This window comes from Ixodes scapularis, unplaced genomic scaffold (genome assembly GCF_016920785.2).
Source record: "Ixodes scapularis isolate PalLabHiFi unplaced genomic scaffold, ASM1692078v2 PGA_scaffold6__148_contigs__length_123643588, whole genome shotgun sequence".
Lineage (NCBI taxonomy): Eukaryota > Metazoa > Arthropoda > Arachnida > Ixodida > Ixodidae > Ixodes > Ixodes scapularis.
This window is the reverse complement of record NW_024609881.1, coordinates 74,200,458-74,272,546: the sequence shown is the minus strand read 5'-3', so window position 1 is coordinate 74,272,546 and position 72,089 is coordinate 74,200,458. Positions and strand designations below refer to the sequence as shown.

Genomic DNA, 72,089 nt, shown 5'->3' with positions numbered 1-72,089 from the left:
CGCGAACGCTCGATTGCCTGCAGCCAAATAGCATTCCTTTCGGAGCGACATGGGATCACTTATCTGACATCTCCGAAAAGTCAGCAATTGCACGCGCGAACGCAAAAAAAAACAACAAAAAAACACACGCTTAGCAAGCAAAGAGGAAAACGAAAGAACCGCGCTATGAAAGCCAAAACCCACATCGCTTTAACACCTGCGACAGCTGCTAAACACACACTACTTTAATTCAAGAAGTCTCACTCAGGCACCTGGGTCAGCACGAAACACTGATCACTTGGGCGAAACGATTAGTCGAGGTAGGCGAGACAGGCGGCAGAGAAGACTTCGGCGGCCATGAAAGAATGGCGGTGTTTTTGCTTGTTATCGTATGAATCTAAACGGAAGTGCCCGTTTTGTAAACCTTTTGTAAAGAATAATAACTCTCAACACATGGGTTATTCTTTAAACGTAAAAATATGCCGCCCAAAAGGAAATGGCAACATATAACAAAGGTTTAACAACAAAGACCTAAGCTGTCAATCAAACTCTTAGCCAATGAGAAGTATAGCTGCCGATTGGGATTCAACGTCACGGAATCCCAACTTCGTGGCGCGCGATTTAAAACGGGCGAAATAGCCGAAAACTAAAATCAGTCTCACGCAATAAATATTCCTGTAAGAAACGTTTTTTCTCGCGGAAAAATTGTTTTTTGGCATGCTTGTCCCAATTAGGCTGTATGAAAAAAAACACGTTTTTTTCTTTGCAGTTACCCTTTAAGCTTAGAGCAGGAAGTTAGAGGATGGGGGAAAATCTCTGTCGTAACGACGGACAATCAAACGTACTGCTCTTTTTTTTTTTTGGACTGATTCGATTTTATGAATATCAGATTGTTTCCAGGGATTCCAAATGATTGAAACATACTACAGGATAGCGCGTATTAGTGTTTTATACGTTAGAAGTTTGGTTTCTTGCGGGGCAGCACGTAGGGTACGTTATAAATAGCATAGTTTTCCAAGTGCTGCGTTACAGGTGGAATCGATGTACCTTGACCAAGACATGTCTTGCGAGAAAAGTAGACCAAGATACTTGCATTCAGAAACTCTTTGCAGTATGTAGCCATTGAATGAACATGTGAACATGGAATGGAGCGTACGCTTTGCAAAAGACAAACGACTGTTTTGCGGAAGTTTATTGTCATTTGTCAGGTGTTAAACAAGGTGCAGAAGCTTGCCAATGAACTGTTAAGGAAGATATGGTCCTCAGGGGACTTAATCGCGTGGTACAGGGCGCAGTCGTCAGCGTTAAGACGTATTTTAGTGCCGATGTTACGTGCTGAATCGTTGAAGTAGAGCAAGAAAAGAAGCGGACCGAGAACAGAGCCTTGTGGGACACCTCATGACACATCAGTAATAGAAGATTTGGACGAGCTAAAAGCTATATACTGTGAGCGATTGGAAAGAACACTTGATATCCAGAAGGGTTGTGTAGGATCACATTAAGCTTGTACAAAAGTTTAGAGTGAGGAACGGTATCGAAGACTCTAGATAGGTCTATGAATATCGCATCCATTTAGTTGCCAATGGCGAAAGACTAAGAGATGTGAGTAAATTCAGTTAGTAGTGAAATCGTGCTGTAACCACGTCGAAACCCGTGTTGAAGATCACATAAATAGTTGTTAGTTTCAATGAACACCATGATGTGTCTGTAGATTATGTTTTCTAATAATTTGCATAAGTGGGATGTTAAAGAAATTGTCCTGTAATTAGTTTGCCTCGGTTTTATAAAATGCAACGACTTTTGCAAGTTTCCAAGATTAAAGAACTGTTGTGTTTGACAGCGGTTTCCGAATAATATTAGCGAGGTACCGACTAGTCCAAAGAAAATACCTAACAAGAGGTTAATTGGGAACGTTGTCACGGCCAGGGCTTTTTTTTTTTCAATCTTAATTCAACACCATGTTTAGCACGCCCTTAATTACACACAGTTACATCACCAATTGTAGACTAAATCATTAATAAAAAGAGGCATTTCCAAGTTGTCGATTGTAAACACCAATCTGAAGTATGTATTGAACGCGGTGGCAATTGTTAGTGGGTCGCTACTGGCTACGTCATGAATTGCAAATGAGTCTGAAGTAGAGGTACCGGGTAGAGTCGATTGCCAAAATTCGAGTGGTTTGCTTTTCATTAAGTTCTGCAGTGCGACTAGAGAGTAGAAGTCCTCCGCTCAGTTAGTTTTAAGTCGAAGTTCCTCCTTAGCACCGTTAAACTGAACAATCTTATCTGGATCACCGGAACGTCTTATACACCGGAGTCTATTGACACAATGTGATGAATGATAAATGTCAACCAAGGAAAAGAAAGATATTTTTTTTTAGTGCTGCTAGGCACAAAACTCTGGATACAGAGTCCGACAATCTGTTAAAAAACTAACTAGACCATCCACATCACTGGAGATGCTATCAAAGGAACCACTTAGTGTGTAAATAATTGACACATTGTCTGCGCGGTTAAAGTCGTGAAACACAGAATAAACATTACGAGTTTTTGGAACAGAACAGGCGACTGAAACCAAAACAACCTTGTGGTCCGATATACCACCAACGACGTCACAATTACAACTGTTTTAAAGAAAAGGTGAACTAATAAAAACCAGCTCTAAGACTAATGTCTGTCTCGTACACTGCAGGACCACTTCTTTTAGACCAGATGACAACGAAAAGATAGCAGCCTTCTACATATTGGAGCATCGTAACCGGTAACTGATAGAAAAGACCACTGAATGCCTGGCAGATTTCAAATTGTTCATACAGATTAGGTTTCAGGAATATAAATTGTGCATGTGCATAGAGTCACATAGGACGTGTGTCTGATCAATAGGGGAACCAGGTGGGCGGCCAAGTACCATGGACATACTTTCAAAGTAAAGCTTGCATCATACTTGTTTAATTTTGGAAGGTCCTTGAATCACAAAGAACTTTATGTCGGACCGTAGGAAAATAAAATACCAACACCGCCTCTACTGCGATTTCTATTGCCTCTAGTCACACACTAACCCGGTGGTGTTATGTCATTATCGTAAACTCCGTCATGTAACTATGTTTCCGTGACGCCAACAACGTGAGCGGTGTAGTAGGAAACTAATAAGAGAAAGTTGAGAAATTTGTTTATTAAGCTTCTAGCTTAATATTTATTAGAGTAAGGTCTTGGCAACCACGCCGGAGTCAAGAAGTACTGGTTGAAGGCGCTGCAACGGTAGCCTCAGGCGTGGGTTTAGTATACTTCACTAATTCGTTGGTGACATCCTCCCAATTATACCTAACGTTATCACTAAATACGTGGGCAAAACGAAAGCAGACACTAGAGCCATTGTTCCGAAAAAAAGTAGACGTGTCCCACATTTTGGTCCGAACTGAACGCACGTAAGGGGAGAAATCTTCTTATATACCAAACTCCGAGCCTGTAAACATGACGCAGCTCTTCGGGACACAATGTCTTTAACGGAAATCTAACAACTTCATAATGACGGGGCGTGAACGACCGTCCTGACCTCCACCAAGTCTATGACACCTTTCAATTCGCGGGTAATTAATTGCCAGTTTCTCCGAGAAAAACCTCGAGACATTGGACATCAGCACTTTATTATTTCATTAACTTCGTCTGAGAGTCCGTGCAATATAAGATTCTTTCTGCGGGAACGGTTTTCTAAGCCGTAATTTTTTTTTAAACGAGCCTATCTATTACATGAGCGAGTGATTTAAACTCAGTGAGCAAATTAACACAAGGTGCACTAGTCACCAGACGTACTAGGCAAGGACTCAAGAGCAGCCACACGTGACTCAAGAGCATCAAATCGAGAGTTCACAGATAGGTGAAATCAATTGGTCTCGGCAATATCGTCAGCCAGTTTCCTCTGATCTGTGAGCCCTTGAGCAAACATGTTCGCAACCGTGGGCTGGTCGCTAGCATCTGTATAGTCGCCATCACTACCACTACCATCTGCGGCCATAAAGTGCTCGGTGGTCGAATTGCGTCTAGATCGGGTGTTGGGCCACGGGTTAGCATGGTCATTCTTGTTCGCATTATTCGCTCCTGGGTTGGTCTTGACAACTCCGCTTAAGAGAAGGCCACTCTAGCAATATATAATTCATAGTAAACGTCAACTAAACAAAGAAGGTAGCCGTAAACATGTGTGCAAGAAAACAGCAGCAGGAGGCGGCAATCAGAGCGGACACATTAAGAGTTTTCAAGATAACAAACCTGCGGAAAAACAGACAGCGATTGAGTATCGTTCCAGCGCTGCTGTCACCTTTCCCACTGAAGGCAAACCCAGCCGGAGGATATTTTAGATCCTTGTTAACTGACGTCATGGTGCTTGGTCTGTCGAAGATTGGTCAATCCAGGGTGACGTCACCAAAGAGAACGACTTGCGAACGTCGTAGCGCGGCCAACACTTCGAGCCGACGAACCAATCAAACAGCTTCTAAAGTGCAATGTCACTGTGCTCATCCCCTTTTTCTGTGGGTGTGTTTTCTCCAGTGTGCGCGACGTTGACGTTTCGGTCCACCATTGTGCTGGTATTTTGCAGCTGCCAAAGGAGGGCAGTATTTCCCAAGGCTTAATCAAAAGTTATAAGTGATTTTCTGAAAATTTCAATGGAAAAATGGAGCCCATCTTTGCCCGTTTTCGGTTTCTGGTGCCATAGAGCCCCATGTGTTCGAAAACTCCGTCGGCCGCCATTTTCCCATTGAAAGTTTCAGAAAATCAGTTATAACTTTTAATTAAGTTATCGGATCGGGCTGGAACTTCGGCATCTGGTTGTGACCTCTAGCGCTACATTTGGCCGGAGAATGAGCGTTCGGCGATGCCTAGTTTATTTTTGCGGTAAAAAAGAGCGTGTAAATTTTCTTTTGTGACACCCTGTATAGAGAGGGACAGCTTTAGAAACGCAGGACGTGCATACTCTGATCACGATTTTTTTTTTCTTCGTGATTCGTCATTTGGATTTCTTAGCGGTTTATGCTGCAACCTTTCTGTAAGGACATGATGGTAAACCTGAGACTAGGAAAACGAAAAACACGAGGGAAGACAGAAAAAGGGCAGGCAACATGTTTGTTTTTCTTTGGTCTTCCTTGGCGTATTTCGTGTTCCTACTACAATCTCAGGTTGACCGTCATGTCCAACTTACACCAACTCGCCTGCACTTTAACCACTTTTTTTTATTGATAGGGTTCCGTGTTTTGCGTCATATCTGTCAAGAAACGCCGAAACATAGCCTCCCAGCCGGTTTGAAGTAAATTGAGTGAAACCGAAAAACTCCGAACCCTAAGCTGGCCATGAGTAAATATCTGTAGCATAAACTTAATTGTTGAGAGTTTTATGGTTCGTTGTCTCGACAAAAACAGCCACCCCACAATCGTCCCCGAAACTGTTCCTTTCTTCAAAATCCCCCATCTCGTGCTTCTTTTTTCTACTTCGGGTACTTTTGAAGTACAGCGTGTCTCTCCCCCCCAAAAAAATGTACCGAGATTTTATCACAAAAAGACAAAAAAAAAAAAAAACGACGTATCGCCGACCCCTTAATTTCCTGCCAAATGTAGCGCTAACGGTCCAGACCAGACGGCAAAGCTTCAGAATTAATCGTCATTTCATTTAAAAGCTCTAACTTATTTTCTAAAAATTTCAACGGGCAAATCAACGGGCTTGTTTTTGACCGTTTCGGTATCTGGCGCCTTTCAGCTCTATGTATTCGAGAGCTTGGTTAGCCACCATTTTCCCACTAAAAATTAAAAAAAAACAAAAAAACATTGCCTATAAATTTGGATTAAAATAAAGATTACTTCTGAAACTTTAGCTTCTAGTTTGGACCGCGCTGCGTTTGGGCGGAGCGTGTGCGGTTGCAATGCGTCGTAAATTTTTGGAGTTAAGAAAAAAACAGAAAAACTCTTATTATCAGTTTTTGTTTCTGTGTGTTTGGGGGGGGGGGGGGGGGGCGGAGAGCATTGTGTATTTGGGCCGTATATTCTTCGGAGTTTGTCAACTCGATATCCTCGTGCCCTGCTTTCTTTTATATAATCTCCGATACAGTCCGACCTTTTATTTAGCTTAAACTGGAAATGGACACCTGAAAACACCGAACTTGTGGCGAGGAATAATTTTTAAACCCCGAAGAACAATGAACCCTATACTTGTTGCCTGCTGAACGATAAGACGATGCCCCGGACTTGTCACTCACTTTTATATCATTTAATTGGATTTGTTTACTTGCATCATGGAAAAATTAAGCACGCAATACAGGATGTGTCTGAAAAAAAAAAAAAAAAAAAGAAGCTGCCATAAAGGAAGCTCGGTTCAAGCCGCGTGTACCTGCGTTGACAGTTCTGCGGCGCAAGCTAAAGAAGAAGACCTACACACAGGTCTATTTTTACCGTAAAAACAACCCTTAAAAATAGCAATAGCAAGAAAACAACAAAAATATCGACATACATTGCGAATAAACATAGCTATGCTCGTGGGTTCATAAACGCTTCCAGGATATGCATGCAATATTTTATATATACGCATATATACATGGTGTCCAGATAACCTGCACCAAAATTGAAAGGAAAATGCGCAGCGATTGGCGGGAGAGAACCCAACTGTATGTGATTAGCAAGCGTCTTACGAAAGTTCATCAAATTTTCGTAGTGCGCCTAGTTATTTAATTACTTAAAACTAACCAGTTAACTTTCTAGTTATTCGTTTTGAGGGGCGAGGTAAGAATTGGAAGCCCGCACGTCACGCTTGCAGTTTTATCGGACGCTGCTCCGAAGAAACGATGTCCATCTTCTCCCTGGCGTGCTGTCCGACACAGGGCTTTGCGGTAGCAGGTGCCCGTGGTTATCTTCGAAACAACAAACACCGAACACTGTTTCGGACAGCTCCGAGTGATAAGACGAACTTCCATTATTTTCCTCTTTGTTGTGGAGTTACTTTTTATACACGATCCACTATAGACAACAAACGGGGAATCGAAAATGCTTCATTGTTCCCGAAATTTTGTCGGGATGGTGCTCGACATAGCACGATTCACGTGTATAATTCCTAATCTCAAAGCTCGGCGCCATGACATCATTCTGCCGTCTGCGAAAGAGCTGATGGCACAGTGGGGTTGGATGTCTTGCATGATGTGTGATATATCGGGAGCCAAATGTTCTCTTGTAGATTTGGCCCCGCCGTCAGCCCTTCAGCCTCCCTCGGAGAGTGCGGTGCCTCATCAACACATACGTCTGTCGTCTCTGTGTCCAAATGACTGCTTGAGCTGCACGGGATAGCCTAACAGTTCTTGTTGAATAACGAAGAGCCAATCAGGGTTTCTGAGCCCGAACCCCGCAAAAGGCCCGTTTCGAAAGACAGGCCCTCTGTTGGAAGCCCCAGAAATCCTGCATAACCTCGGAAATCCTGCACAATGGCGTTGCGGCACAACCGCAGCGTCACGGCACGCTTTATAAGTTTGGTTGAACTAGAAGGGAAAGACGCACTCGCAGAAAAAGAAAAGAAGGTGACGAGAGCAATGACGTTGCACTTTCGACGCTGTTTGTACGCCTCGTCGGCTCATAGTGTTGACCACGCTCCAACATTCGCTATCTCATGAAATGGCTTGCACGCCTCACGATGTTAGTCGTTCCTCCATTGTTTAGTGGCTTTCCGACCTTCTGATAATCGGCACGTGACTTTCGAAAAGGGGTCTATTGCAAAAGAGCAAATCAAGGTTACTGAGCCCGAACCCCGCAATCGCCCTACGACAGTTTCCTCAGTACTCTGTTTCAGCCTATAGATATTTGCATTGCTGATCACCCGGGCTAAATATGCTGAGTCACTGAGGCGTGGACGCATGCGCAGCTTGTGATATACCGCACAACAGATCAACACCGCATGCGTTCCACAGCCCTGCACACAAAGATGGCAGCTCGCAGAAGGCGAGTTTTGTGAAGGTGTATAGACCAGAGCCGACGCGACGATCCCATAGAGCCAACCAAGCAGCACCAAAAGTGCACAGTCATGGAACTTGTCACCTTTGTGTGTTTTAGCTATCCTAGGCAAGAACCTACACGCGCAGTGAATACCCGGCGATCTTCCGCTCTTTAGAGCGCGATCGGTTTAGCCGGAGATCGCAAACGCCCAACGACGAGAGCCCCAGTGACGAGATACTTTTGCTTTTGGCATCGCGTGATTGGTATCAACGGATTGTTCGGCGAAATAGAGTACGTCTCGTCTTGTCGTGTTCATGTATAGCCTCCTATATACTTACAAAGCCTGGCAGATCGCCATGAGAAGCGGCCGCCTAAATGGAAAAGGTGGAGCGGCAGACAACGGATGAAAGGAGAACCACGTGACATACGTCCCGCTGCTGCGAGACGCCGAAACACACTTCTCCCGAGCGAACAAGTCTGTTTCGGGTCCTTGCCACTGGAAAAACTGTGCGTTGACGTCCAGGTTCCCCGAGAAGTGGCTCTTTGGTGCTCTGTGCTACCAGATCCTCGCGCTCCAAATCTGCGACCGGGCACTCTATGGCTCCGTCGTCGAACTGCCAGGCTTTGTGAGAATAGAGATGGCTATGGTTCATCTTTTCAACGCATGTGTGAGGCGAGGTTCGAACAGTGTTGTGCAGAATGCTGTGAGCAAGCGTTCTGAAATGCCTTTTTGGTGCGTCAGAATGCAAGGTATGGATGTCCAACCAGAGGGAAACTTAGAGAACGCCCGGGGATTGCGTGATGACAAGGCAGTCAAGCTTGCGCCGTCAATTGGCTGAGGTCGAGGGGAAACAAGAGCACGCGGCCATATTTGGCGGGTGCAGAAGCGCTGCAGATGTACAAGGAGCAGACGAACTTGCGCGTCGTATAGGCCCTTTGAGCAACGCAAACTGCGCCCGCCTTTGGAGTTGCAGACGGAGTTCTGCTACATTTTTTTAACGCTTCGCCGTGGTCAAACGTGTTTGACACCTGCCACAGAAAAATAGGCACTGAGAACAGTCCGCTCTGACGATGTGACCTCAAAGAACGTTGGCTTGAACACCGCGCCAGAATCTCTTCGCTTCAACGCGTTCTTACAACAGTATACTACCGCCGTTGAGGCACGAAGTTTGGGTCAATGACGAAGCAGCGTCTAAGCAACAAGCGTAGTGCAAGCGCCAAGTTTTACATGACGTGGCGCACCCAGCAAACGTCTTTAAAATCCCAAGCATGTTTCCCATAGAGAAGCATGGGAAACCGGGACCTCGACAGACTGACATTTGCCGCATATTGAGGAGCCATCTGGTGTCGCCGCTTCCAAACAAGGAGAGGACTGTATATGGCAGCTCAGATGCGAGCAGTGTCTACCCCTATCTACATACCTCACGTTGGGGTTGAGGACAAGGGGAAATAAGACACATATGCGTGTTTTGCGGGTAGAGAAACCAGCGAGGTGCCCAAAAAGCAGTATATCCCCTTGCTCGACACCAACGACGCAACGCCGTTCAACTCGCTGACAAATCTCAGCTACATTCTCTCTTCCGCTTTACCTTCATCAAACGTGTTTTATAGCTGCTGCACAAAAGAGGTACGCATTATCATGATAACATAGATATCGATAAAAACTTAAATGCTTCTCAAATTGAATGAGGAAGTTCGTGCGCGTAATCGACGGGAAGGAAAGATTACGTCACTGTCGTTTCCAGGGCTAAAAAGAAATTAAAGAAAAAAGGACTGCGCCGTTAGTCATATACGTTATTGACGCAATCAGATACTCCAAACCTCTCCCAGCTGTCCTGTTTGCTTTCCAATCCTAAAATTAAAATCAGTTCGGGTGGTTACGCAAGTTTGAGTTTTCAAATTTTAAATATACTGTCTGGGGACCATTTTCTATTTTTTGTTTCTATACAAATATAATTTTGTGGTGTCAGAAATACCTGAAGAAAACTGAGTTATTTATTCGCTCGTTCATCACAAATTCTTTCTCGTTTTTTTCGATTTCAGGTAAGGAGTATACTGAAGGCCCACACAACATTTTGTATTTTGATTTACAACGTCCATCATGACGACGTCCAAAACACCTGCGACAGGGGAAAATTCCTGCTCACAACGGCCGCGAGGAAAGCCTTCGACAACACCTAGAATCATATGAGTCCGTATCGTTGGTAGATGCCCCATTCAGTGTATGCGTTTTGGCGCCAAATGGGCACATCTCAAAGCAGCACGTTTTAAGGTGCACTTGAGACTCGTTTAGCATACCTTTCTTCCGCTGGCAAGAGGAAAAATGTATACTGAACGATGTATACAACAAATAATGCTATACGACGAATAAACGACTTGCGTGAAGATCGCCCATATAAAAATGTATATTTTGAAGTTAATTCGTGCTTCATTACTGTGACATCGAAACGGCCCCATGCCTTCAACGCGCCGCGCGGTGTAATGGGGGATTGATGAACGGCCTTGTGGGATTTACCACAACGGTCTATTAAGTCCTCACTGCAAGTATACAGGATCAGAGAAGTGGCGGTTCAGCATGACGTTTTCAGCATTACAAGACGGCGCAACGCGACCGAAGTGGTCGCTACATTTTTACCACCATATTCGGTGAATTCCGTACACTTTCAGCATGGCGAACTTGGGCTCCAGCAGCAATAGACTCACCATTGCCGCAATAGACTCACCATTGCGCAGGGCTCCCTCATCTCACTTTAGTGGTGGAAACAAATTTTTGTTTTTCGTCGGTACTGGGAAGGAGATTGAAGAGTCCCGCCTCTAGCGGTACGCTTAAGCAAAACCTTTCTGGAGCAAGCTCAGCATCACAGCTGCGCCTGCGATGTGGGCTCAGTGGCGGTCACGAGAACTAGCAGCGCTGCAGTCAAGTCTTACTTCCAGATTGTCTAACCCGCCAAGTTTGAATAGCAATACTTGAACTTGGGCGAGTTGGTGATTTATACTAACACTTTACAGCGCAAGGAAACAGATGCACACAAAAATAAATTTGAAACACTGAAAGAAAGAACACTCACAATGACCTGACCCCGATCTCTGTGGTGTACCAGACGTCATCTTTATTTTTTTTTGCTATAATACACATTGAACCAAAAAAAGAGAAAAGAAAAGAAAAAGAAAAGGAAGCTCTCAACGCGGTGGCACCAGGAGATCTCAGGAAACGACATGGCTCACGCAGCGGCACAGTGCGGGATGAGAAGAATTCCTCAGTTGCCATCCCAACAGGCGTCCAACTGCGAAGAGTCAGTCGAACAGCCAGAAAATACGGCATGCTACGACCCCGTCGAAGAGCTGCGTAGATGTCGCAAGATGCGAAAGATTCAGCTAGCGGAAAAGTGGCAACCCGAGGACTACCCGCTTCCGGCGAAAACCTTCAAGCGAAAGGAAACGGTTCAACTTCGGCGCATCCGTACCGAAGGCGCGGTCACGCCAAGGCTCAAGTACCACATCAACCTCTCGCAATTGCGACGGACGCAGCCGTACGCGGTCCCTCCGGACCCGCGATGTCAGAGATGCAAGGATCCAGAAGCCATTCCCAGGCTCGACCATCTCCTATGGAAATGCAAGCTCTAGCCTTGTGCAGGGTGGAAGCCATCGAGACGCTACCCGAGGAAGAAAGACCCAAGAGACTCGTGGATTGGACGCACCCGGAGGGCGAAGCCCAACGCCGGACGAGGATCCTCCAGTCGCTTCTGGACTTCGTAGCCAAGTTAGATCTTGGGGACTCCATATGAAAACACCCCTCATGACCCATCGCACAGTCATCCCTCATCACCCATAATCACGCAAGAACGAGGCTGCCAGATCCGAGGATCACCGCGGCGCGGATAATCTTTCTATTCGTAGTTCTTGGTTTCCAATAAACGTTTTCTACCTACCTACCTACCTAGTAGACGGCGCGCGAGACAGGGAAGTGAGATCCGACTGCAGCGCCGCTAGTTCTTGTGACCGCCACCTGGGCCTCTCGCCTCTGCAGGCGAGAATAGGGAGCTGCGAAACTGAGCTTGCTCCTGTAACATTGGCTTAATGGGGATTCAACCGCTCGTCACTCAATGGGCAAATTTCGCCACACAAACCTGAGTTTCAGGAATGCACCAGAGTGTTTAATATTTTGGGGGTTAATTATGAAGACGTAATGAAGGTTGTACGGCCCTTGGATTTTTCCTTGAGAGCGATGGGGATTTTAATAAAATCCAGAAATATGAACGCTATCGCTGTTTTTAGCGCGTTGTGAGACATTTTTGAAAATAAAATTATTTAGAAGACAAACGTGACAAAACGCTTGGCCGTACGTACTAGGGGTGCTTCCAATCTTAATTTAAGGACCATGACGATAAAAATTAATGTTGTCATTTGCGTATTTGTGTAAATAAAATCACCCTGTTAATTGTATTTCCAACGTGTTAAACGAGATGGCGACAGTAGTACTAAATGCCTCAAAACGGAAATTTTCTTGATATTTTTCTCTCGAGCTCGAATTCGACAGCGATGGCTGGTGGCTCGGGGTATAAGGAGTACGTGTAGCGAAAGCTCGCGCTGCAAAGCCCACTGATCATGGATTCAATCCCCCGCCTCTGCTTGTTTCAATCTGAATGAGCATCGTACTGGCGTTCGGTCAGGCATCACTAAACAGTTTTAGTATGGCGTTGCTGGATCTTACGTACGCAATACGCAATAGTATTTCGTACGCTAAAAATGACCTGCTCGGACCGAATTTAGTCGTGCGTTACGTTTTCGAGTGAACACCGCGCATGATCTTGGTTAAATTTGCTAGAGCCGTAGAATTCCGCGTGCTTATAGCGCAACCATGCTCCTGGAAAGAAATATTGAGAAAGAAAAAGTGTTCAATCATTTTATTTCAGAATAAACCAAACCACAGCTGCCTCGTCAAGCGCGCTTTTCTGCGGGGTACAGAGGCTGCGAGTATGAGTGCGTAGCCAAATTCGATCACGGAGCCTCCGTCAGTTCTCCCGTGGAAACCGCACCTCTTATCAATGCTATCGCGGAATGAAATTCATGACCCTGCTGTCCAGTGCATAGCGAGAACTTCGGCGATTTCTTTTAGGGTCGTTCGTCCGTCGGCAATGAACTGTGGGAATAGGCTTAGCGTTGAGCAGATCGCAGCGTCGACGCACACTGCGAGCGGCGAACATTTCCGCTGTGCACTCCTTCAGCTGCAGGGCGATCTGATTCGACCGCGGTAGGTTACAGAAATAATCCCCGAGCTGAACACCACGCAATTTCACGTAACACAGAACTTCGAAAACACCACGTCGCCCTTGCTGCGCCAGTCTAGGCAAAACTGCCATTTGGAAACTGGCGCTCTCGTTGGGTCCGAGATCTCTCGAGAGCGTCCCGCAAGGCCCGCTAGCCAGCAACGCAAAATCCCCAGCGTTGCGTGCGTACGCAATACACTAGCCCTTCTATTGCGTTCTGCGCATACGCACTCACGACCCGTAATCTCCTTGCGTACGCAAAGCTATAGCGTACGGTCCACTAAAACTAGTCTGCCTGCGATTTACTTGTCATGGCACGTATGGGCATCTTTAATGTACCCGAATGAAGGAGTGCGAAGCAGACCTATAATAGAAATGCATTTAGAACGCCTTTGGTAGCCGGCAGACATACAGCGAATTTTCATATATAAAGCGCACTCAAACACTAAGATATTAAAGCGTATTATGTTATATCTGGCAATGCATATAAAAATGATCTAAGGAATATGCTCCACGAGTTCCGCGGTATTTCGATGCACCTAACAGTTTGGCCTCACAAACATATGTTATACACCACTGTGTGCTGATCCGTGCGATATCGTTTTGCACTTGTCTGCAATAAGATACGGAAGGTGTCGACTTTGTGACTTTGTTTCTAACGCGTCGACACCAAGTGGCTCAAGGTTATGAACCACTATCGTTATGTTATCAACCACTTTTGTTGTTCATAACGTACTATAATCCTGATGGAATCTAGTTTCTTAAATAAATGTTGGCTTGAAAGGGAAGCACTGAAAATAAAACAATCAGGCATGTAAAAAATAAAATAAAACGATGCGTGCTTTACGTATCTTTAAGATGTTTTCCCAAGTAGTACAAAGTAGGTTCTGAAACGACACCCAAAGTGGACAGCCCGAATGGGTCTGACGTCGGCTTTGGAAGTCGGGCCCAACCTTCTGAGAAGACCACAACTATTTGTCCTGGGGGGACCCACGAAAGGCCTATACTATAGGTAGCCCACGGGGGCTCCCGTCGGGGGAACAACAGTGTCTATTTGGGCAGCCCATGCGGGCTTCGTTCTATCGTGCCCGTGTATCAAAAGTTGTCGAGAAACGGCAGCAAATGACGCCATACGAGCCGGCCTGTCATGCTGTCGAATGTTGAGGTCCTGACAGTTGGTGCTTGACGTCCCGGCAAGATGGACGAGCGGAAGCGGGTGTCGTCGCGTCGTCCCAGCTCCTGGCTCCCGAAGTTTCCGTGGGCTGTCAAGCTCGAGAGAGTTCTTCAAACGAACAGGCTTCCTTCACATGCACACTGCTGCTCTGACACGGCCAGGATCGCGGCTGGTGAAAACCTGATATTTCTATGACGTCAACAGGCGGAAATTGAGGGGCCACTGTTTCGGACGCAGTAAGCACATCAAGCCGGAGTCGGATGCGAGGCACCATAGCCTTGTAAAAAAAGGAATAGTTATTAAACGGAAGATTAGGGCGCAAAAAGCTGGCAATGATAAAACAATTTCAGAAAACCAATTTTAACGTTTTTTTTGTAAATTTTCTGACAGTCTTGTCAGAAAAAAAAAATACATCGCATGACCACTGGCGGTAAACAAACGTTCAAGCATGAGACCCGGGAAGAGATACAAAATTTTATTTCAAAGCTTATATGATCGCTCCTTACTGAATGGCTTATCGTCCACGACTACGTTTACTAGAAGAGAAGCTGGAAGTGTTTGGGGCATTAGTGGCAGCCATTTTGAATTCGTGCCTCGGTCTGCGGCAGCCGGTAGAAATAACTTTGATGAACAACCATTTGGGGTCGCAGTTGATCGACAGAAGAGCATCCTGCGTGGTGTAGTAAAAAAGCACAGAAAAAATATCTTTGCGTGTATGTTTCGATCAGAGCTGGCCAAATTACTGATATTTTGTAATTAAATTGCATTACTAATTACTTTGCTGAAAATTGCTGAAATGTAATTAAATTGCATTACAAATTACCACAGCCAGAAAGTAATCAATTACCATTACAAATTACCTTTAAAAGTAATGACATTACTTTCGCATTACTTTTGTATACTTTTACAGGCTGCGCCTACAGAGGCGCAGCCTGTGTAGGCGCAGTTTCAAACACTGCTGGCGGCTAAACTCTCGTGTTTTCCCACTGCATTTTGTGTTTCATGGTGCATGTATTTTCCCGAGGACATTGGGAAGCATTGTACCACATTTGAAAAAAAAAAAAAGCAGTAAACTATTTTTGTTGGGTACGCGCGCGACAGAATGAATGCGACTGGAATGTTAGTTATTGTTTTTTTTTTGTTTTTTTTACGGTAAGTTTTGACGGCGCCGTTCGATTAGCCGCGTGTCAAACGATAAAGCGTTTAGCTGTCGAAAATAATTTACAACAGAAGATAGCCGAAAGGCATGCATCTTTCACGCTCACAAATAACATGTTTACCGATGGACAGAGGAACGCACGCGACTGATCCGTTTCCCACCCCAACCCGAACAACTATTTTTGGAGATGATTGAGGACCCTACGCGGATTATCTCTGGGAGGGGGGAGAACAATTGTGATTGTTCGCAAAATCGCGTCGAGGGCCGTTCCACCAGGGGCCATAGTTCGATCTACTTCCCCTCCTTCGTTTCCCGAGAATATCGAGCAGAAAAGCTCGAATGAAAGCCACTCACCAGCCCTATTTCTCACAGTGGAAGATAACACAGAGAGGGTACGCAGTATGCATCAGAAAAAGTAAGCGGAAACTTTCAAGAGGGGCCAGAAAACGTCGAATGCAAAACCGCAAAACATACGTAGAGAATCGCGCTGAGCGGGTTTTCACAGTTCAAGAGAGTGGCAGAAAATGTCTAGCTGATAGCGGGCGCGAGAGTCGCACCAGCCGCATTAGCATCAGCAACATAGCGGCGGCCAAAGAGCGTTTTTTGGAAAGGTGTAGAGGAAAAAGAAAAAGTAAAATAAAAAGAAAAGCGCTCTTGTGTATTGTGGGCACAAAAAATATGCCTGGTGCGAAAAAGTAATTAGGTAATTTAATTACAATTACCGTCGCTGTAGTAATTTATTACATTACTAAATTACCTGCTACAAAAAGTAATGAATTACATTACTAATTACTGGAACAAGTAATTAAATTACTGTAATTTCATTACAGTAATTCCATTACTGCCAGCTCTGGTTTCGATGTATGAAAATTGCCATGAAATCATCTTTCAACGTTTACGAAATAGTGGCTGGATAAAATCCTGAATGTTTAGAACCCAGGCAAAGAATCCGTGGTCTTCTCAGTGCCTTAACTTTTACATAAAAAAAAGTGGCAACTCGAGTGAGCGCGTCTGATCGTTTCACCTGCAAACCAAGGTGTGTCATGGTAAGTTGTGCACCAGAAGCACAGTTACGTTTGGGTAGAAGGGCAGGTGTGATGATCTGGTGAGGAAGCGTTCCCCTTGATTTAAACCAACACACAGCCCAGCAATTCCGTATGCGCGAAGCGGTGCCACATTGCACTCAAGGGCTAGAAGGAAACTAATGCGCTGCGAAAAACGGACTACTTGAGCATTCCATCACACACTGTAGAGGTATTATTCAGCCGTAAATTGAAACGCGGTGCCCTATACATATACATATATATAAATATATATATTTATTCTTTGCATTTTTTGTTTGAGTTAGAAACCGATTTTGACATAATTATTTGTTCCTTGCCATTTGGCCGCTGCTGACACATTCAGAAAATGCAGCGTTGATAGAGAGACATGAAGCATGGGGCGTCGTACCGTATTCGGCCGCTAGGAGAAGCAAGTGATTCCCATACATCTTTTTCTAGAGTATGCGCCTGGCATGCGGATCATGGACAGGGTGAAGACTATGCACCGGGTGTGTACTGCCTTAGTGATTCTTTTTAGTGACTCAAAACTTGCCCCGGCACAGAGATGGGTAGTATCGCAATACAAATGTATCGCGATAGTATTTCAGAAAGTCATGTTTTTATTTATATTTCTCTATCGCGATAGAATTTTTCAATAGTATTCAGTATTTCTTTATTGAAATACGTTTTCGGGTGTGATCAGCCCCTAAAGTATCGCGATACTTTAGGGGCTGATGTATCTCGTTACAAATTTTAAAGGAATTGTCGCTTTCCAAACAAAAGTTCAAGCTATTTTTTTTATTTTCTGTGTATTAAGACGATGGGGGTGGTATGCAAAGTACACTGAGGTTTTTTTTATTGTGAAAACGTGTTCCCGACTAAACTAATGCACGTGTCTCTTCAGCAAGTATAACAGATGTTGCATTTGACTTCAGTGTTGACTATTCTTGAAGATTTCGTAATTGTAGGTGCTGCCTGACGTGTCTACAACTCACATATAAGAGGAAACTGATTCAGTTCAAAATAACGTCATAATATCGCACTGAAATAGTCGCCCAGGTCAGGCAGGGCATGGAGACATCTCGATGTTACTTGTGAACAAAAAATATGTTTAAAGTTTCTTTTAAATTTTCCTCAAAAAGAAAAAAATGGCGGGCAAAAAAAAAAAAAGTCGAGCTCTGGTGGGAAGTTTTTTTACAGACATTAAAATGCGGCTGCTCACGTTCATTATCGTTATAAAAAATGACAAATGTTACTTTTGCCAAAAAAATAATTTCCAAAGCAAGGACGTGAACTTCGAAATTCAGGATGAATCTTTTAGTCTCTAATAATTGGTCGATCTCAAATAAGATTCGACATAATGTTTCGTTTATTACGGGTCATGTACGCTTTTTTTTTTGTTTTCCGTAGACATTAGCGGACGGAGGCAGCCAATTCTACGAAGTATAATATTATCAAAAATAGTAATCAAAAATAACTTTTTTTTCCTGCATCTGTATTTCTATCACACAAAAATTATTCTTGCATTTGTATTTCAGAATACTTTTTTTTTACACCGATATATATTTCTGATAGATTTCGATATAACGGTTCAATAAATGTATTTCAGTATCATTCTTTTAGCTGTTTTTGCCACGTATCCGAATATTTGTATTTCCAAGTACAGTTTCAAATATTTCTGCTTAACCCTGCTCCGGCGGACTGTACGCCTGAAACGGGCTATATATTCCGGATCAGGGATGGGCAGTATTTCAAATACAAGTATTTGGAATACGTATTTCAAATACTTTGTGTATTTTGCATTTGTATTTAATTACAAATTGGGTAATGTATTTGACGTGTGTATTTAAATACTAAAACGTGGGTATTTCAAGTACAATTGTAAATAAATACAATTTTATGGGCGAAAATACATCCCTCAAATTTATTGTCACGACTCATTTTGCTCATCCTAAGACGTGTCCAGAGCAGGAAGAAAACTACGTTCTGCACCGAATGCAGTGTCTCTCAGTCAAGCACAAGCGTTTAGTGACTTTGTGATTACGGTGCTAGTCCAGGGCAAAAATAGTCACGAAATCGACGTTCACAGGCAGACTGGCTAAATAAGTGCCTGTGACAACTTGTGATGCTTTCCAGCCTGATTTCCATCCATATTTCCGCCTGGAACATTCTAAATGCGCGGGTCATCCATGTTTTCGTGACTGGTGCGAGTTGCAAGAATAAAAAATTCTCTAGCTAGTGCTGAGCGTCTTGGGCGTCTCGGTTCTTTGTTGGTCTATACCAAAATGTAATCGATAAAAAAAGCTGCTTGAAGCTCTGTACTTTTTTCCACCTATTACGTCCAAGCTGATTACATTTTTTAAAGTTATATTTCTATTACGTCACTAGAGCCTCGCACACTAACTCCCGAGTGTGTGATGCTAAATTAAAATGAGATACCCAGAAAGCCGTTCCAAGTGCCCTGAAGTCGCTGACGCAAATTTTGAGGAATGTGTTTGGAAAAGTATTTGGAGGAGACCAAATACATTTGGTTGTATCTGTATCTGGTACTTAAACGATTTTTCGGAATTGTAATTAGACTTGTAATTAAATACATTTTTGACGAAGTATTTTGTATTTGTATTTTGATACATATTTGCATGTATTTTGCCCATCCCTGGTCCGGATATTAAGGCACCTAAAAGTAAATGATCGCTTAATTGTGCGGAATCCTACACCGTTCTTCATTGGCATGTATACCACCACCAATGGGCCATTACCAATACGTCATCAGATTTTTGCATCGGAATGTCGATACTTCGCTTCACACCGCGTCATGGATACTGCCGATACGCTTCGCCCCTATGGAGCCAAATGAGCAGCGCCAAAGGTCCATGGCCAAGACGCTCGTTCTATTGGTCCTACGTCATCGCCGGCTAAAGCAACCACGCACGGTAAATGCGACATAATCCTGCTTTTTTATGTGCTTGGCTGCTTCAGCCGGTGGTAGCCAACCAACAAACACGACCAACGCCGTGACGTGGCACTTTTGGCAATGCATGATTGGCTCTGTCAGATGGTGGCGTGGACTCCGATCGGAGTCCACGCCACCATCTCAAACGTAGTACATGGACCCCGCAGAAGCACTGGCTTGCGGGCTTTCTGGAAACACCAAATAGCCTACACGGGAACTAACACGCCTTCCACATTCTGACTGATGGTACTTTTCGAGACCTTTCGAATAAAAACAAAGTCGGAGTGTTGAATGTTTTGCTTCATTTAAGGAAGGCCAATGAGGGTCACATATTGGGCATGACTTCTGCGTTAGCGTTCGACTGGGACTGATAGTTTTAATGATTTAAAGGGGTAGTCGGGCGATTTGTTTTAACTAGACTAACTATTTGTATTTTCAGATTCCCCGGCGTTCAGATTTTTCCGGTATGCAATGCAGTATCGCAAAATTCGCAATAGTTAGGGTGAAATTGGGAAATAAAAACGTTCCAAAAACCAGCATTCAAATATAGGTGCACTCTTCAGTGCAGTGACATCAGATGAAGGCAGGCTTGCCACTCGAGCACGCAGTCTGCAGAATCGACTATGCCAAGCATTTGCTCTGTGCTGGAGCGCGGGTACAGGAGCGAGCTTTCAGAGCGTTTATTTGTCACCACGAAACTGCTTGGGAATCACTTGGGAACGAAATCTACAGTTCAAATAGTGAACCAATCACGCTTTTCACTTTCGCCAGTAGTGACACGTTTAAGACCAAAATTTCAAATTCACTAACTTCGCAAAAAATGAAATAGCTTACCTAATAGTTGGGACACTATGCTTTAGCGCTGTTCGTTTAGGTTTTTTAGCACATTTTAGGCAAAACGGGGACATGAGTTTCAGCGGAATGCTGACGAAGCACTCGTGATCGTTCTGCCCCGCGTTGGCCTTTTTGAGGTGACGGAGAAAATGCAGCGGTCTGGATTGGTTATCTAGCATCCGTTGGGTTGTGAACAGCTTACATGCAATGCGCTTTTGTATGCACCAGGATACAGGATGGCTGGCATCAGTTAATCGTGGAGTCTCATATGCTAGACGAATATTGGGGCCTGCTATACTTCGTTTCATCTTATGTTGTACCGCAGCGAAGGCTAGAAGCGCGAGCTCATAGCGTTGGCAGCTGCTCTTAATTCACGAGAGCGTGTGCCGCCGAGATGTGCCCCAGAGCAAAGAGCTCGCGCTTGTAGCCTTTCCTGCGGTACATCATAAGGTGAAACAGAGTATAGTAAATTACCACATAGGCTAGGTTCTTCACTTCCGGCGACCACTGTGGAACCCGTACACTTGAACTAAATAACCCACCTTTGTGCAAATTCGTAAGAGAACTACCACTAACGTGTTCGCCCTTGTTTCAATGGCAAAAACAAACCCGAGGAAAGTTGATTCTTTTGCGTGTTATGGTGTTTTTATAAAATACTTTTTGTTTAGAAGCTTTATACGTTGCATGAATGTGACGCCATCAAATCGTGCTGGTGGTCATTGCTTATTGTTTACACCAAAAAAAGAAACTCAGGTGGAGTAAAATATATTCTGCTGAAAGTAATCACCAGTATACCCCTCTAGCAGCGCTTATGACGGCAATGCGAGGAATATATAGGTGCGACTACATTTATTGCGCTGGAGACTCAGGATTGGGAGGTAGGAGAGGAAAGGAGGGGGGAGGGGTGCTCGCTCGCTATTATTCCCATATTTCAAGGTTGTGCGCACACTGAAACCGCAGTCCCACCACTCATAAAACATAAAAACATTGTGTTATATGTAGACCTAGATGACATCGTAATCTTCGGACCCTGCGTATTCCCAGTATGTCTGGTTTGTACTTGTGTACCTTTCGATCGTGTGTCAAGGCACGTTTTTTTTTTTTTTTTGACCAACGTGACGGGTGCCGTCGTCCAAGGAAGAAAGACGAACCAGGCAGTGTCTGACAACCGTCAGTTTTTTTTGTTTGTTTTTGAAGCTGCGGCGTGGTCGTGTCTTTAGAAACGCATTGAGCAGAAGCTGCGGCACAAAATGTTCAATACGAAGGGACAGAAGTGGAGCCGTACCACTCTTAAACCAGACATGAATATAAATATATATATATATATATATATATATAATGTTAAACCAGCTCTGAAGAGCCTTTTTTTTTTCCTTTACCCTTCAACCTCTCGGGTCTCGTAACACGCCAGAACACAAAGCACTCACTTCCTACGCACGCGTAAAACCCCCTTTTCGAAAAACATTTTTTTTAACGTTTATTAATGGTCACCATCAGGAGCGGATTGGCGAAACGCTCCCAGATCTGTTTTGTCGACTTGATAATTGTTGTGTGACTATAAACTAATAATTCATTCCTAGAAAAAGTAGGTGTGTGTCAGTATTCCCGTAAAATAAAGTTGACCTTAGGGACGTTTATCGTCACCGTCGGGCCACAATAGAAACGTTTTGTTCATACGCGTCACTACGGAAGCTTAGCCGTACTAGTAATGTCGGAAGAAGGCAAAAGCTTACCTTTGTTTTGCCGGTGAATAAAAGTAAGTGTTTGTTCTGATAGTCAGATTATAGTCACTGACAAGGTGACAACTTAACGATAGGGAAGAGCTTGGCGCTTGCTGAAGGCCGGTTCTTCTATAGACACGCCCCACCGTTCTCACTTTATTAGTGACAATAGGCCATCAGTATTTATATATATATATATATATATATATATATATATATATTGTTTTACAAGTCTCTTGAGCAAAGACATCGTCTCACCCATCAATGCGAGAGCCCGGTCCAGCTCCTCCCTCAAGATTTCGAGCGTCTGGCGCACGCCTGCTTCACCCTGCAGGCGTTGGTACAAGCATCAGGAACTATGCTTTCCCCCGGGTGATGGCAAATATACGTAAATATCATAAGCAGCCTAGAGGTGAGTGCGATTCCTAACTTCAAATGAACATTATTTGCGAAGATTGGGGAAGCACGGCAGAACTAGTAGCTACAAAGGTGTCGAGTATGAAATCTTACTGATGCCCGAGGGACAGGAAATTGGGTAGGCTCATATATCCAATCTCAGTCCAAGCCATGGAATTCTCGAATAGTCCAAGTCTTAACATCACACAGAGAGAATAAAACTCCAGACAACGGACGACGAACACATCCTTCACTCGCAACAACAATCATATATTGCTGCGAGTAGAGGGGATGTTCGCGTCCCTTGTCCCGAGTTTGTTTTATTATTTCTGTGTCAAGTGAAACCCCCTCTACAGTTAATTTAGAAGTTTTATCTTGGTGGCGGAACTAATTTTATTTCTATAAAAAAACTTTATTATCTCTTCTTTGTTGATCGAAAGGTACACCGATTTTAATTAGACAGTGATGGCGCACTTGAACTGGTGTAGATTTACAACTTTCCTAAACTAAATAAAACAAAGTACAGAATAAAAAAAAATATAGTGAAAGAGAAAGAAACAAAGCGTCACAAAGCAACGTCACAATTACAAATATTAGGTATCTCACAAATGCGAATCGTTTCCTTTTGCCATTATGCTCCTTTCTCTTCTACTTAAGATTATTCTCGTCCTCCACCCAGCCTCGGGTGATTTAAGAAAATGGTAAACCAATATCACTTACTACGACAAAGTAGCCACATTTTATTAAAGATATCATTTAGTCAGTCGTGTCATAGAAACAACAGCACGCTCACTTTCGACCAATGGTATTACTTATTTAACTGACTTATACCGGTGTTACACGGGCACCTTTAACCGGAGTCAACTCACCTTTAACTGCTGTGGCGCGTTTCCACAGTTACTGCACTATACTCTCGGGTAGCTATTTCAAAAGAAGCGAAGAATGCACGTGCACTGCTCAGTGTTGGGAAGCACTTTAAGTACATTGTACTTAAAGTACTACTTCAAGTAGGTTCAGGAAACTTCTACTTTACTTGAAGTACATTCTCCGAGTATGTACTTGTACTTTACTTAAAGCTTTTTTTTTTTCTGGTACTTTCCGAGGAAAGTACAATTGCCAACTTCAAAGTACATTCCCAAACTTGTTTTGTTAAATTTGTATCACGAAATGATGCTTTGTCAACTCCGAAGAAAAACTGGGAGGGATATTCTACTCTTGTCTCTTGCCAGAAACGTGAGCAGATGATTATCGTTCCGTTTTTCCGGTAGCGGCTCTCCCGTAGCTTTTTGAACTCTCCCTACTCCTCGGTTGGTCAGCGCAAGCGAGTAGGTTTAAAATATTAGGAGAGAAGAATTAATCATGATCTAGCACCTCAGACTGTGGAGCAGAAAAATTAGATTTTCAAGTCCCCCCAAAAAAAGACAACAAGTGAGAACGTCACAATATTTGGAGACATTCTCTTTTGTCCTTTCCTACTATTTGAAACCTCCCTTAATATTTTCGCACCCCAATCTCAGGTGTCCCATTGTGATCAATTATCACCAGCGCGCTTGCCCACTCACTGTTTTTTGCATTCAAAGGGGAACACTTCTCAATGAGAAGATTGCTTGCGGAGCTACGGGGCTGAAGTCATGCTCTCTCCTAGTACATTTAGCCCCCTTGAGTGCAACAATTCAGTGCAAGCGGCGCCAAATTCAGAAGAGGGACTTCTGAATTTGGCTCCATTCCTGAAAATAACTAATCTGTGGCCACTTGACTTTATCAAATATTCGCCGCTTTTTTTGAAAATAGGTCATGCACCCCTGATTACCTCTGGGCAATGCAAACCAGTTAAAAAATCACTGTATAGGAGAATGAAAGGGCATCGTGAAAGATTTTGTTAAAATACTTGTACTTTACTTTAAAAGTACATTGTATTTATAGTTGTTTAATTCAGGTACATTGCACCCAGTGTAGTTAAAACTTTATTTAAAGTGCATCACGTCTCATTTACGTGGTACTTTACTTGAAGTACCTTTTAGACGTACTTTATCCGACACTGGCGCTCCTTTTATAGTTGTTTAATACCCTAGTTACACGAGCGCTTTCAACTGCCATTGAGTCAACGACAGTTGACTCAATCGCGATCGGCCGGAGTTACACGGCGGCGCCAACTGTCATCGAGCTGCCAATGACAGTTGAGTTCAACTGAGCTCCCCTACCTCAGTTCAGCTGAACGGACTTCCCCAACTGAGGTAAGATGGCGCCTGTCCGCGGGACCGCTGCCGCCGACCATCATTTCCGAGGCACTTACTGTTTCGGAATGCAGGGGGAGGCGTCTAAAAAGAATCGTAGCAACAAAATATCCGGGAAGGAATAGATTTAGGCTTCCGAGCTGCCGCTCAAACGATCCCGGCTAGCCGGCAAGCCACCAAACGAGCGAAGATGGCGGCGGGACCAGCTGTGTGAATGGACAGATAGTAATAGGTGCACCCATCGTAACGGGTGGTAGCTAGCCCCACCTAGCCTAAAATATGCGCAACTTAGCCCTGAGTCTGCTTTGGTACTGATGTAAACGCCACTAAAAAGCAACAAGGTATTGAACATAATGTACGATATACTTATAGTAAACAAAATATGTTTCTCCGAGTAGATTACTCTAACAATTAGACTGATCACGAGGCACAATAACTAGTTTCGTTTTAGCTTCAACTGGGTTCTAGAGAGCCGTGTAGCACCATCTCAGTTCAGTTCAGTTCAATCACAGTTGGGACCGATAACTGTGATTGAACTCAACGACAGTTCAAAGTGCCCGTGTAACTAGGGTATTAGATGCGCTGGGGCACGTCTGCCCATGGCTTAGACTTTAATGGCTCTAGCTTTGACATCGTAGCTTCAGAATGCTGTCCGAGTAAGCGTGCCCGTGTAACAAGGGTATTAGAGGACCGAGTCCACAAGAAGATTCCTTCAATGTTTAACTGAGAGGGAATCCAACTGAGAGTATTAAAATGTTTTTTTTTGCTCTCGTTTAAGTATTTTCAAGAACTAGCGTTTGACCCAGGGAAGAAACTAAACCAGTTTAAGTTCAATTAAGAACTTGTAGGCCTAGGCTAACTTGGGTAAAATAAGGTTATGCCCTTGGACGCGGACAACTTCGTCAGACCTAATATTTCGTCGTCCTAATTAAAACGAATAATAATTCAGTTAACCGTTGAAGGCTAAAGACTGTTCGGGACAGGGTCGTACTGGTGAATAGTAATTAAGTAGTTTTATAAAAATAGTCATTTAACTCAATATTGAACCACCAAACTCCTCTCCAAAAACAAAAAAAAAACCTACTTAACATCTGATAGTAGGCGCACTTCTCTTACTGCGCTCTTATTGCGGTGTGAATTGCAGTGTCACTTTTATTGAGAGTGCGAGAACGCGTCGGCTCTTGGAAGCCTTGAGCATACGAAGGAAAACATTGTGACGTCTTACGTTGTACGCCAGGCCCCAGAGGGCTGGGCGTCCGATAAACACGGCCTTGGCTCCGAGTGCCAGCGCCTTGACCACGTCGGTGCCGCGACGCACTCCGCCGTCAAGGTAGATCTCGACGCGGCCACGGACGGCACTCACTATATCGGGGAGTGCTTCGATCTGCAAGCAGAGCGAGACAAGGGCGGATCTCACGTTGAACAGTAATTGTGCTGCGTGTATGTTTAGACGGCGTGAAGTTAGTAAGTTAAACATTCCAAATGGGCATCAGGCGTCTCCGTTGTAGATGAGGAAGTTCACCAGTGTAGTATCACTGTAAGCCCGAAAGTTTCTAGCATACATCACGCATTAGCTATTGTGCACGGCCGCGCCAGATACGGTGCTTATTCAGATTGAAGCGGGTAGGGTTGGAGAATTGATCCCAAGACCCTTGGGTATTGCAGTATACCCTCGGGTTTTGCAGGTTAGCACACCCGGCCACCGATTTAAAATAGAAAAAAATGGTTTACTTCCGTGGAATATACTGCACACCTCATACATGCATCACATTAAAAGTTAATTAGTTTTCTTGTACACAGCACTGAAGGGTGAAATTCCTAAGGAACACAAAGTGTTCAACAAGGGCATTCACAGGACTTTATATAACTCAAAACTGCGCAAAAAATTTAACATTGGCAGCCATTGAACAATAAGCACCTGTTGCATTAGTGTAACTTATTTTATAATTCTGTTCTAATTTCTAACGTGTTAAATTTTTTCATATCCCCATTACGGCGCGTTCATATTGGCAAGGATGTACAAGATGGTGGTGCGGAGTACCAAAACGGAAATCGCCGACCAGCATTGCTATGTTAAGATGTAACTTTCTGCTTGTAAACGAATGAAACCTACATTGACAACAACGGTTAAACGGGATTTTGTGACGCTAACGGCACTGTGGTGGGCACGACATTCCACAGGTAAGCATGCGTCGACGATGATTATAGGATATAAAAGTTCCTCAGAGTCATCTGCGATCTTGACCGTTTTAGATAGAAGATAAGATAGAGCATAATTCAAGAAATCAGGACCTGCCATGCTGCTCTTAAATATAACGCCTGTGTGCGAAGTCTAAATGAATGCATTAAGCACATGCCGGACACCGGTGAAAAGCCTAACTTGACCCAAGTTTGGCATCCCCATGGGTCTAACTTGCGTCTAATGACGTTCGTCTCAAACGTGTTAATTACGGCCAAAGTACTTTTTTTCGCCAGATAGCCGGTGAAATGTCACGTGTAGCTTTAGTGTTGATCGCCACATAATTCCCAAAATGACAGATATACAAGCCAAAACTATCCTGCGACAACCTAACAACCAGCAATAAAACTCGATTCTGATATTTTCTCGGGAGTTATAGCATAGAAATTCCAGATGGCAATTGAAAAACTGAAATGTAAAGCATCATTCTTGCATGCGTTTCACTATTTAGGCACAGAATTGCCAAGTTACGTTTCTGAACAACCAAAGGTGAAGTCTAACTGTGGCGCTCCGGCAGCTTGTGCCCAATATATCCAACTTTTAACCAAAGAAGAGTATCAGGTTTGGCAATACCTTGTCTCTAATCCTTCAGAGCCCTAAATTACCAAACTCAAAGCAAATTTCGGTCCAAAGAACACTACTACTTGGTACAATATTGAGATTGCTCCTCAATCCTGCAAAGCAAAAGTGAAATTTGCAAGTTTTCTTTTAGGATACTAAATTTTCCAGATCACCGATATATCTTCTGCAAAGATTTACAAAGCGAGCACTGTCATAAGACATGCCAACCTGTGTCTCCGTTGTAGAGGGACGCTATTTGAGTAATGATATTCGACGATTAATTTCTGCATTTCACCCCATGCGTTTTTCTGGTGAGAACCCTTATGGCGGGGTCACATGGCTCATACATCATAGAAAAGACAGTCTGCAAAAGCGAGTCACCGTAATATCCGTCGTTTGAGTGCCGCGTGCCAAGTTTTCTCAAACGCATTGAGAGGCTGCATTCGAAGCACGGATTTCGCGGTGACTCGCATTCGAATCTGTATGCAGACTCTTTTGTATGATCTTTAAGCAGTGTAACCCCGACTTCAGTTCCCCTCCACCCCGTGATAAATTTTATTAAAAAAACGTAATATTTATCGTGATTTCTATTTAGTCGTTGGTTTAAATGTCTCTTTAATATGACCTAAATATGTCAATCTCGGTGCATTATAATCTTCGTTGCTGCTACGCCACTAAACTTCTCATCAACATAATTGCCACTCCTGCTCTACAGTCCCCTAAATGGCCAACAGCCTAATGAAAAACTTAGCCTATTGGCGACGTGAGTAATCGAAAGTGTCACTGTGGCCTGCCCACCAAAATCGGCCAAATGCTGACTATGACATCACCAAAGGATGTCTCATCGACGGAAATAAAAGGAATGTGAGAACTTTAATTTTGACGGTATTGGCAGTGTTTCTTTGAGAGCGCTATGATTTAAGCCTTCCAGAATGCTCATTACGAACACCATCGAGCTTGTTGTTCACAAGGTAATGACGTCACGATAGGTAACCAAACGAGGGCGCCACCGAAACATCTCGCCGCTAATAAGAAAGAAAGCGAGCGGAACGTACTGTCGAAGGTAATCCATCCAGGAGTCTTGCTCCATGATTAGACACCAATATTGCAGAAACTCCGTAGTGAATGGCTTCCTCTGCATCTTCGGCTGTGTTAGATAAAAAGGTTTTCTAATAAACGAAAGCATTTAAGGAGAATCCATAAGTAATCAATACGTTCTAGAGGAGTACAATAATAAATTTTATCTTCAAAAGGACTCATTTAGGTAAATATTTTCTATCTTACAATAAAAAGCGCCGGTGAAGGGCCACACATTGCGTGCCTTCTACTGTGTCCTCAGTGTGTAAAAATAAGGCAGATATACGAAGTTAATCCTGCCTTCTTGCAAATATTAGACAACCTTTATGACATTCCCTGCATTTAATAGGAGTAACACTATTATAAAATAATTAATAAATATTAATTATTAAAATAATTGTCTCATAATAAATAATTATGAGAAATCTGAGAGGATTCACTGTTCTCAATTTCCTAACAGCAGACTTAGCGAAGTCCCTCGGGGTTTGTCTGCGACTGTCTTCACCGGAGTCGATTACCTGCCACTGCACTCTAGAAACCATCTGTAAGGTCACTTTTCTGCAAAACTCGAAGGCATTTAATCACGACGAACAATTACAAGGATCTTAGCGAATTACAAAGCTCAGAATGCGAGAAGACCAAATCAAATGTTCCGTGTGATAGGACATGGAGCGCAATGTTTCACTCCCGCCTCAAATTGCAATTTCTTATTTTGGTCCAATATGATTTTGAACATTTTCATTCGCTGGGATTTTTTGCATTCTTCACCGTAATTGTCGGTCTTCGAGTTCTGCAGAAATGTAAACGCACATTTTTTTTTTCATTTGGTTCATCCTCAATATAGCATCTATTTAGTCATCCCAACTGATGCCCCTCTGTCATTTCGCCATCCCTAATTACGTATTGCCTGCCGTTCGGTGATTCGTTCATAATAACCGCCGGACCCATGGGTCGTCTTCAAGGACAGTTGTGTGCAGAAGCAACGAACCTGTACAAATTCCTTTGGCTACCACAGGCAGCTTTGTGATGCTTCTCAGCCAAGTGACGTCCGCCCAGGTGACGGAAGGATCGTGGAGGCCATCAAAGGCCGCCGCTTTTGGGTTTGCGTCTTCGTGCCTGGAGGTTCCCAGAAGGTTGCCACACCTGCGATAAAAGTAGAATTGGTAAAGTGACACACCTGGACGTGTCGCCAGCTGCTTCTCAGTTTCCAGGACTTGAGACCGAAGTTTGACTGGCTGATGAAGAAGTGCAGTACCCGAGTCCGCAATAGTTCGGGTAAAAGTGCGTATTATGAAACACGCTAAGGCTGATTCACGTGCTTGCGCTTGGTTGCAACCAAAGGCGTTGCGGAGCCTTCTGCTCCCTTGCGGCGAGATAACATCCTTGCACCATCTATCGAGTGGCTCTTGAATACATACTTGCGATATTCGTATATTTTCTACAATTTGCGCGTTATCTTCCCCAAGCGTCTAAAACAGATTCTGGTAATGCTACAAACGGCCACTTCCCATACGTCTTACGTACATGTGATCTCGCAAATAAAACAAAAACCTTGATTATATTGTTAAATGCCGTATAAGGGCTACATCCTAGATAGTAACAAGTGGGACACTGTATTCTTTTGTCGAAAGGGACTAAAGGCTGCCGAACGCACTCGGCTGCAACAAAACAGAAGTGTATGAACCAGCCTTTAAATGGGATCACTATATGCGTGTGGGATTAGCTAACAGCGTTTGACTCACCAGGGAATCGGTGCTTCTTGGTAGCCACGTGTGGCGTATAGTCATCATCTCAATCATTCTACGTCCCATCTCTTTCACGCCTGTTTTCAAAGTCCCGGCGTACTGACGAATTTTAGCGCGACTTCGCGTTAATAAGTTTTTATGTCAACTGATAAAATTTCACTTCAGCGTAAGCTGACGGCACTCGATGCCACAAAGTGAATTTACAATCCTGGGAGATAATGAGATGAAGGTGCATAGCCCGCTGATATTGAATGCTCTGTCTCGCTTTATATTATTTTTAGTGATAGAAATTATGCCCCCCACCGAAGCGTCTATTGCTACACCTGCTGTTCACGTTCGCTTGATTTAAGAACGCACTTCCTTCGGCATATGGCAGCGCGAAACTTCCAGCCAGAAAACTGGATGTGAAACGTCGGCAATGAAAACAATCCTGTTACTAGGTGCTAGCAACAAGATTGTTTTCAATGCCGACGTTTAAGAGCCAGTTTTCTTCAGTTTAGTGCGGTCTTTGCCTACTCCGGGCAAATCGCTAACCTGTTCCAGCCGTCACGTGCAGTAATTAATCAAGTTTTCTAAAAGGGCCTAAAAGAATTATCGCATGTTAGGAAAGTTGTGCTATTTCATTTTTCGCGCATGCGTTGTAATTTGTATGCTTTGTAGAGTCGCCGCAGTTTGTTTATAATGCCGTCCACTTTTTTTTGTATGTTTTCTACTGACTCCTGCCTCGTGTTATCTCACAGAATTCAATAGAATCAGATTTTATTTGCAGTGACCTATCTCAAGTAAAGACGACACAAGTAAAGCAGTAAGCTGCCAAGTTGGTCCACTGAAATTCCATCTCCTTTTATCATGTGCAGAAATGAAGGCTGCGTACTGGAATGACGCCTTCAAAGCAGACTTTATTCATCTCAAAACGGGATAACGTCTCCTAGTAGGGATCAGTCACACGACAAGCTTGAAAACCATATCACTTGCCTGCACTACCTCACGAGAACGCGATCTGTGACGAAGTCTACACCTTGTGCAGGATTCACCTACCTCTCGCCGAGCTCTAAAACCAGGCAGCAAAAACTTATCGTCTCGCTCCATTGTCATCCAGATATACACCTTTTTCTCTCACATAAATACAAATTCACTGAGCGAAAAAGTAGTTCTTCATCAGAAGTGGAAGGAGCTGAAACAGTCACGTATGTCCTGTGGGCGCAGCTCCTACCGCACTGTTTTAGTTTCCAATTCCGTATAATATTGAACAGCCCTAATCTGGCTCAAGGAAACATAGATTTTTAAAGTTTACCGCTCTTAAAGAAATTTCAATCAGCTTACTCAGTTACGAGTTTTTTAACCATTAAGTTTCAACTAAGAGTTCACAAAATTCTCCCCTCCGACAGACATGTCAAGAAATGTTTCAGTAGTATCCTGAAAATTATGCGGATAATTCCACAAAGTGATGCGCAGAACTATGAACGGGGCATTCAATATGTAGCGTAAAACTGCAATCGTATTAATTGAGGTTATTTTTTTTTTATGTTTGGAGAGCAGAAAGTTCCTTTGAGTATTATCCTTGTGCTGGTGGATAATAATTTCCTTACGCACTGGGCCCATTTTTGGTTTACATATCACATCGCCTCAAATCTGTTCATCATTCGAAATATCTTGCAATGTCAAGGACGATGTTGGTGTTGCGAACGAGAATACAGCTTAGACTAGCGGTCAGCATAAAAGTTTTCCTACAGAAAAACAAAATGCCGTCCGAAACAACATTTTTCGTATTACCTGGTTCTCAACTTATTTCATAAGATTCATATTTCAACATCGTTCTAAGTTCAAAGCAAAAACAAAAGAAAAAAAAAAGCGACGAGGTTAAACAGACTATTTGTGTTGCTGCCGTCTTTCGCATTAAAAAAGAAATATCCGTTTCTGCAAAAGTGTCCTCTTTCTAAAAAAAAGAAACCTGCTGATAGCCTCAAAGCGGCAGCCGACGTTTTGAATCCTTTTCAAGGCGAGGAAGAAGCCTCAACGAAACGTTCAGGACCCTAAAGTCGGTGGACACAAAGTTTGGACAGAAGTTCACGAAGCGCGGCGACTGGACGCTGGTGACAACGACGACGCGCTTTTTTCGCCAAAGTCTAATCGACGCGTTTCGCAGTTTCGGCTCCAACTTTGTGTTTTACTAGTCCAGAGGCCCAGGTGCGAACTGCGACTTATGTCTGACGACGATACCAAATATACTTTTAATTCATCATCTTCTTGTGTAGTTAAACTAGCTTTAGACCTTTGTGTCAATTTCACTCTGAGTGCGGCCGATACAGCAAGTTGATAGACCCTATCAATTAGCGTGACATGTGCAATGTCATGGCGTTTGCTTTCTTTTTGTTCGATTGGCACGATTGACTACGTCAGTCAATCGCTGTGACTACACTGTGGATTTTCTCTTTTATATATGGATGCTTGGATGTTTCTGAACTCGGATGTAAAATTATAGTCAAATGAAGTATATAACACGTTCCCCGCGAATCAGTTGTCTTCCTATTGTTCAGTGATACGTGCCTTCTAAGATGAGCAGGTTACTTTGTTGATAAGTCTATACAGTTTCGGAAGTTTGAGAGGTGGTGGCCGCCACATTGTTTAGGGAGTTTTAAACACCTGAGGTGCTCCGGTATGCAGAAGTCGGGCATCTTGGCAATGTTAGGCGGCCTTTCCACGGGCATATCGACGGTGAGCACGAGGGCGCGGTAGCCGGACCTCTCGGCACGTTCCACGAGGTTCCTGGTGAACTCCCTGTCCCTGAACACGTGCAGCTGAAACCAGCGAAGTCCCCCCGGTGCTCCTCGCTGCACATCTTCGAGGCAGTCGTTGCTGAAGCTGCTCAGCGTCATGAGTGTTCCAGCAGCCTGGGCCGCTGCGACAAGAGGACGTGGGACAGTCAGTTGGCTTCAGCAGAGAGCAAGAAATCGTGCTGTTACCTCTCAACTACTCCGTAAAAATGCTCGAGCGTTTTTTTTTTTTTTTTTTTTTTTTTTTTTGCATGCTCGGAGGGTTATAGAAACACTTCCGAGAGGGCGAAGCCGGCGTAATACCGACGTTTAGGCGTCACCTATAGGAGACGCTAACGCTGGGCGCAGAATGCAAAAAGAGCTGCGTCAGTACTCGACTGGAAGACTTTACGCATGACTGCGTTGTCGGACGACATCGACTTAAGGCTTGGATCCAATTGCCGAGAATGCTCTACCAGAGCTTAAAAAAGAAGAAAAAAAGTGAGCAGGCTTTGTTTAGTCCAGGTGGTATTTGGACACAACTGAGATGCACCAAGAGAGTTCGTCGGGTGACGAAGCTGGAGAGGCGTTTTCAGGTGACGTGGGCGAATATTGCTTCGGATCGACTGTAGCGCAGTGTCAATTTTAGTTTTGACACTTTAACGAAAACCGGTTATGGGAGCCTTTTTTTGCGGGTCGAAGGCTTGGAACGACGCGCTCCTATTCGATTCTAACCACTGTTCGCACATTTTTGCTATTGGTACTCCCCTACTCTCTTTCACAAAAGACCCAATCATAGCCGACGGAACAAATCAAGCCGCGCCAAAAGTGCACCGTCACGGCGTTCGTCGTATTTGTGGGTTTGCTTTCGCCGGCTAAGCCAATCCCGCACAAAAAGAAACGAAGGATTATAGACCATTGGCTGTGCGCAAAACCAACGAGTTAGAGGGGCTTAAAGCGATAAACTGGCAGCTAAAAGTGACCCCCACCCGGCCGCCCGCCATGTTCCATATTTTTTACCACTAGACATGTAACCTCAGGGTTTTACGTCTAGATTTTAACGAAGTGTGTGGTCAGATAATTGCTCATTGATCTTTAATAACAGTATCAACGAGATAAATTATGTTTCGTTCGTTTTAAGTTCAAAATTTGCTTCTACGACAAAAACACGGGCACCTTCGCAATACTTCCGCTTGCTTCCGTCAGCCCCGGTGCTGTATTTTGGGTTTTTAGAGGAGCTAGACATTGATCTCTGCCGCGAACAGTATTGAAAAAAAGTTAATCATGCTTGTTTCTTTTTTACAGGGATCGCAATACAGATCTTGACTCAGTTCGGCGTAATGGCCTCAGGGTTGGTACGTCTCGTGTCTAGTGGCCAATATTCTACGACATGGCGGCAACAAGGGGTGGGGAGGGGGGGGGGGGTCCATTTTGCCTGGGGAACCGGATACCAGTTTATCGCTCTACGCCCCTTGATCTCGTTGAGCGAAACAAGCAAACGGGACGAGAACCGTGACTGTGGACTTTTGAACCTGCTGTCTTGGCTCGAGCGAACCATACGTCGGCTGTGCTCGCACCTGGAGTGAAATGGATAATAGAAGTCTTTAGGGCTTTCCCTGACAATTAAATCTGCTACTCGTCCTTCCGAGTGGCGTTTCACACGCTGGTATGCGTCAAAATCATTCTTGGCTTCTTCAATTGAGAAGATACCTATGGAGATCAAGGCAAAGGGCATTAAGAGTGATGTGTGGGTAAATAACAACGGGTATGTTGAAGGGGTGCGCGCCAGGCGCCTTTCAAGAGAACTCTAGATTTTTTGTCTGACTTTTATTGAATTGTAGGCCGACGAACGCTCTGAATTGTTGCAGCTGTCTCAAACAAAAAACCTAGTCCCTTAGTCCCTCGTGCTTTGGCAAAGAGCCGTGGCGTCAACGAGTGAAAAGAGCCTATAGAGCTCTCTAACTAGATATTCAGCATTTAACAATTTCCATGGTTCAGAACGCGCGCCTTGGCAACCTCGTATTCGTGTCTGTACTAAAATAATATCTAGCCTAGCACCAAAACTACAAACTGTGAAAGATGGGCGGAAAATGTTTTCTTGGAATACCTAAGTCACTGTAAACTTAAAAACGTCAACACGCGGAACACGTGCAGGAGATTTAAAATTAATAAATCCCTCGTTAGAAACAATGAAATGAGAATAACGTGATGACAAAGTCCATCATAATTAACTAGGTTTTAAGCTGCCTGTCAACTATTGGTACGAGCGTCCGCCTCTCGTCTGTACTGCCGCTTTCTGCGTCCCGGTCACAACGGTGTTCAGCACCGTCGCGTGTCATTTAGAAATGTGAAACTTCTAACACAATATCTGGTTATATTTCATGAACTGGAATATACAAATTATTTTTTGTCATGACGTTTGCTGTGAATAAAAAGTGAGAATTACTACAAGATCCCACTTTAGCTCATCCTCATCACAGGCCTCATAACCTACACCTAACTTCTCTTATGCCTGAAGGCCAACTTTCTGCGAAATAAAAATGCGAACAAAGAAAAAAAGAAACCTCCCATAAGTAAGAGCTAAAATATCTGCACTGGACTCCGTCTGTCGGGGCTGGTACAAAAAAGGGAATATAAAATTACTATCTAGAAGCCAAAGTTCGGTTATCGGATGCATACGTGTGATGTCTTAAAAAAAATCATTAGGTACAGTGCATGTACCTGTTTTTTGAGAATATCTCCAAACAAAACAGGCACCTGTAGCGCACTAAAATATGTCATGTCTCACGTGTTATGCTAGTGCGCCAAATATACCAGATCCGGTGTTTTTGTGCTCTTAAAACAACACCAAAAACGACACAGAAACGCATTGTGCTGGGAAGACTGTAACTAAATGTTTCCTATCGGCTTTATAACACTAGTGTTATTTTTTCACCACAAACATAAAGTAGGCATTGCCAAGCACTCAGCTTGGGCTCGAATAGACCACTATTGGCCCGGACAATATACCAACCGTTTATGGCTTGCAGTTATTTGTTCCAAAATTACCAACGATTTTCGGAGATTTTCAATTAAAAAAAATTATGGCGGCTGACGAAGCCCACAAACGAACGGAGATGAATGGCGCGTTGTATACCGGAAACGCACTCAATTTTCTACTCAAAAAATTTACCAAACATTGGTTGTAACTCACATTGCTCAGACTCGGTGTGGGCAAACCCGGGCTGGGTTGTAAACAGTGTGTTGGTTTATAGTAAGTGTTTGAGGGAAAACAATTTTTGTGCATGTTTTCTTTTCTTTAAACCTCCGGTATATAGCGACCTGAAAGGTTTTGACAAGGACCTTCTTTTCAAAATTCACATCGCCGACGAGAGAAAAAACGCACAAATCAACAGGACAGATTGCCAGCCCAGTTCAAGAACCATTTTACACAGCCGCCTAATCAGCTGAATTTAGATTACGGAATTCAATTCGTCATATTTCTTATGGGCGCTGCCATATTGGTGTTCAGCGTAAAACTGGTCCAATAAAATATTGTTATGACTAAAAAAAAGAGACTTCCTGCGATGTACGCAAATCGACGGGAACTTCACGCAATAACGTTTTGTTCCGTCCCGGAATGTGTTAACATTTTTGAAGGACAGAAAAACCGTTCTCCGCGCTTTCATTTAAGAATTTAGATAAGTGGCACCAATTGTTGCAGGTACCAAGATCGCAGAAGGGACGTCACTCCGAAGCGTAAATATAGCGCCCAGAGCGCGTCTCTGACTGGTGTGTTTAGCGTTTTGATGAGCCCATACATCAAAAGCGATCCCGACGTGGCAACAAATGACGTCACAGAAGCCAGAGTGTCATGCTGTCGGATGTCGCCATCGTCGAGGTTGGTCGTAGAAGTGCTGGGGAAAAGCACGCGCGTACGCGAGTGCCGCTTTCCTCGCGGTGTCAACAAACAAAATGGTATAGTCTTACACCCTTTCCTTCCACATAATGCACCCTAAACCTTAAGTTCGACGTACAGCGCACTGCCGTCAAACTGCCCCGATGTTTACACGGAGCTTGATAACTCTGAGATATAACCTATGATACTGCTAGAATACGTATCAAAAAATACAGAAAAAAAAAATGAGGTTTTGCCGCAGAACCAAGAAAACCCCGATTAATTTTCTTTTGTATTCAGTAACACGCACATTAGCTATTTTAATCAGTTGTAGCACTCGGCTATCAAGCCATTCAAGAACGTTGGTACCTCCAGTTCGATGTCAGACCGCTGAACGTTGAACTGAGATTTGGGGGTTCATTATGTGAGACAAGTAGTGTAAGTACTGCATCTCCTAGCTTTGAAAGTGGAAAGCTACCGTGGACTGTCAAACTTGAGAAAAGCCTGCATCAGAACGTCTGCCAGATTCACTACAACTGCTGGGACACCACCAAGATCGCAGCAGGCGACAGCACGACACTTCTATGACGCCACCAGGCGGAAATCGAGGGACCACTTCTTTAGACGGAGTAAACACACGGTTGGAGACGCGTTCCAGGCACCATACCGAATAGTATATCTAATAATTTTGAGGTCTTAGGTTACACCAGGCAAATTGCCCACAATTCGAATGCCTTTTTCGAAAGCAATGCAGACGAAGGCACAGGAACATGAGCCTAGGTGAGTGAAATGATGGTTTGTGAACTCGTATACAAAATACACTTTTCAAAACCATACACTTGTCCCCGTGCGCTTATCAGCACTGTATATAGGTGTTGTTCAAATGGATATGGGGGGATCGGTGGCCGGGGAGATCGAGCGCGCGTGCCGAACGTGCAAGATGTTCGAAACATGAGCTCCGTGGAAGCGTCTGCAACGGCCCTTGCTGACCGCGGTTCTAATCACTCCGGTGAATCGACGAACGATGACTATAAAATTGTTTTACCACAGATGCCTACAGGAATTACGAGTGAAACATCGGTGCTTCTGCATTGCGATTTGAAAGGGCGCCCCTACCGTATCCAGGATTTTCGACAAGAGATGGCCAGGTGCGGCGTACTCGGCGACATCGCAGCACTCGGTGCGTACCAAATGAATCATGTTTGGATGGCTACCCTCCGAACGGCAGAAGCAAAAAGACGACTCGTGGACGCCAAAGAACTGCAGGTGAAGGGTCTTCGGTGCCTCGTCGTGGATCCCAGCATCACGGAGTTACGGCTTCGTCTCCACTGGATCCCGTATGATGTGCCGGACGACGTTGTGCGTAAGGGATTGGAGCCGTATGGCAAGGTCCTGGAAGTGAGCCGGGAGAAGTGGAATGTTGAAGGCTTCCAAGGGATTGAATCAACGACCAGGTGTGCGCGGATGACACTGAACGAAGGCGGCACGGCCGATACCGTGCCACACCAGCTTCGGATCCAAGGTGGTAACGTACTTTTTGTGATCCCTGGTCGGGCGCCCTTGTGCTTACGCTGTAAGCGCACAGGTCATACACTCTAAGAAAAGGTGAGCACCTCCCCTCGTCATCGTGCGTTTTGACGGCTGTAACAACCTCACAGGCTTACTTAACTACCCACTGGGCTCGAGCCATTGAGAGTTAGCACCCTGTTGGCAGGTGACAAGCATAAGGTAGTCGCGTTTTATAAACTCGTGAATTGAACATTCAAGTGCTTGCAGTCGTTCAATAGTAAAAGTCACTTCAAAAATCTCAAAAAGTACTTGAAACTTGTTTTCTTTGTGCGTTGGTTATCATTTATTCAAATTTGAACCGGTCGAAACAAGCGTGTGGCTCAGTTCGCCTAAACTGGCAGAAAACAAACAAGTACAGGCAACCTTGGTAGGCACCCGCTAAAACCCGAGGCAGATAAAAAGTATCACGGTTGTCCTTTTTGGTTCCGGCGCGGGTTTTACCATGTACAGCAGTAAACAGCTGGCAGCTGGCGTCGTGCTTGAGGAATTTAACCAAATCTCTAGAAAAGCACAGGAAGCTACGCACAGGCGTAAGTTGGTCCTGAACACCATCAAATCGCCTAGGCTTTCCCAGCCGCACGGTGAAGCCTCCGGACAGCACCCTTCGCCCAGGCACTTCTTTCAGCTGGTAGAAGTGTCTTGGCAAAAACCCAACCTTCAAGCAATGGTGCTTGCGATGTTGAGAAGACCGCGTCGTCTCCCCCTTGTATATATTATCTCATAATCATCATCACTAGAGGTGGCACCGCGGGCCTCCATGGTACGGGCTGTCGCCTTTCCGCGGTGCCACGGCTCTCCTGAGCCAATAAAGATTACGATTACGATTACTTGAGTGTACGCCTAACGAGATACTCTCGTCGTCTTTTATTGTGCGGTTCAGTAAAGAGCGTGCTCTCAATAAAGGTGTGATCGGTCAGTTCTGCGTGCAGATCAGTTCAAACTGGCCTCCTCGGTTCCGCCGAACTTGCGCGCCTGTCGTACCCAACTTTTTTGCTTTCAAGTGCAGTGAAGTATGAAGCATTGAACACCACGACTGAGGCCGGACAGGACGAACGTACACAGATATCTGGGATCATGGCCGTGTATTTCATTATTTCTCTGTCTCGAGGTACATGATTCGCCTTCTCTGGTTCATTTGGCACATTTCATCGAGCATACTCGATAAAAAAAATGCTTCAAACAAGGCCGGTTCAGACACTAGAGTTTGACAGCGTTGTGTCGAGAACCGAAAACCACTCACCAGCACGTCTGTGCTTCATATCAAGCGTGGAATCCAATTCAAGGAATCATCTTGGCACGCGATATAAGCAGCAAGGATGTCCTGATTTCTTGCTGCCGCAACGCAGTCAGACGCACGCTGTCAAACACTACTGCCTCAACCAGGATTTAGATAATTTAGCATACGTATTTCGCGTTCGTTGCAGCTGAAGGCACGGGCCCGAAAGCAGCAATTCTGCACTGTCCTCTTGGCGCGAGCGCGAGCGCATAGAACGGATATTTAGCGAAAAGAAGAAAACTGAAATGACGCTTCGGGGAGGACCGGCGGCCGGGGGGCTTCGCTAAAATCATCTGCGCGTGCTCAGTGTACTCAACGTGTCTGGACATATCAGTCTGGATATGTAAAAAGAGAAAAGAAAATGAATCAGTGTGTTCAGAAAGTTGTGATTGCAGAAATTGGTTTCGATAATTAATACAATTAATTGTTTGATGGATTGAGGGCCCGTACCGTGAGGACAGGGTGTAGCGAGCGAGGATGCGACCGACACGTTCCAGAACACAACAGAGGAATGAATTTAATCAAGCGACAACAAGTAAGTACAGCGAGAGGGGGCGCCACAGGAATGCGGTAGACTATTTACAAAGTCAATAGGTGGCGACCTCTACATCTCCCCCCTTTATGAAAGATGAAAGATGGAGGAAGCCCACTACATAAAATTTCACAAATTTAAACGGGTCGGCCGAACAACACGTCGGCCACTACGAGTTCGCACAACACCGTCGCTGTCGGTTGGGACCGGGACCGGCTCAGTGGCAGGGGGCGGCCCTTTCGGGCTTGCAGGTCGTGGTTGTTCAGGAACCAAGACGTGTTGCGCTGATTCGGGCTGATCTTGTAGTTGTGCCTCTCCACCGAAAAGCACGAGATGGCGGCGGTTTCGCTGAAGAACACCACCCTGTTCTGTTTCCGCGATATAACTTCGTGGTCGTTGAGCAGGACTCAACACTTTAGCGCGCACTTGATAAGGTCTCACCCAGACTTGCTCTCCGGTTCGAAGTGACGGCACGTCTCTGGCCGCGTGACGCCGGTTGTAGTCTGCAGCCTGTTGTCTTTTGTAGGCTAAATCATTGCTGGCAACCTTGTCTTTCACTGGCCAGTTTGGACGGAGCTGCTCGTCGCGCTTAGGAACTCGGGTCTTCAGCTGCCTCCCCATCAAAAGCTGGGCTGCGCTGAAACCGTTCACTCCCGGGGTGTCTCGGTAGCTGAGGAGGGCGAGATGGGGGTCATCTGCCTTCCGAAAGAGGTCTTTTACTGTCCGTATCATTCTCTCAGCTTCTCCATTAGACTGGGCGAAGTGAGGGCTGCTGGTCATGTGGTCAAACCCGTAAGATTTAGCGAAATGTGTGAACTCTCTCGAAGAAAATGGTGGACCGTTGTCAGACCTTACGCGCTGTGGAATTCCATGGCGAGCGAAGATGCTCTTGATCACATCGATGACAACCTGAGCTGTCGTGCTTCTTAGCGTTACAACCTCCGGGAATCGGGAGTAATAGTCCACCACCAGGATGACGGTTTGTCCGTTGAGGTGGAATAGATCCATGCCGAGCATTTCCCACGGACGACCGGGGAGAGGGGTGGATACCAGCGGCTCCGACAAGTTCACACAAGTGGAGGCGCACTGCTCACAATTGGTAACCATGGAAGTGATCTCCGCAGTTATGCCTGGCCACCATACCGATTCTCGAGCCCGGGCTTTGCTACGGTTAATTCCCTGATGTCCCTCGTGCAGCGACGTCAGCACTTGCAGCCTCAGTGAAGAGGGAATGACTAAGCAGGCACCCTTAAGAAGAACACCGTTGCAAACAGATAGTTCATCCATCACGGCAGCATACTTTCCGAGATGCAGCGGTAGCTTTGACTTCTGCGGCCACCCGCGCTGGCAAAAGGAGATCAGTGCACTGCACTCGCCATCAGAGCCTTGTGCTTTCCTCACATCCTCCAAGCTGACAGGCAGTACTTCGGAGGTGCTGTCAACTACCTATGTGGCAAAAAGTTCCACAGTGTCCAAAGGACAGGGTGCCTTTGGAGGGATCCGCGACAAGGTGTCTGCTGTAGCCAGGAGCTTTCCAGGCACATAGAGCATCTGGAACTGATAGCGCATAGTCTTGAGCCTAAGTCTCTGTACCCGCGGAGGTAGCATGTCAAGCTCCATCTTTCCAAACAGCGAAACAAGGGGCTGGTGGTCCGTCTCCACGTCGAAGTTTATACCACGAACGAACTCGTCGAACCGCTGGATGGCCCACGCCGTCGCCAATGCCTCCTTTTCCGTTAGACTGTATCGTTGCTCGGTGTCTGTCATTGACCGCGAAGCGAAGGCGACCGCTAGACGTTCTCCCGACGGCTGAGTCTGCAGCAAGACGACACCGAGTCCAAAAGAGCTTGCGTCTGCAGAAACCGTCGTGGCATACGCCGGGTGGTACTTGGCCATGCACCGGTCTGAAGTGAGCAGCTCCTTGATGTTTGCGAACGTTGCTTCTTGTTCATGCTGCCAAGTCTAGCTCGTAGTTTTGTTCAAGAGGACTCGAATTGGGGCAGTGACGTCAGAGATATGAGCAGGAATCTTGCTAGGTGGTTTACCATCCCAAGGAGGCGCCTGACGCCAGCGATGTCACTCGGTGGATCCAAGGTCCGGATGGCTTCCACTTTGCTGGGATCCGGCCTGATGCCTTCTGCCGAAACAATAACTCCCAGGAAGGAGACCTCGGAGACTCCAAACCGGCACTTGTCTTTGTTCAGTGTGATGCCAGCTCCTGCTAGCCGAGACAACACCTGCTTGAGCCGAGCGTCGTGTTCCTTCTGGTTACGTCCAAAAACGAGAATATCGTCGATCATATTGGCGACGCCTTCTTGACCTTCGAGGATTCTGGCCATTTGTTTTTGAAAGTACTCCGGCGCCGAGGTGATGCCGAAGGGGAGTCTACAGAAACAATAACGGCCGAAAGGAGTGATGAAGGTCGTGAGCTCCTGCGAGCCGGCTGCCAGCCTGACCTGATGGAAGCTAGCTGTGGCGTCCAACTTCGAGAAGATGGCCGCGTCACCCAGGAGACCAAGGACCTGCTCGACTGTCGGCAGGATGTGGCGCTCTCTGAGCACCACTTCGTTGAGCCGTGTCAGGTCGACGCAGAGTCGATACGCTCCGGTAGGCTTTGGGACGACGACGAGTCCGGAGCACCATGGGGTTGGTTTGTCGAGGCAACGAATCACTCCGTCGCTCTCCAACTTATCTAACTCGTGCCTGACGACCTCTCGCAGCGAGATGGGAATACGACGAGGTGCGCTGAGTGAAAATGGCACGGCGTCTGGCTTCAGGCGAATGGTGTACTCGTCCTTGAGTGTGCCCAGTCCGCGAAACAATTCGGCATGTAGTGTTGTCTCGGGAGCATCCACAGCACCTAGGAATTGTACAACCTTGAGAGCCTCAATCGCCGGAAGACCCAGAAGAGGTACGGAAAGGGAGTCGATCACATAGAGCCGCTGAGAGCTCGTCTTCCCTTGCCACTGCAGTCGTGCCAGATACGACCCCAACACACGCAGCGGTTGACCTCCGGGTCCTGTCAGCAGGCTTTCAACCTTGTCAAGCTTGTCCGGCACGTTGGGAAAGTCACTCGGTACGGCAGACACTTCCGCTCCAGAGTCCACCTTGAATTCCGCGGTGTAGTTATTCACGGTGACGTCCACGTACCTAGCTTTAGCGGATGTTCCCACAGCGTGCAGCTGGACAGAGCCGAGCTTGCCTTGCTTGACTTTCTTTGCACGGCACACTTCGGCGAAGTGTCCCTTCTTTCTGCAGTAGTTGCAGAGCGAGTCCCGTGCTGGGCAGTCTGAACGCGCTTGAGGCGCGCGACCGCAAAACGAACAGGCCGATGACTCACGGGGATGCCCTGCACTGGCTTGGGCCCCGCTTGCACGAGCTGCTTTGGCGTCCGAGCGCCGACGGAATGGAACTTTTATCTTTTTTCGTAGCGTCGACTTGGACTGCACGGGAACTCTCGTTGCTTGGCCGCGCAGACACTTTCTCTTTATCGGCGTCTTCGGACTGACGTGCCTGGGTCCAGGCTTCAGTGAGAGTTAACTTAGCGTTCCGACACAGCTGCTCCGAGAGACGTGTGTCACGCAGGCCGACAACAAACCTGTCACGAACTAGACGCTCTTCTATCGCCGCTGACGGGTAGTTGCAGCGCTTCACGAGCTTACACAGCTCCGCGTAATAGGCATCCACGCTTTCGTCAGGTTGCTGGATGCGTTTGTGGAAACGCGAAGACTCGTAGAGCTCGTTGGCTGGACGCACGAAATGCGCCGTAAAGCGAGCAACCACTGCGGTGTATGAGGCAAGGGACGCCGCGTCGAGCGAGAACGTGTTGAGCAGCGGACGAGCTTCTGGACCCATACAGTAGAGTAGGGAGCGTACCTGGACGTCTTGAGGCGCTTGTCCAAGCCCAGACACGGTGACATAGTCGTCGTAGCGGTCTTGCCACGTCGGCCATGTCGCGACGTTCGAAAAGTCGAACGCGTCCGGCTGCTGCAGATTGACGCCGACCCACTGCGGGCTGGATTCCTTGGACATGATTGTAGTGTGCGGAAGGCTAGCGTCGAGGTCGGTTCACTTCTGACACCATGTTTGATGGATTGAGGGCCCGTACCGTGAGGACAGGGTGTAGCGAGCCAGGATGCGACCGACACGTTTCAGAACATAACAGAGGAATGAATTTAATCAAGCGACAACAAGTAAGTACAGCGAGAGGGGGCGCCACAGGAATGCGGCAGACTATTTACAAAGTCAATAGGTGGCGACCTCTACATTAATTAAACAGGCTTCTGTATACTTGAAGTGTAGGCAAGCGAGAAAACGAAACTGTTCAAAATGTGACGTGTAGCAACTATTCAAATTTATTTATATCCTGCAGTTCACTTTTCCAATTACCCTATATTAGAGATACGAGCGCTTTCCTAAGGGCAGTAGAGGAAAAGAATATATACGGCTAAATCTTGCACAGTCTTTTCGTATTTATGCAAAACAGGACAGTGGTCACCATCCTAATCGGTCACATAAAATACAGCAGTATATAAGCTGGTGGTGTCGACTAAACGTGTGTATAGGAATGTAGAGTGTCGATATGTGACGTTGTATCTTGTGCTGTATGTTTGTATGTCGCGTATGAGTGAAGTGTGGTTCGGGATATGTGCATACGGCATTAGAGAGTTTTAGTAGATCGTTCCGATAGCCCCGATAACGATACTATCCATGCGCGGGGGAGGCGGTGGCGGAGTATCGGGATATCGTTATCGGAGTCATGAGAACGATCTACCAAAACTCTAACTAAAACTCTCTATTGTCTGGCGAGGCGCTCAGAGCAAGATTTGATGGTTTCTTTTTTTCTTTAGTTTGAGCCCTGTCCGTTAGGTGGCGCGTGTCGCCGCCCAATTCAAGGAGTCGCGCGTTTATGTGTCTACTTATTTGAGTGGAAAACATGGAGGCGTTCCATGGCTCCACGTAGCAGCCACAAAGGGTTCGGTCTGGTTCGGTTCTCGGCCTCTCGTCCAATTGGGATCAGTCCCATAGCCTTGAATGGGTGTTCCGTGCGGTGAATAGCGCCAAGTGCGTGTACAGACGTGGTGAGGATTACCAGGGACTTGAAAGTGGATAACAGGTGAGCAGGAGCGTTGAACGATCGGAACCGACGCCGCTTAATGCGGTGATGCTTCGCCTCGCCGCTGTCAACCGAAAACGCCGGATCACTTGCGGCAAGCACAGCAAGCAGATGCTCTGTTCAATAAAGACATCATTCCATTTGTCGCTATTTTGTTTCCTTCTTCGAATGTTTTCCATCCAGAAAGTCCACTGAACTGCCTACCGAAGGTCACCTTGGCTCGCTTGCCTACTGGCCTGTACCGCCGCCGAACCTCCAAGACTCGTGCGGCGGATCAGAAGAGCACGTCGTCCTCAACACCATCAAACTGCCAAGGCTTTCCCACCGCAACGCACGGTGAAGCCTCCGGACATCACCGTTCGCCCAGGCACTTACAGCGGGTAGAAGTGTCTTGGCAAACCCCAAAGCAACGCTGCTTGCGATGTTGAGAAGGCCGCGTCGTCCTCCCCCCCTTGTATATATCATCTCATAATCATCATCACTAGACGTGGCACCGCGGGCCTCCATGGTACGGGCTGTCGCCTTTCCGCGGTGCCACGGCTCTCCTGAGCCAATAAAGATTACAATTACAATTACAATTTTCTGGCCGCGAAGTAAATGCAGCCGGCCTCGCGAAAGCAATCGCGGACAAACCCCCTCGAATGCGCCCCCCCCCCCCCTCTCACATCGTCGCCCCTACTCGTATTAGGTGCATTGCCGGTGCTTCGAGGCGCGTTTCGGAGTGCTTTGTGCGCACGGAAGGCAGTGAACGGGCGAACGCACTTGAGAATCGTAGTTTAGCAAAAAGCAGTCCAGCTCGCTAGGCCTTACTCGTATTGCTCCACTGTCGCTTGCCAGCCGCCATGTTGCTTTTGGGGGTGCTCACTGTGATTACCTGCTGATTGCGTGCCGTGTGACTGCCCATGGGGTTGTTAGTATAACGAAGGGGGGGTAGCGATATCTGTGACGGCTTCTGACTACCCCAAGTGTAGTACCCTACGACAACCCTTTTGTTGAGAGTGTATTCGACGAGAATGCAGGGCGCCGAAGTGCTCGGAGTGTTTTCGCTTCGGGCATTATGGCACCGAGTGTGTCAGGTCGTACGCCAGGGTGGCCAGCGGGGCCGGGACGGCCGAGACCAATGACCACGCCATGGATGCCGAGGAAGCGGAGCGTACTATCCAGGGCTTGGCGCCAGAAGTTTCAACCCCTGCCAAAGAACGTAAGAGTGAAGGAAACAGCTCCTTGGAGGCAGCCAGAGAGAACGGAGGTCAACCGGAAGGCGCACCTCCCAGCGGTGCCGACGTGAAACCCTCTGATGCCGGAGCAGACAAGGAATCGAACGACGCAAGCACCAACGGACCTTCAGATATGGACGACACCAGCGAGTCAACTACGCGAGCCTTTGATGACGATACGGCAGCAGGAAACAGAGCACGCGAACTACACCCCTGAATGGAACGCACGAAGAAGGGACGTTACCAGCCCGCGCCCAACGATCCTAAAGAGGAACGTCGGCGCAGGGAAAGCAAGTAAGGCGTTCTTTGCCTGGTTCCCTGGTGTTTAAGATTGCTGCATGAAGACAACTTCGACCCTGACTGCTTAGGTTTTTAGTGTCTGCACCGAAGCACAGCGCATGATTTGCGAGTCCCAATCAGCCATTACAGTTGCAACGCTGAATGTTCGTGGTTTATGCACTAGGAAAAAGCAGTACCAAATACAGCGATTATTGTCGAAAGAACAACCCGATTTCTTGGCGTTAACGAAACTAAATTGGCTGAGGCGGAACAGGTAGAGGAAGCAGTCAGACCTTTCATGCCTAACTACAAAATCTGTGTGACGCATGCAGTTGGTCATTCGGCAGGGTGCTTCCTGCTTCTGAAAAAGTCGGTACCGTTGTCGCAGTTATGCGTTACTACGGACACTGAAGGACGTTTCATTATGTGTGATTTTGTGCTAACGTCAAATCAATTCAGGCTTATTTGCATTTATGCCCCAAATGTGACCACTGACCGCGTTTTATTTTTTGGCGGTTTACGTCGGTATCTTGATTGCGATAGAGCTCTAGTCCTTGTGGGTGACTTTAATTGTGTTGTACGACAGTTGGATAGATCGCCAATAAGACGGAACGCTGATAAGAGTGAACTACTTTTGGGCGAAATGTTGGAGGATTATGACCTGATTGATGTGGGCACTGTAAAAAACTCGAAGAAGGAAATGCGCTTTACCCATTTTCAAGCGTCGTCCAGTGCGCGTTTGGACAGGGTGTATGTTTCTGCCCCTCTAGCAGAACATTTAGGAAAGTACCGTGTCACTCCAGTCATTTTCTCAGACCACAGTCTGGTTATCGCGACGATAGGCGACAGAGCACCTAAAAGAAGAAGTTTAATTGGAACCTATGGAAACTAAACATAAAGCTTCTGAAAGACAACGTCTTTCTAAAAAACGCAGAGCAGTTTTTGAAAGATGCTTTTAAAGAGCCGGGAGGGGACATTTTCGAGAAATGGGAACTGGCAAAACAAGAAATGAAGGCAATCGCCATTGAGAGGTCATCAATTCTTTCGTACAACGCCCGGTGTGAGGAACGCAGTTTAAATAAGGACCTGATAGAGCTATGTAAAGCAGAGTGCGAAAGACCCAGTAATGGGGTAAAAGACGTGGAGTATGTCAGAGAAACATTAGATCAGCTTCACCGCGAGCGCTATCGTGGTGCAGTAGTGCGCGCCCGTGCAGAAAAATACGCAATGGGCGAGCAGCCCACTAAGCGTGCCTTGGCAGACGAGAAGCGTTACGCACTTCGGAACGAAATAGCCGAAATTGGATTCAAGCAAATGATTACTACGGATCCCGAGAAAATAGCACAGGCCTTCCTCGAGCATTACGCACAGCTTTTTGCTAACAAAGCGCAAGGGTGTCACACGGACATTTATGCCCAGCTTTTAGAAAAACTGCCAAGGCTATCGAATGATGAACGCGAAGGGCTTGAGCAAGAAATTACGATCCAAAAAGTGGAGCGCGCAATCGACGACCTGCCGAACTCTAAGACGCCGGGACCGGATGGATTGGGCGCAGAATTTTACAAGAACTTTAAGAGCCTAATAGCTAGTAGAGAGTTTTAGTAATACGTATAGGGGCAAACGCAAACCTTCCACGTTAGCGTTAACGTTGCGTCGACGGAACGTTACGGAGCGCGCCGAATACGCACTTTTAGTACAGCGGAAGAAGAACGCATACGTAAAGACTTGTAGCGCCATCTAGATGTTCTCCTGTAAACTGCTTTAAGCAATCCAAGGCGGGTATTCGGTCGAGCCAATCCAAAGCCCCGATTCTCCTCGCTTTGTTACGGAAGTTGTGTACGTGTTTTGTCCTTTTTTTTTTTTTTTTTTGTACCGACTGCACGGTGAACACCTTTTTTTGGGTTCGACGGCGTCGCCAACGTTCTTGGCTATCGACACCGATCTTTGTGGGTGCTCGAAAGGGTTCGTCGCGTTGACTTCTTTGAGGAGGTTTATGTCATTTTCAATGGTAAAGCGAAGCCGTACAATGCGCGTAGCACTTGCGCTGGTTTGCCTCACCGCCGCCATTTTTCAAACTGGACTAGTCTCGCGCTCTCCCGTGCGCGACGAGAGCAACGAGATGGCACGCAGGGGACCGATACGTACGTTCGCAAAAATCGATAGCGAGCGTACGTACGCAAGGCTCGCCGCAGTACGTACGTATGGCGCATGCGCAGTGTGGAGGACGCAACGTTAACGTTAACGTATGGGGTCTGCGTTTGCTCCTATACGTATTACTAAAATTCTCCAGTGTTTTTTTGAACGTCATTCATACTGCCTATGAAAGAGAATGTTTGCCCTTTTCGTTTTCTCGTGCCTACACTGTCCTGATACCGAAATCTGATGACCCCGTGAAACTGCGCAGCGTCACCGGTTATCGCCCAATAACGCTATGCAATACCGATTACAAGATCTTCGCGAAAATTCTGGCGCGTCGCCTTCAAGGTGTCGCATGTGAGATAATAAGCGAGCATCAAACGTGTGGGATACAGGGGAAGACTATCTTGACAAATGTGCATGTGGCTCGTAGCGTCCTGGAGGCCTGCAGTGACAGCACCACGCAGGTTGCAGTGCTACAGATAGATCTAGATAAGGCATTCGACCGTGTTAGCCATGATGCACTCTTTGATGTTTTCAGTCATGTCAATGTTGGTGACGCCATCCTAAAAGGTGTAAAGATGGCCTATAAGGACTGTACAACAAGGCTTATAGTGAAGAAAGAGCTCAGTTATGTTATTAACGTACGAGAGTCGGTACGACAAGGTTGCCCTATGTCTCCCCTTTTGTTTGATTTGTATTTAGAGCTTTTCTGTTTAAGCGTAAAAAATAGTCAACGTGTCCGAGGTTTCCAATTTTATAATGCAGAAGTAAAAATAATGAGTTACGCCGATGACATTGCTGTTTTTTGTAGGGACAAAGAAAGCGCTACCGAAGCCATAACTTTGGCTAGAAGGTTTTGCCACGCTACTGGTGCTGTTATAAACTGGGAAAAGTGCCGTGGTTTCTGGCATGGTGCTTGGGCCACTACACCCTCAGAATTTGAGGGTGTATGCTGGGACACAGTGCCGTGCAAGTACCTCGGGGTGCCATTGCAAAGTTTCCGGAATAGCCAAACAACTGGTCGGGTGTCGCTATCGACCTGGACAGGCGTGCTTCTCGTTGGAAGCAACGCGAGCTGTCCATTTTTGCCCGAGCGACTGTTTGTAACGTTTTTCTGATTGCGAAATTCTGGTATGTTCTTCAGGTCATCCATTGTGCGCGAACTAATGTTCAAAAATTTCATCAAATTTTCGCCACATTTATTTGGAACTCGAAGTATGAGCCGATGAGACGAGACAATCTTTTTCATCGAGTTTGTAACGGTGGCGTGGGGCTTTCTCACCTTTTTGTCAAGCAGCTTGTGTCACGCTTCTTTTTTTTTTTGAGAGACAAAGAGCACCCGTTCATTCGCACACTGATTCAAACAAAAGTGTCACCACATTTGCCATTTTTTCTTGTTTCTTCTCATGGCGGCGAGCCAACAAGAATCACTGGTGTTTTGAAAGAAGTTGTTGACACGATGGGGTTTCTGACAGCACGTTTTTCTTTGAATTACCTTTGTGATGTCAGTCTATCGCGATTTTGTTGTGAGTGTTTTCCCCATGCCCTTGTATCGAGGTGTGTCCCAACATGGCCACGATGTGCTTAGTCGTGTAAAAAGGATGTGTGTTCCCGCGGCTGTTAAGACTTTCTTTTATAAATTACACACGAATACCTTGCCAGTTAAGGTTTGGCTTAAAGAAAGAGGAATCTATGTGCCATGGTCGGTAAATTGCCTTCTATGTAAAAAACCTGAGACTATTGAACATGTGTTTATTTTTTGTTGGGACGCGGTATTTTTCTGGGATGTCCTCCAACGCACTTTAAAGAAAGAATTACCTGTAACCCCAACAGGGATACGTTTCCTTAGTGTGGATAATGATAATGAAGTTCCTTATGACATGATTATGTTGTTAGCTTTGTGCAGCATTTGGAGATCACGTATGGCTGTTCGACATGCTGACCTTGACGCAAAAGAAGTGCAGATATATTTCTTAAACCTTGTAAAACAAGTACAGAGTGTGTATTTGAACTGTGAACCTGAACCGGAGTGGACTAGTAATTTAAAATCACTCCTCGAAATGCGTGATTTTTAATACGCTGTGCAAAAAAGCTGTGCAGTGCTGTTAGAATGACATGAATGTTGCTGTAACTACCATGCAATAAAGAAAAAAAAAAAGGATCGGTGGCCGAGTGGGCTAGCGCACACCAGCTCGGAGCACGTGGAGCGAAAGCTCGCGCTGCAGAACCCAGGGATCCTGGGTTCAATCCCCACTCCTGCCCGTTTCGATCTGGATGAGCATCGTACCGGCGTGCGGTCGTGTATCACTACTGTGTGGTGCACGTTGAAGAACCCAGGCTAGCGGTTGTACTGCACTGGCTAAATTTCTCATCTACAGCTGGGAGACTCGTCGCCCCTGTGAGGCAGACCAAGTTCTAGGCTGTTTAAACATATCACACAACCCAATTATTTTTTTTTTCAAATGGATATGCCTCACAAGCACTTACAGTTGTAAAGTGTCAGTCCAGAAACAAAGGTATAGTTGTTGTTTCGTAGCGCCTATGTCAACAGTGCGTCGCAGAATTTTGATACTATCGCTGGATGCGAAGATCCCAACCCAATACGTTAGCTAAAAAAATACTAAAAAAACAACGCAATTCAATTTTTGCGCCATGTGTTTGTTCAGAATGACACCAGAAGCCACAAAAAGGTGGCAAAAATTCACATTTTAAATTGTTTTAATTGCATGTTGGCTGTATTGTTTACAATAAAAGGAGCCCGTGTCTCGAGAAGAGCATTGAGGCATCATAGTTTACACGAGACTTAAAAGAAGAATAACTTCTTACGTCACCCACTCCTGCGTGTGACTGAATCGCGTAGCAAATGCTGCCTGTTTCACTCACCCTTCGCTACGGCGATTTCTCCGTCCGGATGTGCCATTTTTTGGAAAGCTGTTGGAGAGATTCCAACCGGCATGGACAGCTTCTGGTCTCCCAGCAGGGTTACTTCCATCCTCCTTTCAGCTACGTTGCGGAGCACTCTCGGCCGCAGGCGTAGCCTGTGTAAACATTTGTGCAGCCTTGAAAACTGCGTTTGGCTTACGCGTTTGCATGTGACAGACAGCGCTGTAACCCGCTTGTAATAGCTTAGAGCGCTTGCACCATCTGTGAGCTAACCTTGAAGGACTTCCGATCTTCGTATAACTGAAGGTTTTGATATACCAAACTTCCCAGTCTCTGGATCGCACTCGCATAAACGGCTCTTAAAAACAGAAGTTCCGAGACAATTAAGTCGCACCTCAGTGTAAGTAGCACACAGTCTTGGGGCGGTGCGAAGGATAGCGCGTGGAGTCACAGCAGCTGCGGGTTTATGTTGGAAACAGCGCCCAAACAGCAAAGATGAAGAAGGTGTAGACGGGACAGGCGCTTAAGAACAGGCCGAAGAAGGGCAAAATAATAGTCCGTTCGGCAGATGATCCGCCTTTCTCCTTTATCGCAAACGTCAGTACATGCTGCAAAGTTAAAGAGGAGTCAACAATTTTTGTACTTTTGGTAAATACCGCTTAGAACTGTTCTTTGACACCCCTAACCTATAAAACACGCGTCAGCTTTTTTTTCTTTTTTTTCTTTTTGCTATGGCGGTTGCAGGACAAGTTCCAGGAAAACGAGTAGCGCTCACTCAATCGATTCGATAAAACAAGCGGCCAGGTGAACTTCAGGTGATTATGTGCCGCCAAGGTTCGTCATAGCCACACGCTGGGATTTGCAAAGGACACGTAGGCATATTTCAAGAAGAAAGCACATTTTACAATCTTCACGGAAATTTGCAAACGTGTCCCTGAACGGATTGCACTTTTACGTTATAACGTCTTTTGGGTTTTAATTGTCATGGGATAGACTGATCTGGTCGGCCCACCATCTCGCAATATAAGATATAAGTTATGTTCTTCAAATTAGGTTAAACAAATCTAAAGATCAGGCTAAACGAATCAAATGTACCAACACCTTTCCAGGGCAGCTTTGAATTTAAGAGGTGAGGCACGTCTTGACTTCTCACCGGGTCGGGCCCGGGCCGCGCCTGATCAAATAGGCATCCCATTGGGCCGGGTCAGGGCCGGGCCTGATCAGGTGGGCAACCCATCGGTTCGGATTCGGGTCGGGTAAGACTTAAGATTCAGCGGGCACGGGTCGGGCCATGTCTCAAAAAGTAAGCCCGCGCGTTGCGCTACCATACCTGGAGAAAGCCGCGACGTTCTCTTTAAGTGTCTGCTCCGGTCCGATGCCGCGGTTGTAATAGGCCCGGCCGGTGGCATCAAAGTTAGAGGTTCCAAGTCGCTCGATGTCTTCGATCGTAACCACGACGTCATCTTCACTCGCAGCACACGTCCTCGTCATGCTTAACTCGACCGTTCTACTGGTATTCGACACGACGGTTCAGAGCAGTGAGCGATTGAGGTTGGTAATATTCCCCCAGACGCAGCTGTTTTAATGCTGCCTGCCTGTTGATAGAGGACTCACATTTAGAGCGTTCCTGTTTACATCAATATTGTGCAAGCGATGAGATCTGCACATGTGCCCGATGATCTAAAAACACCTGGACCCCAGCCAGGACGTCACGGAAATAGGAAAGCGGTGTCGCAGTAAAGCGCCGAAGCAAATGAATCGCTTTTTTTAATTTATTGTAGCAAGAAGGAGTCTTCTGATAGGCTCAGTAAGCAGATGACGCACTCTGTTGTCTCTCTTGGGCTATCGGCAGATGGAGCCACAAGTTTCACTCATCTTAACTCTGTCGTCTGCCTACACTATCGTTCTTTACACTGGCAAGTCTGCTGGTCTTATCTTTCACAGGAACTAGAAGCTGACTTCAAATGTAGCAAGTTAAAATCCACCACCTCAAGCACATTCGGTAAAAGTTTGAGCTTTCATTGTGCGGGCGCCGATTTAGCCAGTTCGTTTTACAGCGTCTTATATACACTCAGAAATGGGGGGTGTAGTGTACTTACACCCCTTGTCCCATATATAAGACCCATAAGCTACATTTCGACGTTCAGTTCACTGACGTCGAACAGACGATATCAACATTTACGAGCGGCTTGATGGCTGTGTGACATGACTTACTAAACAGCTAGCGTACGTATCGAAGACTTACAGAGAAACTGAGGTTTCACAACAGCACCAGCAAAACCATAGGTGGTTTCCTGTCGTCTTTAAGGCGTACATTAGATATTTTATTATATTGTGTCACTCGACTATCAAGCCACTCGTGAAAGTTGGTATCGTCGGTTCGATGTCAGTAGACTGTACGTCGAATTGTAATTTTAGGGGTGTTATATATAGGACAAGGAGTGTAGGTACTACATCCCTTATTTTTTAGAGTGTACACTTATTCCGAATACTCAACAAAGCATGCCTCAGTTGAAAGTCAGTTCTGCGAATATGCTCTTTTTTTTCCTGATCGTCATTGTTGGCGCTGTTTTCATCGTTTAAAATTACTAGCATTATTATTTTCTAAATAATGTGCAGTGCTTTCTTAGGACAATGCTGGATATGCGCCGAGAAAGATCGCTGGCTTGCGTATTTAACGGAATTCCCTGCATGCTGGGGTGTATTTTAGAAGACAAATTGAAAAACCGGACGACGTAGGAAGGACTGAAATTTCAACAAACTTCGCAAACTCAGGCATTTGTACAGCGTTTTAAAACACAATTCTCAACAGGTTTCCTCCAGAGGGGCTCTCAGACAAAAAGGCCACTGGAGAGCAGTTTGAGGAGATCTGGGAGCCCGTTACATAGGCCACCGCAGGAAAACATGTTAAGGATTCTAGGCGTTATACATTCAACTGTGCAAAAAACTCAGCACGAACAAACAATGCGTTGGGATCATGTAGAACTAGAGGATATTACTAGTACTGGTACATTTCCTGCGCCGTGTCGGCGCCGTTTTTTTTTTTTTTTTTCAGATTCTAACACGTGCCTTTGAATGAAACCAAACAAAAAAAACTTTTAACAAGGAATCACTGCGTATAACACATGAAAGTGTAACAGCAAAAAAAAAATAAAAAAAAATCTCTGTATGGATTAATGTGCGTGTTGGTAGAAGTTAAGTAAAACAACAGAGAGCTAACACGTGTAACAAGAAACAAAACGGGTGTATTTTTTATTTGCTTTAAGGCGTGCTAATTTTTAGCATATTTTTAAGTTAATACCTGTCTGTTAACCGACTCATATACATGTCCGCTTATCTTCCCCCCCTTATGATCAGTTTTATCTTCTTATCAGTACTGTTTATTTTAGAAACCAATATACCACTTAAAATTAGCTCATTTGTTTACGAGTACGATGACTGGAAAATTGTAATTGCGCCTGGGACAATCATGGCTGTGTGGGGATTGTGATGCCTCAACATTCTGTCGCGTCAGCGTTTTGGCGCGCCGTGGCGGCCGCGCTGGCGTAGCGAGAGGTGGCGCTGCTTACCACTGTGAGTGGTAAGGTATTTTCTTATTCACTGATGGCTAAAACTAGGTATTTTCTTATTCACTGATGGCAAGGGGGTTTCATAGCCTCACTTTCTTTGCACTGCGGAGTGAATATAGATTTCACATTCAAATATTCTAAGCTTAAATGGTAAAACAAAATGGCTAGGTGGCGTAAGCTACCGTCCGATCCAAAGGGCTCAGCCGTATTCATCCATCCATCCATCCATCCAGTGGCTTCCTCCTCTCCCCCTTTGGGGCGATTTCCGTAACGAACCCCCGCACAAAGGAGATGGACGTGTCGCTCTTTGATTGGCCACTTCGCCCCGCCGTTATCTTAAAACCAGCGGACAGCAGCAGTGTTGCCAATTTAGCGGTTTTCCCGCTAAACTTAGCGGTTTTTGGTTATGTTTAGCGGGATAAATTATTGTTTTGCGGGCGGCGGTTTTTTTTAGCCGGTTTTATGTAATCTTGGCGTTTTTTTTTTTTGGAAATATAGAAGTTTTATATCGATTTATTCTCAACTATGCACCTGTCGTATCCATAATCAGCCACAGTCGTCTTTGTTTACACTCATTAATTCTCTGGTTAGTGAGAGTAACGCCTGTGACGTCATCAAAACATTAAAGCGTCGAATATCGGAACATGCCTCCCTGTTTTGTGCGCGCACGTTTGAGCAGCATGAATTTCCAATGTTCCTTTGACGTTTTTGTCACTACCTCGTGAAATGGGCCGGGTGAAGTCCGCTCATAAGTTTAGAAAAGCCTTGCTACAAGACCCCAACTTAAAGACTGCCGACTGGGGGTTCCTGGTGATAGCAGACGAACCAGGTTCAGCTATTGCAGAACGGAACTATCTGCACAGCACGTGGATTCGGTCGCGCAAGCTGCAATAAAGAAGCATGTTTTGGCCGCTGCACCTTTCTCCTCTGACAGGTAGACGACTTTACGAGTTGAACGGAAGTCTGACCAGTCACGCACTGCTGAAGGGTCCCTTGCCATGTTCGTATGCGCTCACTCCACAATTTTGGCTTCGTATCACCTGGGTGAACTGTGTCGCGGCGTGACAGATTTGTAGTCACAACAAAGGAAAGCTTCCTTTCAGATGACATTGATATGATCTATACTGTTATGATACATTGGGGCAAGAATTAAAGCAAAAAAAAATTGTTAAAAAGTAATTTTTGCGCTGTGTTTTGGATTTAGCGGTTTTTAGCGGTTTTCGGGATTCCGATTGCGGGTTTTCCATTTTTCAGTTGACAACACTGGACAGCAGTACCGCTGCTCTCTTCTTCCTGGGATTCGGCGGCGGCGACAACGGGGAATTGTCCGGCGCACCGGTGAGCGTTTACCCCGTCCTTTGTACCTTTGTGAACGACCGTTCGGCCGTGGGCGATCTCCACACCGACGGCATTCACCAGCTTATAGCCGCTGTTTTGTTGTTATTTGTTTCTTTGTAAATAAACAGAGTTTATCACCGTTACCAACGTGACTGGTGTCTCATTGCGCTCGACGAGCAGGATGCCACGCGAGTGCGAACCCGCTTCGCGGTAGAGCGTCTCGCCGCGAACGTGGTACTCCCAGAGGCAGTGGCCCTAAGGAGAACCAGAGCTGTCATTTCGGGTCATTGACTTGTTCCCCGCCAGCTGGTAGAAGGAGGTTCGATGGAACACCATTTTGGTCGCAGCTGGTCATCGAAATAATATCCTGCGTAAAGTGATATGAATTTTGATAAACTTAAGGCTTCTCATTCTCCTTTCGACTTGTAGAGAATCACATAATTTACATGGTATCCTTTATTGTAGTATAAATGGTAGCGCTTTTAGGAAGCCCTCATAAACTCAGTCTTAACGAATCTTTTTTTTCTCTCCTGATGTAACAGGCTCTACTTCTTCCTGATGGTGGAAACAGCGGAAAATACCGTTTTATGCGTGCCATACCCACCATTTAAAGGCACGTGCAACCAACTAGCCTGACCTTAAGTCTCAAGAACGTTTGGGATAGCACCAGACTTTTAGGTGCGAGGCTCCTCAGGGGCCCGGGCTAGCCATGTCTGTATGTTCGTCCGATGTCCGGCGTCGAGTGCTCGTGCTCATGAGCACGTGAGCACGTGCTCCCGTGCTCGTGTAGGGCAAAAAAAAACTGCATCTCCACGTGGTGAATGATGTTGATTGGGGCGAAGCTCAGGGGTGCTATGTTGCGCTTTTTGCACTCGCAGGAGACTTGGAAGAGGGAAGTGACTTCAACGACACAGCAAATGCAGATTGGATGTTGACAGAAGAAAACGAAATCAACACCCAATCTGCGTTTGCTGTGTCGTTGACGTCACTTCCCTCTCCCTAGTCTCCTGGGAGTGCAAAAAGCGCAACATAGCCCCCCTGGTGGTGCTTGTCTGCGTAGAGCGTGAGCCGAAGCATGCCGAGCCTTTCGCTCGTTTTCATCCATGTCAGAAAGAGAATGTGTTGTATGCAACGTGGTTATATACGCATTTGAGCATTTGACCGCAGCGTGACATGGATGAAAACATACGAAAGGTTCGGCATGCTGAGGCTCAGCGTCTACGCAGACAAGCACCACCAGAGCTTCGCCTCAATCAACATCATTCACCACGTGGAGATGCGGTTGTTTTTATTGTCGAGGCAGGTTTCTTATAAGGCCTCGATATCGCCACTTTGAAGAGCCTAATATAAAAAGCACGGAAGGTTTTTTACGCATAAAAACTGTGGAAATTAGCTTCAGCGCCATGCCACGCAGAAATTAATGGTTCCCTCGTAAAGGGCGGCACTGCACCGTCATATCAGCTTTGGGAGTGCCTACCTACGTTGTGCTAGAAGGGATATGGGAAACTGGCTCGCTTTGCGTACAAACGATAAAATTCCGCGACCATACAGCCAGCAGAGTTGCGTATTAAGTATGCGGTTCGACAGCCGCAGAACAACAGCCATTAGTGCTTGAGAGCTATCCCCTTTCCACTTTCCAGCCCACACTCTCATTTAAGAGCGTGGTGTGGCGATGTTGCTGACGAACATCCGTGACCACGAGTGATGAGAACATTGAGCGTGCACGTGAACTGACGTTGTCGGATACACGTGTGACAGTGGATAATGTGGAAATTATTTTCATATCAGCCATGGCTTTGCCTATGCAATAGTCTATGACTGACTTGGATTTTGAAATGATTGTGAGTGATAGCTACTGAGCGGTTTCTGCCGATAGTTTTCGAATGACCCACGTACACAATGTAGGATCTCAAGGAAGCCAAGGGATGATTATTTAAAATCATCCCTTGGCTTCCTCATCTAAAATATCCGCTCATTTACATCCCTTGTGGTGCGACAAGAATTAGCACCCTTTACTCAATCGTTCCCACAGGTGCACTCGTCAATGGGACAAGGCTAATGGTAGATTGCCTTTAGTTTATTACTGCAACTTGCATTGAGTTATCATCAGTGACGTACCTGCGCCTTGGCCAGTGACTGGAGTTCCGAAGCAACCAGCCTCTACAAATCCCTTTTACAACCACAAGCAATTTGTCATTATCCTCAACCAATTCACGTCCTTCCACGTGATAGGAGGGTCGAAGATGCGGTGCCATAGCCGGTCATTTTTGGGTTAGCGTCTTTATGCCTAAAGATAGAGATCTGCGCGGGCTCAGGCTAGCCTGAAAGTCCGAGCCCAGCAGTCGAGTTGTTCTCAGGCCAATATCTTAGAGCACTGTTCGGGTTCGAGTCGGGTTTAGGCTGCGTCGACGGGCTCGAATCGGGCCTATACTTCGTCTCACCCTACGATGGACTAAAGGCAGAAGCTACAGACCACCAGATCCAATCACGAGCCACTTACAAGTTGCGTGGTATTTCGCTTCGATGCGCGTATCGGCACCCGCGTCTCGAATGACTAATGGGGAGGGGCGGACGGTAGTTTCGATTGAATAGCACTGAGTGACTCAACAATTTTACATTGCAAAGAAAGCTATGTCATACAGGCTCTTTGCAGTGTCGAAGCTATAAAAATTATGCAGCGCTTTTGGACTGGGAGGATCATTCGTCCACCCCTAACCAATGCGAAGCGTGTCATATTTTAGCTTGCAACGTGATTGGACCTTGCGGCCCGTGGCTTTGGCCTTTAGTCCATCGTAGGATGAGACGAAGTATAGTTGGAGGCATTGTGACCCGACACCCGAACTTTCGAAATATTTTGGAATTAGGATAAATATTTATTTTATATTCGAAAACCAAAAACAAATTAGCGGAAAGTTTGTTTTAATACAATAAAGCGCCAATATGGATATTGTGCCGCGGCTCATTATGTTCTATACAAAGCCCGCTAAACTATGTCAACCGTGGTTCTCAAATGAGAGGCCGCAGCTATAAGGAAGAAAAAATTTCTAGGATCCAGAAGACTTGCTCATTGATAGACCTGACAAAAAAATTGTTTTCTTTTTTTCTTTTTGTATAGAGAAGTTTTGTGTTATTATTTTTCGTATACGTCAATGAGAGAAGTCCAGTTTACACGAGTATTTAGCTATATAATATTCGTTTATCCGTTCATAAAAATAATTACCACAAATTTTTCTCCCGTCGCACACCGCGGATCCTCCACTTCCGCTGATCCCCAGCAACATCAGTGGTTGAGAACCACCTGTCTTGGACGCAGTTCTTAACATCAATGACTCCGCTCCACCAGACATCGCGTGTGTGTCCGAAAAGGCCGGTCCGCACACTTTCTTGGAGAAAACGCAGCAGTCAAGCCCTGCGGTATGCGGAAGAGCCATAGCGAACGACGAAGCTCAGGATGGGGTTAGACCTAAAAATGCAACGTCCACATTGCTCTGATAAAAAATAGTGCCCCGTTTGTTGTTATTTTCATGTATGAGCAGGTGGCGTATTTCAAGCATAGTTCTAGTCTGAGCTCCATCCTGCCCCATCTTCCGTCTATGGGGGTTAAGTTAGACATCGGCGAGTTGGCCAAGGTAGTGTTGCGTGGTCGCAGAGTGTTTCCCGCCCGCTGAGATTGGTCAGCACAAAGCCTGACGTAATTGCCAACGCTTGAGAAAGTCGCAGATAGACCGGTCACATCACTATGACGCAGAAGTCACAATCTTGATGGCATTTGCAATCACATGAGGCATCGCGCTGACCAATTGCGGCAAGAGGCAAACTCGCCGATCATCTCACCGATGTGGAATTTTGACCCTATAGCTCCCCACGCGTTACGCGGGAAAGTAAATACCTTTCTATTATATATGTTGTTCATTAAATTATTCATGTGCCGCTCCAGCGATTCTAGGGCTGAACGACAACTAAAAAACAACTTGATTATTCCCTACCGATTAATCAAATTAATATTAAGTTAGTCAATTCGTTGACCCCGGGACATAATATCCAGCACAATAAAAGGATCAAAACATCAGATTTTCTGCCTCCTCCTTATTGTACATCAGTGGCGAAACAAACAGATTTTAAAAACACATCATAGTTCTAGAAACAGCCTGAGTAAATAAAATGGTTGTGCAGAACTTTGAAATAAATGTGTTTAATTTCCGAGATGGGAAATCCTCGTTTAATGTGAACTGTGTCATGTAAAACCGAAGTAGAAGTAATACGAAACATAGTCGGGCTCGGGCAGGGTTGAGGCCAAGGGTTTATTGGGGCAGGTCGGTCGACCTACGATTCCGACCCGATCTTATCCCTACGTGGAGATCCCTAGCAAGTTGCAGTACCTGCGCCTATTGAGAAACCGTCTATGTGGCCCACCAGGATTTCTTAAATGTTCTGACGTACCCATCAAATATGTTTATGTGTTTGAGATGTCCGTCAAAGAGGCCTGACGTACCCTTCAGAAATTCCTGAAGGGTACGAAAGGGCTATTCCAATCCTGTTCATGAAGCCACACAACCCATCAAAATCGTTTTAACGGGTTTATGATGGAGACCATGCGACCCTTTAGGATATATGCGTCGGGGAAGTCGCTTTAAATTTTTGGATCGGGCGGCCACAAAGAATTTGGGAAAGTGAGGAGACGTTTGAGTGTGTGGGTGTAGGCGACGAAGTTGGAAAAGGAAACAGAACGAAGCAATCGTGGGTAGGGGCTCATAGGCCCGTCTGTCACTGCCTGGGTGTCCGCTCGCCAAGAAGGCGACCGGGGACGAATGCCCCAAGTGGAGAATTCACGAGGCGCCGGCCGAGCGGCATTAAAAGGCGATTCCTGCCGGGTCGGTCTTATTGTGAGGCGAGATCCATCCGCGGAAAGAGCCCCCTGAAAGCTGTGGGGAGCGCCGCGAACCTTGGCGCGCGAAGGAGGGCTGCGCTTCTCACAACCCTCGCTGGAGACAGGGTGCAGGACCAGCCATGCCCTTCTCCACCGGTCGGCTGGGGAGAGTGGTGCCTTTCCTACATCCTCTCCACTTTTTACGTTGCCCCAAACCGGCTCCCCTCGCAGCTTAGGAGAGAGGAGCGCGAAGAGGACTTTCTTCCCTGCAGAAAACCGAGGTTTTACGTCTGCCTTTAAAGGGATGCTGAACCGAAATTTGGATATCACAAAATAAGGTAGCAGGAGTGTTCAACGGGGCGCGTCAACTCCCAAAACCCCCACTCATAAAGATATATCTTGAACGGATGGCGGATGGCCTATTTTGGTAAAATAATCATGCGATTGAGTGAGAATCGCGACGTCGCGTTTCCTGCAGAAGAGTTGAGGAGGAGGGCAAACGGCCTTGCTTCCTTCCCTCTTTGCGTCCTCGCGGAGTCAAAGCGAAAAGAAGAGGAAACGAGAATCTGGACGTCACGGGCCTTTTTGGCCTTTGTTCAAGCGCGCTCTTATTTCACAAAAATACGACCATCCGTTGGAGATATCGCTTTATGGGTGATGCTTTCGGGTTTGTAGCGTCACGCCCAGTGCCTCTGTGTTGTTTCTGAAATCAAAATTTCGCTTCAGCATCCCTTTAACACAGTGGATGTCTGGGCAGACCGTTTTCCTCCAGGAAGGTGAGAATGGTGTCAAGGGATCGTTCCTTGGTCTATGTTGATCTCTTCGGCCGCACTGCTTCTTGTTTTCGCGGGGGAAGCTTAGTGCGTCATAGGCCGGCGTCAGCAGCGCCCGAGCGTCATCGTGTTCGGCGCCTTCAAGGAGGAATTGGCCTCCTCCTGGAATGCACTTGGTAAAAAATTAGAGTTTTTCAAAGTATTTAGTAAAATCACGACGAAAGGATATAGCTGACGTCCTGACCCTAATTGTCGAAGGATATCTTATAACTGAACATATGTCAAAAGCAATAGCATTTAGTATATATGTTGTCAATCTGTTTTTACAATATTTACAGTTGCATCGCCACCACAAGCTGTAAATGGAATTGATAAAACAATGGATGAAACTAAGTTCTATCACAACTGTATATCTAAGCAGCTAAGCATTATTAAACTGGGAAAGGCATCCGGGCCTGATGAAATTCCATAAGTTATCTTAAAATGGTGCACCGATGTCGCTGCCTCGAATTCCTAATATTAATACTATAAGCGACTTAATTTTCGTGAAGACCCAATTTCTGCCAATCCCCTGCTATTCGCGAAAAATAACTCCCGCGAACAATTCAGGTCAAATATAAACACATCGGAATCTATATTGGGATCTCACCGCGTCGTGAAAATTAGAACCAGCGATTTATTCCAAAACTTCTGCTTTGACCTAAATCGCGGAACATTGAGCTCGCGAAAAATGAGTAATTTACAGTATTTACGGAGTTGCTGGAAAGTGGATGCCATTCAGAAGTTTGCAATGTAAGAAATTTAGTTTCGATATATAAAAGTGGACAAAAACAATTGTCGCGAAAATCATAGACTTCGGTATAAGCAGCGAATGATGCAAAAGTAAACATGTCATTTATTTAAACCTAGCCTGTCATCTTAATGAAAATGTATTTTGTGTACTTTTGGTAAATATGATTTTCGAAGTGAATTATTATGTAGCGTAAACTTGGCCAAGCTTTATCACGATGTTTCTTGCTTATTTGATAGAGGGCGTCAAACTGATCGCCTTTTTATTTAAATAAAGCTTTTTGTGCGGTAAATCACTCTCCTTTGCTTCATAAATTACGTAGCTTAAACATTGACCACAATGTTTTACAGTGGATAGCTGGTTATCATGATAACAGGAAACAACGTGTTTTCATGAATGGAGTTCATTCATGACATGTCGATGTCACGTCAAGTCGTTTTTTTTTCATTAAAAAAATTACACAACACATAAAATTTCTCAGAGAAGTATGCGAAAATGATAATGTGCAAACCTTACAGAGTGATTTAAATCAAAGTTTACAATGTTGTAACAAATCGAAAGATGTCTTTAAAGGCCTGTTCACACATACAGCGGAGCGCTCCAAGGAGCGCTAATGTGGCGCTTCTAGCGCGTGACTTAGTTCTAACATAGCGCGCGATTAGCGCTTCTGTAGCGCCTTGTTAGCGCCCCAGCAGCGCCTTGTTAGCGCTCCAGTAGCGCTTTGTTAGCGCTCCAGTAGCTCCTTGTTAGCGCTTCAGTAGCGCTTCTTGTACCGCGGTGCTGCGGATTAGCGCGTGCACTGCGGTACCGGTTCCTGTGGTTGAGTGTGCATCAGCAGCACCATGGCGGACATGTGGGATGCTGAAATAGAAATCCGACAAATGCTCTTAGATACATGATTAGTGCATATGTGTGTGGACGGCTTAACGCCCAGAAGAGCCTTCTGGGTGCGCGAAATCTATCGCCATCGAGATACCGAGGGGTACCCGGCGAACCTTGTTCCCAGGCTGAGGGACCGAGACGCAGAGCTCTTTCGAAAGCGATTATTTTTAACTGCGTGTTTTTGAAACTAGGGTCACGCATATCGAATAGAAAGCGATGAGGTCGTACCTAACCAATTAGTCGCTGAGATTCCATGCCTCTGCATCGCCTGCCCGACCGGTTGCTTGGAGAGCGGCTGTTTTTCTTCCTCATCTTTCGATGCTAAAAGAAAAACAGCGAAGGAATCGCCGTGCACGCGCTGTTCCGCAGCAGCAAGCACGGCACAAGCAGCGTGAGAGCGCTAACAAAGCGGTTCTGTGGCGCTAACAGAGCGCTTCTGTAGCGCTAACAGAGCGCTAACAAAGCGCTTCTGAAGCGCTAACAGAGCGCCACACCCCGCGCTAGGAAGCGCCACATGAGCGCTCCTTGGAGCGCTCACGTAGCGCTAACTTAGCGCTCCGCTGTATGTGTGAACCGGCCTTAAATATAGCTAAATGTATTTATGTCAGATATTTCATAAAACGCAAAATAGTGTCGCCGGTAATTATTCTTAATAATCATCCCTTAAAACTTTGCACACAGGCGTTTGATCTTGGAGTTCGCGAGCGCATAGTTTTAAAATAGAACAGTCTTGTGTCACTTTCATTTCATTTATTTCTCCTTAAGGGCCCTGTGGGGCATTACATAAGGGGGGGAAGCTTTTGGGGTAATACAAAACATATAAACAAAAAAATAGAACAAACAAAAAATTGATGTAAAATCAATAGTCGCAGTAATACAGGTTAAAATGGTTAAAATTTATTGGATATGTGCAGTCACTGATTGGCGAAAAGCGGATTGGTCAGTAATAAGGATAATTTTTTCAGGAAGAGAGTTCCAGATAGTTATGGCATGAGGAAAGAATGACGTATTAAGTGCTAACGTTTTGCCTGTTATGCGTTTGATGCAACGGCTGTGACTGAGGCGTGACGAAATTCTGTCAGGAGGTGATATCAGGGAGTTAGATAAGTTGGTGCTATTGTGGTAAAATTTATGTAAGAGACATAATCGCGATATTATTCTGCGGTCAGAGAGCAGTGGAAGCTCGAGAGTAAGTTTAAGCTGTTCCTTGTTCCAAGGCTTGCAATATGTTGCACTTCCTGCGTCGTAATTTTAGGCGAATTTCTCGCGGCTTGACGGAAACTATTTTTCTTATGTAGAGTACGCTGACATCATTTGGAAAATGCAAACTAAAATTGCTTTAATTAAATAGAAGGAATTTATAATCAACCTGCACGGAATGTAACGAACAGCTACAATTTTTGCGAGAGCACTTCAGCAATAACATTATTACTAGGATGGAAACCCCTTCAACGTAGACGGAGATGTTTGCAACTAAAGTTTTACACAACCTTCGTTATGGTAACACTGGTAAGGAAAATGATAAATATATTCTTGCACCATATTACAGTCCTCAGATTGTAAATAATAGACGAAAGGTTCGTGAAGTATCGGAAAAAACTGATGTGCGGAAGTGTTGATATTTGCCTCACAACTTCTGTGACTGGAATGCTGCTCGAATTATTGGTAGAGCAACCTTCCAAGAAAAAATATAAAATTCTTACTTATTTCTTGTTTATATCTATATTTTGGTTAGTTGTACGCTTGCTATGTTGTCTTTAGTTTTGGCGAATAATTTATGCGCCCCCCCCCCTCTTATAATGCCCTCTGGGCCATGTAGGTATAAAATAAATTTAAAAAAAAATAACATGAGATTTTTTTTTTTTAATTTAGCGAATTGCGGAAAACAAAATATTGCGTTAAAGAGGGCGAACCGCCAAACGATTCAAATGGTTCATCCCCATCCATCCATTCATTTAAGGCCGAAAAATAAAACGTTAAAATATATATAAAAAATAAAGGAAGCAAGAAAACGCGACATTCCGGTATGTCACTTTTGTCAAAGCGAGTGGCCACAGATAACGCGTTGAGTTAGGGACACTGCGCTATTACAAGGTCACTTCTCAAGCACCGCTCTCAGTAACCTCGATTTCAACCCTCTTAAAATATTCCTTTCTTTGCACATCCGTTCAAGTATTGTTCCAACCTTCTTCGCATGGAATACATCATCTGTGGAGATAACCGACTCCCTCTCCCCCGTTAAGCGCGGGAAAGAGAAGTCACCGGGCCACTCACATCACTTAATTCCCGAGGTTCAAAGGTGACCTCATTGCAATCAAGGGTCAAAACTTTCCGAAAAAAAGGAGACTCGGCCCATTACGACTTCTTCACTCAACCCTCGAGGATCTCAGGGAGCCAGACAGGATGACACCGGAAAGCCCGTCCCGCCCGTGCCCGTACCCAAGGTGTTTCTACAGCTCTGACCGGACCTTCAACCTGCGTCGACATCTGATCGGAATGCACCCGGGTTACCAGGCTCGGCATCCTTGCAGCGGCAACGGCTGCGCGGTGTGTCGACTTTACGGTACTCCGGTAGAGCACGCCAAGACCATCCCTATGCCACACGAGGGGCATCGCAGTGCAGCCCTTCGAGCGCGGGAATCTTGGGACTGACACCGGTGAGCAATCAGCCGATCTTCTTCCAATGCTGCCCGCTGGACCTGACGGTTTCTCGACACCTGGTTTCGTATCAACCAGCAGCCGAAGACCAGCCTCTGGATCTTTCCACACGGAGCCTGGACGACTGCCGCGATTCCTTCAATTCAGAAGTTCAAAATCCTGGCAAGTACAGTTCTTTGGCTTCACGACAAATGTATTCCGGATACGTTCCTGATTCAAGGAAATGTGAGATGCATGAGAGGTACCTCATGAACTGGGACGACAATTTTATTTCGGATCCTCAGGCTTCGGCAAGTTGACCTCCCAACCAGTGTTTCCGAGGTGGAAGTTGGACGTGACCGTGGTACAACAAGCTTCACAATGAACCGTGTTCGTGTTTTCCGAGATGTGTCCTTAATCGACGCCACATTTCCGACGTCTTGCCACGAATATACTCCAATTTTGTATTTCGTGGTACTTCATTCGCATTGCGTGTCCTCTTTTTTTGTCTCTTCAGCGAATGAAATGCGGTCTTTGGCGATTTGGATTCGTATCTGTGCGTTCCCACTTACTGTCCCAGTGAATTGTCATTCCGAAGATTCGTAATCCTTTGTGTATTGCGCGTCCGTTGAGGCAACAATAAACGGTGTCTTTTTGTAGTGCTCTCAAATCCTGTATAGCTCATTTTTCGATTTAGACGTCGCACTCTTCCCAACTACGATTTGCAGATACATGCGGTTTTTCCTCTAAAAGAACATTTCGAATTATTTAATGTTCGCCTCTACTCCTATTTCAACGCTGCATGGCGGAGATACCCACACCATACGACAAATTACACCGACGACATGAAATGCGAAATCCACCTGCATACTTGTAAACGGTGTCTTACATGATTCTTCCACGGGTGGACATATGGAGTATGAACTGTTGATCGAATGTGGTAATCTGCAGAATGTGTGGTTCGTACATTAGAGCGTGTCGATGCTCCGTTCTCGTAACTGTTGTGGGTCCAAAGTTGACAACATTCAGCTAGGATGAAACCAGACTTGGCAAGTAATCCGTTACATATAACGAATTACAAGTAATACGTTAAGTCTTCAATTAATTGCCACGTTCCTTTTCGTCAAAGTAATTTGTAATGTAATTTCGTTACAAAGTATTGGCAATAAACTACCTTGAAAACTCTAAATTTTTTTTAAAAATATGAGCTACTACACAAACTGGAGAAGTAGCAGCAGAACATTCAGCAGCATAAAGAGAGAAATCTCAACAAAATACAAAACATCAGGAAGGGAAAAGTAGCCGAAAAGAAAACATCATTTTTTTTTTATCACCTGTCCCGAATTATTAGAAAGACGGGCAAGGCAAATACAAATATACGAAAGACAAAGCTCAAGTAAGGCAACGCCGAGTAGGCTCCCCGTCGCCTTCCATCGTGTTTTTCTTCTTCTCCCGGGTTGGAGGACCCTCGGCATGCTTATTTGTTTTTGTCTTTTACGCCTCTTCACCCTCACCACCTTCTTCGGCGTTTGCCGCCGCTTGTACGGACATGAAACGCGGGTCCGTACACCCTCGATTCGCGCGCGGGTTCCCAACCCACGTAACAAACGATGTAGCCTCGTGCAAGGGGATCAAATTTTCTTTGTTTTTGTTGTACGCTACTGCATTTAGCACGCTTCGTTACGTTACAAATTACTTCCTCGTTATTTTTCCGTACACTTATTCAGAAAGCGATAGAAAGGATTTTGAACGTTTTTCAAAAATGTACTGCAACACAACTTTTCATTTCTCGTGTCCCCGTACTGTGGTAGTCCTTGCAAAAATACAATATTGCATTTAAGACAAAGAATGCAGGTGCACTCCCTTCACCAGTAAGCTGACCAGCCACCGACAGCTTTAACCCCACCCGTTATCCAACTAGCTTAAGGCCTCCGGAAATGATCCCTGGATTTGTGCAGACAAAGCTAGCGGTGCGCATGCTCAGTAGCAGCGCCTACCTCCGCTACGAGATTCAGAGCTAAAGAACCGATCGACGAAAGCTCCCCTTTGATTTGGGTGTTTCGCCTGTTGTTCACAGGAGAAGAAAAAGCTTGGTTCTAACTTTACCGAGTAGAGACCAGGGCTGGCCGAGCTGTGGCTCGCGAGCCGCATGCGGCTCTTCACGTGCTAAAGTGCGGCTCACGGCATCCTCCCCGAAACCCTGCCCCCCCCCCCCCCCCCCCGGCCACCCTTCCAGCCACAAGAGCACTTTTTCAAAAGGAAAAATGGAACGCGTTTTAAATCGAAAGACAGGTGGCGGTTTGGTAGTCTTGTGCTACTTACTGCTGCCCTACAGTTAGACTGGTTTTGATTCGGATAGATTGGAAGTCGTTCGAGGTTCGTTTATTCCTCTTGCCAGGCCCCCCCCCCCCCCCCCCCCCCCTCCCTTCCCCCACGGCTCTTGGAGGTTTCGTGGTTTTGATTGCGGCTCTTAGGCCGGGACAGCCTGGCCACCGCTGGTATAGACAATGCAGAATGCAGGTGCCCCAGCTTACCTTGATCTGTTCCCGTAGATTAGAGTTTGTTGTTCTTGCTAGTGACACTGCGTGTTTTTTGTCAACCAAAGTATGCACTGAAACTCTAGGTTTCCGTTCTCCTTTATGCTCTGAATTTTGAACATCTCATTAGAAGATAGCCATGGAGACGACAGGCACTCCATGACCGAAGACTTGACCGGTCGGAGAAAAAGTGGTGGTTACGGGTTATCCATTATTGATTGGTTATAACTTTCATATCAGTATTCATGCAGGCCAGGGGAGGGGTGGGCGTAGAGAGTGAGAGTTGTGGCGGCCATCAGTCTAAAAAAAAACAATAGAGCATCATACCACTTTTACGCGCTCTCTATCGCTCTCTTTCTGTCAGGACTCCTTAGATGGCCTAACCCGCCCCCCCCCCCCCCCCCATTTACGTTGACAGTTGACTGTAAAGTGAGGAGGGGACTCGACCACCATGCCCAGATAAGTAAACCAAAAAAAGTATCGTCCGCAACCTCGAAGACGATGATCATGGCCTCGCGCCTGGCGCTTTTCAGCCGTGCCTCAAAAGCGTCAGAATAAACTGGCCCACATCAAAGACATACAGAATTTGACTCGTTCATGCGAGGCTACATCGTCAGTTACGCGAGTTGTGAATTCGCGAATAGAGGGGGTACAGACCCGTGTTTGATGTCTGTGCAGGTGGCGGGAATCGTCGAAGGAGTTGGAAAGAGTGAAACGGTATAAAAGACAGAAACGAGTAAACACGACGAGGTTTCTCCTGCCCGGGAGAAGAAGAAAAACATGATGGAAAGCAACGGAGGGTTACTCGGCGTTGTCTTGAGATTTATCTTTTGTGTATTTGTACATACCTTGCACGTTTTCTTAGTGGTTCTAGTGACCGGTCGTACAAAAAATCGTGTTTTTTTTTTTTTTTGGGGGGGGGGGGGGGGCAAATTCTCCCCTTCCTGATATTTTCTATTTTGTTGAACTTGCTATCTTTATTCGGCTGAATGTTCAGCTCGTATCACTCTAGCTAATGTATTATGGTCATGTCTTTTTTTAAAGTGACAAGTAATTAAAGTAGTCCGTTATCAATTTGTTGTAACGAACGTACATTATAAATAGCTTCCGAAAAAAACGTGAAGTGGCGAATACAAAAATGCTTGGAAGAGCAACGGACTACATCTTAAGTGTGTGTTTAGGTAACGCTCGAATACAAACATGCGACTTCATCTCAAGCCGAACTCTTCGTCATGTCGCGAGCGGTCGCGGTTGCAATTGTTCTCCTAAAAGTTGTTCAACACTGGAAAAAGAAGTGAATTCCTTAAATCTTTATCATAGCATGTATTTTGCTCATTTTGACAGCGGTCCGAGATATGAAAGCTAACTGTGGTGCCATTTTCCCGTGATTACTTACCCTGTTCGTTCATCAAACTTAGTTAAAAATACCGACTTTTCTTTCCTCGGGGGGAGGGGGCCCATTAGCACTTCAAAATTTTAAGCCGATCGGATAAATCGAAGCTGATCAAAATTTTACCGGCGGTTGTTTTTCGGATTTATCCGAATACAGGGAACCCTGATTAGAAGATGTTAATTTATTCGCTTGGTGGACGGCTTGGCTCTATAAAGCCAGACGCCTAATTATGGCACGCCAAGGGAATTTTGCGTGTACGTCTGCAACGATTTCCCACGAATCATATCATACCTAGCTTTCTGCGGCAGCTCTCCTAAACTTGTGAGACAAAGGACTCCTTCAATGGCGCCTGGAGTACGTCTCTAACTGGTCTGTTTGCCCCGTCTTCAAATTTGGTCTCTCGAATTCTGACCGATGGCGTCATATAAGTTTCAGCCTGTTGCCTCTCGCGATCCTGACGTTTGCAAAGCAGCAGAAGTGGTTGTGGCAAACCAGGGTGTCGAACCGGAACCGAACCGAACCGAAAACCGGAGCAGAACCGTTATTTTTAGCCGAACCGAAATCGTCGCCGCCATCTTGGAACTGAACCGGAACCGAACCGAAAAAAAATATAACGGTAACCGGTTCAAAACGGTTCAAGGTAATATTTTTTTTCTTCTTTGCTAGTATCAAAAAATGAACATATGGGAATAAACAATTGGCGGCTGTATTTCTATCTGTTGATCGAATTGTCATATACATAATTGCAACGTATGATAAATTGTGGGTTTTCATGGCACCTTTGTTGGCACTATGATTAACCATGTGTCAAGTTGCCACGTGACGTTATGGTGTAAATACATGTTGTCAAGTAATGTCACGTGGCCTCGTGACGTCACGTAACTCACTGCGTTAAATCGATTTAATTTGAGGAAGTCACTAGATGTATTAACCTTGTTGACAGCATGACGTAACATGACATCACAATTTCGCACCGAGAGTCACGTGACACCGTGACGTAAGCGATTTTCATAACCCCTAGTCGAGTGCTTGGGTTCATGACAATCAGCATTGCCAAACATTCAGGTAACGGCTCATGTCAATTAGATATGATATGTCATCATATGTCATATGTCTCTGATTTTGCTGATAAGCTACACGATGCATTGAATGTAATTACAATGCGTTTTCCTAACACGCCCTTGCTTTTGATAGGTGATTTTAATTACCCTAACATTGTTTGGGGTCCGGGGGATTCCACCTCTGACCCATTTTCAGCAGACTGTGCGAAGTTTTTAAGTGTGCTTTCTGATTTTCATCTTACTCAGCTAGTTCATAGCCCAACTA

At 45.6% G+C, this 72,089-nt stretch overlaps 1 protein-coding gene across 1 annotated transcript; it reads right to left on the bottom strand.

The window, feature by feature from the left end:
• Nucleotides 1-14,940: 14,940 nt before the first annotated feature.
• LOC120836697 (hydroxyacid oxidase 1) lies at nucleotides 14,941-53,468 on the bottom strand. The gene is made up of 8 exons (XM_042294813.1): nucleotides 53,308-53,468; nucleotides 51,978-52,132; nucleotides 32,924-33,235; nucleotides 29,580-29,699; nucleotides 28,570-28,661; nucleotides 25,940-26,098; nucleotides 22,343-22,412; nucleotides 14,941-15,044 (listed from the first exon to the last, which is right to left on the bottom strand). Exons 1-8 carry the CDS (start codon nucleotides 53,466-53,468, stop codon nucleotides 14,941-14,943), a joined length of 1,173 nt encoding a protein of 390 aa, XP_042150747.1.
• Nucleotides 53,469-72,089: the final 18,621 nt, after the last annotated feature.

Bases quoted from the DNA above. Each gene is read 5' to 3' on its own strand.
- LOC120836697 (XM_042294813.1), bottom strand. From the start codon at position 53,468: ATGACGAGGACGTGTGCTGCGAGTGAAGATGACGTCGTGGTTACGATC. The intron at 29,700-32,923 runs GTATAGACTTAT...CCAGGCACGAAG, and splicing joins CCTCTCAAACTTCCGAAACT to ACGCAAACCCAAAAGCGGCG. The intron at 22,413-25,939 runs GTAAGACGTCAC...CAACGCCTGCAG, and splicing joins TCTGGGGCCTGGCGTACAAC to GGTGAAGCAGGCGTGCGCCA.